Source organism: Pleurodeles waltl, chromosome 10 (assembly GCF_031143425.1).
Source record: "Pleurodeles waltl isolate 20211129_DDA chromosome 10, aPleWal1.hap1.20221129, whole genome shotgun sequence".
NCBI classification, from domain to species: domain Eukaryota; kingdom Metazoa; phylum Chordata; class Amphibia; order Caudata; family Salamandridae; genus Pleurodeles; species Pleurodeles waltl.
The window spans coordinates 88,072,407-88,144,495 of record NC_090449.1 but is presented as its reverse complement, the minus strand read 5'-3'; positions in this window follow the sequence as shown (position 1 = coordinate 88,144,495).

Genomic DNA, 72,089 nt, shown 5'->3' with positions numbered 1-72,089 from the left:
GTTGGCTATCTGACAGGGGATGGGCATTCATGGGGGGTTGGATGCAGAGCAATTGGAAGTTATTAGTGATGTAATCAGGTATGACAGTTCAGATGTCATCACTGATGTTTTCAGTAATATTATAGAACATGTCAGGAGTGATGTAATAATATGTGAGCTCATAAAATGTGCATGGAGAGGGTGCAGTTTATACTAGTTCTAACTGATGACTTTAAGTGGCTTTTATAGTTTCAAAATGTTACGCTTAAACTGACATTTTCACCTAACTATGGCACCACTTTAACCTTTGCTTTTTTCAGTTACTTTCTGAGGGTTGTTTATGTAAAATAAGCTATTATTATCATACCTAACTATACTGTCACTTTAATCTTTGTTATGTATAGTTTATTTCTAACGTTTTTTAACACAAAGAAAGATTGTATCACCATCCGTATCTATGCCAACCCCCACTGTGCATGGCCTTCGGCCGGCCCTTGTGTCAAACCACCCCACAGGCAGCCACCACTGCGTATGGTCTGCAGCTGTGTGCGGCATCAGGTAGACTGCTGTGCCTGGCCTGCGGGCAGGCCATGTGTCCAACCCCCTGATTGCAGGCAGCACCACATCATGCATGCCACAACAAACCCCACTTATTTTATTAATTGTTTTTTGTTCCTACTGGACTCTCACAAGAGTTGTGCTGGCCCCGTATTTGGTAGGTGGTTCTTAAGGAGGCCCCACGAAGGTCTAGGATTTCAGGTTACTCCTGCCTCACCCCCTTATACATTATTTGTTTTTCATTTTCAGGGCACAAGGTAGGCCAACAATAAAAAGCCTCCCTCAGCTAATCAGATCACTCTATTATTTAAAGTTGTGTGCCCGCAGGACTTCAGCAGGGGTTCTGGGTACCCAACTTTCAAGATATCATTAAACAAATGTTGAGCCTTAATTTCCCAAACAACTGAAGTGGTTAACACCAAGTCACAAAAAGCACATTTTCTGGCTAAAAGTCTAACTTTCTGTCAAATTTGGTGTAATTCCATTCAGAGATTTTTGCTGTAGCAAGCACTATTCAAAAATCCCTATGGAAACTGCACGGGGAATTTATTTTTCTTGACTCCCCATTTTTCCAGGCCAACCCTTGACAAATCAACCCAAACCCTTGCAGGAGGGAACTGTAGTGGATCAACCTTTTATTTGGAATCTTTTGTGAAGATGTGTCAAACAGAGCAAAAGTTATAAGCAAACCAAAAACCAATTTAAAATGGTAACTTAGGGCCTGATTTAGATATTGGCGAAGGGGTTACTCCATCACAACGTGACGGGTATCCCATCGGCTAAAATCTAAATCCCATTGGAATTAATGGGATCTAAGTTTTGACGATTGGGATATCCGTAACAGTGTGATGGAGTAACCCGTCCTCCAAGATCTAAATGAGGCCCTTGGTCCTAATTATACCTACACAGTTCAACTCCTACTGTGTAACAGATAGATAGATAGATAGATAGATAGATAGATAGATAGATAGATAGATAGATAGATAGATACTGCTTTAGTGAAGTTTTACTCAAAAGCTCATTAACAAAGCAAATGAAGCTCATACCCTTCATTTCTTCTCTAGCCTTTCTTGCTTAGTTTGCCATTTTGTGTATTTTCTTCAGAAGACACCTACCAAGTCACATGGTTTCAATAGACATTTCTCTGATGAAGAAATGTGTGCATGCTAGCATGTTTTTGGAGCACATATTTAGGAAAATAAATGATTGATGCCTACCAGTCCACTCATTTTAAAATTTGCATCTATGATGTTTTACATGTAATTACAATGAGACCATGTTCACGTGTATTCATTATGCATTTGTAGGCTAAATCAGATATACAGTACATGTTGTTATTGAGCCTAACTAATTATTAACCATGAGAAACATTTTGGACTACACATGCCTGGCCTTTTTGCACAAGATGCAAACTTTAGTAAAGATACTGTAACAACGTTGCACACATTTCAGAAGTTTAAGAGAGGATATGTACGCACTGTTTTAAGGGTAGTGACCACTGCCAGTAGTAAATAATTCTGCTATCGAAGTAGCTGCTGAATTGTGTACGAAAACACTGACATTTGTGTAGTGATAGGTTTGAATAATTGAACGCAGTCTCAGTTGGATAATAGCATGAAATCTTTATGTTAGGACAGGCATGTTTATTTTTGCTTCTCACTCCTTTTTTCTTGGTGACAGTCAAATGCTGAAAACTCTTACATTCTTGTGTCTTTGTTGTGGGTACTACATTTGGACAGACAGTGTATTTTGTTTTTAATTATTTTCATCATAACCAATAAAGTACTTTTTATTACTGGGCGTCATCAAATAAATTCTTTTTTTGACAAAAAATATAGCATAATTCACCTGAAATCTTAAGTTTACCAAGTAGGAGGTTGATTTTTGAAAAACAAATATTGACATTTAAAAAAATAAAATAAAAAATAAACCATTATTAAAATACTAAGAGTTGCAAAAGCTGCTCAGAATGAGAACATACTTTATAAAGTCAGAGCATTCATACATTCTTAAAGTACTCAGTTAAAAGAAGGAAAATATGGCATAATAACACACATAGAACGAAGGAAAATATGGAACAGAATATGAAAGAGTCAAGGGTGTTCTTCCTCTGTTGACTCCTCATGCGCCATGAAGGCCCATATTTATACTTTTTGACGCAAAACTGCGCTAACGCAGTTTTGCGCCAAAAAAATTAGCGCCGGCTAATGCCATTCTGAAGCGCCATGCGGGCGCCGTATTTATTGAATGGCGTTAGCCGGCGTTAGCCGACCGGCGCTGCCAGGTGTGCGTGAAAAAAAACGACGTACACCAGGCAGCGCCGGCGTAGGGAAAAATGGCGTTTGGGCGTCCCAAAATGGGGCAAGTCACGCTGAGGCAAAAAAATCGTCTTAACCCGATTTGCGCCATTTTTTTGGGGCGCCCAGACGCCTTTAACATGACTCCTGTCTTAGCAAAGACAGGAGTCATGCCCCCTTGCCCAATGGCCATGCCCAGGTGACTTCTGTCCCCTGGACATGGTCATTGGGCATAGTGGCATGTAGGGGGGCACAAATCAGGCCCCCCTATGCCACAAAAAATAAAATAAAAAAATACTTACCACAACTTACCTTTTCTTCCCTGGGATGGGTCCCTCCATCCTTGGGTGTCCTCCTGGGGTGGGCAAGGGTGGCAGGGGGTGTCCCTGGGGGCAGGGGAGGGCATCTCTGGGCTCATTCTGAGCCCACAGGTCCCTTAACGCTTGCCCTGACCCAGGCGTTAAAAAGAGGCGCAAATGCGGGGTTTTTTGCCCCGCCCACTCCCGGGCGTGATTTTTGCCCGGGAGTATAAATACCACGCACATGCCTGGGAGTCATTTTTTAAGACGGGAACGCCTACCTTGCATCTCATTAACGCAAGGAAGGTGTTCACGCAAAAAAATGACGCTAACTCCATGAACGCCAAAGTATAAATATGGAGTTAGTTTTGCGTCGAAAAAAATGACGCAAATTCGGCGCAAACGGAGTATAAATATGCCCCGAAGTCTTTTGAACTAGGCACACAGGTGTATGTATCTATATCAGGGGAAATCCATGGTTGGTGATGATGTAGGCCACCAAGACATCAGTGAGCGACTGAAAGCTGCAGTTATGTCTTTAGCAAGAGCTTAGTGCAACACTATGACTGTGACATTTAGTTCATCCTGAGACTCAAGTAAATTAGATGCATTGAATGGACTTACACAGTAAACTAACACACACACAAACACATATACACAATATATAGCATAATATTTTTTTAACGAAATCTTTCAATTAAATTTTTATTCTACACCTTTGTTCAAACTTCTTATAATTAAGTCCTCCGTTGGGCCGTGTCGATGTTTCTCGTATTCTGGTATTATATTTAGGGTGCTGGCATTAAGCTACTATATATTGTGTATGTGTGAGCACACACTTAGCATTGTCCCTTGACAAGGTCTTGCACCTACCTTTTGACTTTGAAGAATGGTACACCAAGCGTGCTTTTTTGTCAGACATAGTACTAATGCCCCAGCTGTGAGTTTTACACATAGAACAATAATGGGCAAATCATGGGTTTGGAATATTTAATGGATTTAACATAACCTTTTATCATTGACACAGGAGGGGTTTTGATGAATGGCCCTAAAAGGGTTTTGGATGCGATCGCTAGAGGTGCCAAAGTTTAGCGTGGGTCACGTGATCACAATTACATAAATTATACATGTGTAACTCCTTCAGAATGCACATGGACCTGCTCCATCCAGTGAGTAATACAGGAAAGCATTTGCCATAGCTAGCCACTTCCTTTTTACAACAAATATCCCCGATGGCTCATATTGTTCAGGTGTTTGTAGCAGGTCGAAAGTTTCTCTCTTGCTTCTTTGGAACAAGAGATTTTGCAACAAGAGATTTTGGGCCAGATGTTTCATCACGGCCCTTTGCGAGTCGGAAATAGCGATTTTTAAGAAATCGCTATTTCCGACTCGCAAAGTGCCATGTATCACATTTGCGATTCGGTAATATCGATTTCTTAAAAATCGCAAATGCTATTACCGAATCGCAAATTGCGATACCGGCCCCATTCGCAGCTATGGGCCTGTTGGCCCATAGCGGCGAATATTTTGCATTTCAAAAATTGCGATTTCTAAACCAGAAATCGCAATTTTGGAAATGCAAAAGCCCAGGGTGATGGGGGGCTAAAGCCCCCTCTGCTGCACCCCAAAAATGTTTTGGGGGACATGTAAGGTGCACACATGCCAAAAGGGCATGTGTGCTTTACATGTTCAATTTAAAAATGCATTTTAAATGCATTTTTAAATTTTGCACCAGGTTACCACCTGGTTTCTTTTCATGGTATTTTGCATGTGCAAAATGCCATTCTGCGAAAAATCGCAATTTGCGATTTTTTGCAGCATCTCCTTGCGATGTGGATTTTGCGAATCGCGAATTGCGACTTGCAAAACCAGGTCGCAACGCAAGAAATTGCATTTTTTGCGATTTCTTTATTATGGTCTGCGAATGCTTTTTATGCATCGCAGACCACTTTTTTGCACTCGCAAACGGCCGAATTTTGCGATACGCACCATTTGCGAGTGCAAAATATTTTCATACATCTGGCCCTTTACTTTTTGCCTTCCTCTGTGTTGCTACTTTTTGGTGTCTGGCAATCAGACAGAGATGAACATTTTGTACCTTGCGTCATCTTTTAAATTTTGTTAACGACAAAAGGTGTTCGGATATTAATTTTTTTAGTTCAGTTATTTTTGAAGAATTGTAAATTAGATTGTAAATATAGCATCTATCAAATTTAAGCCTTAGAACCCAAAAGCAGGACTACTGTAAATGTATATTTACCTAATAATCAGGTGGTTCCTAATCACTGTAAATAGTAAGTGTTAGTGCAAACTGAGCTTAATTGTTCTCACTTTATTGACTTTGGGCCGATGGAAGGGTGAGTGAATTTGCAAGAATCCATATTTGTGATTTTCAGGTTCATATAGTTCATATAGATATCTAAAGGAGGACCATTGCCTTACTTACTAAGTAATACCAACTGCGTACACAAATAAACAGTGTGCTTAGTAGCAGGTTGAATAATCGCATGCTCTGGCAAATTGTCTCTTCATTTGGAAGCTTTGTCACCAGATCATAGATATTCCTTGAAGTCTCGATGAGCCACTAACCTTCTCACCTACTATCAGCTAGAGCGCAGTCTCCATAGAGCGGTGTCTAGGTAAATACTCCCTCTGAACACTTCTTGTGAAGGCCCTGTCCAGAATATGTTTTTTAGCATATACAAATATCAGAATACTGTTTAGAGGAGAGACAACATATTAGAAAAATAAGGATACAGCATTTTGCAGTAGTCCATCCTCTTGGTAAGGTAGTTGATTAACACCAACACGTGAATAATACATAAAAATTGTAGGTATGGCCTCCTGCCGGCAGTTACATGTCATGGCCTTAACGTTTGCTAAGATTATCACGTGTTTAACTTATTTTGGGATTTTTTCTCAAACCGTAGATCAGCATTGGAGGTTGTATTTCATTACGGCATCGTAAGGAATTTCATTAACTGTTTTTAAAAAGTTTATTTCACATTAATGTTAATAAATATTTCAATTTTATTTGTCAGAGAGCCTAAGAACTTTTCTTGAGGTTCTGATAAAGTCAATGGGTACATCACAATATCCTCTGGAGATATTGTCGTTTACCAATGGTGTCCCATCACCACAGAATGAGTGCACTCTAATTTCAAAACCTATTTACTCCCTTTAGGCACTTCACTCTCTCAAAAATGTGAGCGTGACTTCTTCCTTTAGTGGAGCTTCCTCACCAAGAGGTATGAGCTGGTGTTGCATTGCTCGATGAAAGAGTGAAACAACAGCATTTTGAGAGGCCTGGCAGGAAACATCATCAAACAAGAGATTTCTGGGGGAGTGGTGTTCCCTCTCTCTGTGACACTGAGAGAACCAAACTAGCTTATTTGACACTACAGTGGGGACACTGCAAAAGATACCTGTTGTGGTGACCCGAAGAGTCAGCTTGTTGAGAACCCTGAGGTATGAACTCCATCTTTGGTCTTTGAATAAGAAGAAATAAATCAGTAATTAAGGTCTACGTGGGTTGATGTTCTAGCCCATGGATCTTTCGACCACAAGAGTACCACAGTTGGGCATGACTGTCCTCACTCCCTTGAAGCGTATGATTGTAGAGGGTAAAATGGAACCATGTGTTAAAGAGATGCTTTTCAGTGCAACCTATGTTAAACCTAATTCTCAGGAGAAATCAAAGGCAGCTGAGACACTAGGGACAATTTCTTTGTTGCTGGACACCAAGTAAGATAACTCGACAGTGAAGTGACTTATAGAAAGCCTTTTCAAGGGCATGTGTAGGCAGACCTGTGAAGCGCACATCAAGAGATGAAGAAAGAGGTTAGTGACGCTGTTGCCATGTCTTCCTTCAGAAGGAACTCCTTCTCCTCAAAGAACAGAATACAAATCTACCAGACATGTGTGAAGATTTAGAAAATCATTTCAGGGGAAATAATGTATGAATTCTGGAAGTTCCATAAGGTGCAGGGGTGAAGGACATCACAAGGTTGTGCACCGACAGTTTAAGTTACTGTAAAATATTGAAGAAGCTAAGGCAATTGTGTTTGACAAAATAACTAAGGCAGGGGATTTGGCATTCAGAGACACTTAAATATTGGCATCTTGACCTGTGTAGAACCCTTTTAAGTGAATGTATAAATTGTGATTTGGTATAAACGGGACACAAATTTACATTTCAGGGTCATGTGATCTAGTGTTTCAAGACCTGCAGTTATGTACTGGGGGTGGGCAGATCTCCCAGAGTTTCACTCCTCAGAATTCTACAGAGTTGAATAAAAAGTCTGTGAGAATTTGTGGAGTTCTTTGAATAGGCGAATTAGGCACCTTATGCTACTCGTGCTGAATTACAGCTCTGGGAACTCATTCCATTCAGAAAAATCAGTGCAAACGGTACCACCTGGCATGCTAGAGGGTGCTGCTTCTCACATTGATTTTGCTGCCGTTCGAGTCAATTTTCTACTCAAGTGACAACTTTCTCATTGTGAACGGATGTGACCGCAGGTGATATCTGACCAGGTTCTCCTCTAGCAACCAAAAATTGCACTAGGGGACACCAAATCTTGCTCACACTCCCCAATCTACTGTTGGCAAGCTGACCACAAGAAAAAACTCCACCACAGAGCAGTTAGTAGAATTTGGCTTGAACTCTGCATTTCATGCATAACATGGAGTTGCCAAAACACTACCAACTCAGTCGGTGGAGCAGAATTCATCACCCACCCCTATTATGCACCATAAGAGAAAATCCTTTTGCCATGTGTCTAAATGTCTGGAATTTTGCAAAACAGTACACTTGTGGGGTCATCCTTTTCAACTGATATTTCAAAGATAGATCAACTTCATCAGATACAATCCCTCAAAGAAGCCAATAAACTTTGTAGTTGCAAGATGACTGACTGATGGAAGGCAAGGAAACCTCTGCAAGAAAAAAGCCTAGAACTTAGACCTCAGCCTCAAAGGGAGCGTGAAGGAAAACAACAAAAGAGAAATAGAAGAAAGCCCTCTAAGGTCACTGTCATCAAGGAAAGGAAGGGGGTGGTAGATTAGCTGCAGATGTCTGGCCAGTGATCTCCTGTGATTGAGATGCATAAAATTAACTCCTCAGACGTGGACAGTGATTAAATCAAACAGATGGCCTGCAGCAGCAGGACCAACAAGTTTGGAAGGGAGCACCACTTTTGAGGATAGTGGGTTCTTGGAGTAGCAGGCAGTACAATTTAGCATCATTTGGGGATGTGCAAAATGAACTATACAAAGGACTTTTCTTCTTGCCATTTGATGGTTAGAGTCTTTATCTGCATTTCCTTTAATGTAGGTGTTCTTAATGCTCCTGATGACAAATTGTTAGTCTTACACTCTCCATTCTGACTCAGGGGTGATAAGTGTTTTCTGCAGGACAAAAGATATTTGGCAAAAAAGGTCACACGCCATCCATATTCAAAATGTTGCTATGTCTAAAATGATCAAACAGAGTAAGAATTAAAAGATGAGGGGCACTGGCTAATGCATAATGAGGTTTTGCGATGGAAGAAGATGTCACTAGCAACTGTGTATGTCCCAAACATTGGTCAAGAGAATTATTTAAGGGCAACAACACAAAAGTGTTTAGTCTTTTCACGAGTTCCCATATTATTAGGCAAAATTGGAATCCCTTCCTTGATGGCCCAAGGGATATATCCAGTCATAGATGGAGGAATACAGTGGTTTTATCGGAGAAAGAGAGGACATAGCAGTCTGCTGTTTTCCAAGTGATCAATAAATGAGGGCATGGTAGAATACTCTCATTTGTTAAATACATATGAATCTTCTGCCTGGATGGCAAGATTCATTTACATCAAGCATTTATAGTCAGTGCAACATGGATGTGATGTCCCTTTCCTATTATTCTCCAGTGTATGCTGTGTTGAGATAGTCCAGTTTTAGGTAAATGATGTATAGTGGAGGGGCAACAGTTATATGTATATGAGACACTGGCCCTACACTTCTCAACCATTGTGGGAGTGTTTAGTCCTCTGACGCCCTTTGAGAAACTATTGCAAAATGTAATGGATGATGCACCTCTTTTATTTAGAATCTACAAACTGTTATTAGAGGGAGATGAACTCGGCAAATGGAGATTTCAAATAGCCTGGGAGGACAATCTAGGAGAGTCTTTCACACATGGAGAATGGGAGGAAATATGAAAGACTGCCTATTGCACATGAAAGGTGGAGAAATGCTGCCGTTAAATGATTGGTCCGTGGGCATCTCATACTCTCTTAGGAAATTCTACTGACCGTTTCTGAATGGATACTTCTTGGTAAAGTTATGGACAAGGGGGATGACTAAGGCACGTTAAGTTAGATGTGGGGTGTGAGAAGGCAGGAGATTATTGGAAGGAAGTGCTACAGGCAATTGTGCAGGCTACAAAAAGTAAAGGTTTCTCACTTGAAAGGAACTGGTTGCACTCTCGCAGCACTGCGTGGCAACATTTCGACTGTTTCTCAAAAGTCCGACACCTTCAGAAGCTTAATATTTTTTGGAACCTTGAACCGTCAGACACTTGCAGATGACTTCCATTTATTTACCTTACATTTTATATAAAAAAAATGCTCACTCGGACTCTATTGTGGTCCTGGATGAGCAAGGTTTACCATTTCTTTTTGAGGGGGATAAAGGGATCACTGGTATTTTTTTTTCTTTTCTAAAATGCAATGAAAATACATTCAGCTGTAAAACTACTATAAACAAAATGTGTTCCCTACTGTTATTGTTATTAGCTTATGCGTAAAACACTATTGTTTTCAATACTAGAGGTAAAATTATTCAGTGAGGTGTGCTCTATTTTAAAATCTGTTCCCCTTGTTGGTATCTCAACACTGAGATAAATGTAAAATCACCAGCATCAAGCAAAGTGCTACTTCTGATCTGCTGGACTATGTTTTATGTTTTTGCTAATTCAGTCCTACCAGCCTGACCCTTTGACTGAGTGTGCAGGTACTCCACTCCTCTGTTGTGTATTCACTGCATGCGGACCTGAACACAGTGTGGAGGTGTCACTCACCACATTGGATCAATTGGCAGAAGATGAATACACAGTATTCTAAGATGGGTATGGGGGCTGGGTTGATAGGTGACAGTTGAAAGCTAAGGTTGTCCATTGTAGAAATGTACAACCTGTCAATAAATCTTGAAAGCAAATATTCCCTGGCATAACTACTGTGTTTTCCAACTAGCCCTTGTCATGTGTTTCACATTAATCTAATACAGGGGTTCTAATCAACATAGTTTTCACATTTTTCAGGAAATGCTGGTGTTTAGGAAACCAAACCAGAGATGAATCACTTATCATTAACAAGCATACAGAGTCTGGAGAGAGTGTTGGGCTAGCTGGCATTTTTAACCAAATTTGTGGTGGATTTAAAATTCGAAACATGAAAGGTTTAGTCATCCTAGTGCAGTTCATGTACATCCCACAAAGATATCTTGCAGGGGAAACGGTATTCCAAAACGGATGACAGAAGCAGCCGTAAGTGGCCTCAGGTCACGTGTGCCACCTGCACCGAGCGAGGCTTTCCATCCAAAGTTCCCACAATATGGGCCCTGTTGATAGCATGCACAGAACCAAGGAAAGCGGGTTGTTCCAGATTAGATGTTCGATCTAAAACAAAATTAAACATAGTCATCCCTGTTTTACCATTTTTAAGCCATAGATAACTACAGGTATGATCCCTGAACATACAAACTGCGAGGAAAAAGACGTCACCTTATGCAACTCAGTAGACGTGCAGTGCTTTTAGTAAGTCAACAGCCTATGCAGCTATTCAGAGACACTGAAAAGCGAACAACACCTAAAAGACGTAAACAAACAATTACCAAAAACATTTCTCTCAACCCCAAGAGCAAACTCTGTTTTGTTTCATTTTCCATCCATCTGTCCACGTGCCTTGCTGCCACAAGGCACACCCCATGTACAACTATTTATCGTCGTGAGCTACAGCCATGCCTATAGCTAAGACCCTGAACGCTGCTTAGACTCCAAAAACCATCTTCCACCCAGCAAGGTGAGTTCTCAGACCCTATTGATCTTGTTATTTGTATACGCATTTAACGGCTCCAGCTGTCACCTTTAATTATCTCAATTGGCTGATACATATGACCCAAACTGCTCAGAGATAACTGCCAGTGACTGGTAGCGCTTTCCAAAAATCCCTAAATAAATACAAACAAAAAATACATGTTTACCTCCATCAGAACGTTACTGCATTATAAGCATGGTCTTAAAATCCCAGCATTACATGCTGTTGGTTAAAAATGCAGAACTGACTGGAGGTGTCATAAAGGGCAGTTTTGCAGAGGTGCCTGCATGTCTCTATCAATGGGAATTACTGTGGAAACACCAGATGAAATATCTAAAAACAAAACGTAATTCAACGTGTTTAAAGATATGCAAAGTAAAATAAACATGCAGACAAAGCCCTGAAAATATAACCATCCAAAAACAGGAATATTCAAATTTCACTCTCAAAACTACAATCCGAAAGGGCACTTGCAGTATATATGGAGATGGAACCAGCTCTGATATTAATATGACAAGCAAGCCTTATTCAATTTCAGCTTATCAAAATAGACGGCTGGGTCAGAGTTTTCAAAAGGTTACAAGTCCTGCGGGGCCCATGCCAAAGTATATGCCAGTTGGGTGATCCATAAAACATGACTGACTGGGATAAAAAAGGAAATTAAATGATTGTATCAGCTCTAACAACTCTGTTCCCTTGAACGTTGTCTCCTAATTCAGAGAACATTCATGCCACTATGATATTCAGGCAAATATAAACCTGCAATGCAGTGAACATGACAATAACAGAGTTTAATAAATTCAAGCCTACAGTCCAGAATAAAAATTGCCACTAATAATTATTTGTTTTGTGTTGCTACGACACAAATACTCTTCCGCCATAAGAAAATTACATCATTACACTACTATAAAAGTTTGTTACAGATGAGTTGTGGCATCACTTCATGTCCTACAACATGCAACAGATAGTGTGAAAACAGCTTTGTGTGCAGAATCCTTCACTGCATTTTAAACAATTACCCAGAAAGAAACACATGGCCTTATTTACAAGCCTTTTGCGCCCCCGCTGCGTCATTGGTTTTGGATTCAGCAGTGGCGCTAGCAGTGCAGTGCACTTCCTCAGATTTACAAACTGACGTAGTGGGCCCAATGCGTTAGTTTGTAAAGCCCTGTGTCAGATTATATCTGTGTCAGTATAATGTATGCAGGGTAGGCGTTCCCAGGGTAAAAGCCACGCAGAACTGACACAGTGAAATTTACATCATTTCACTGCGTCATTCTGCAACTTCACTGTGTCAAATATTTACTGCCTGCTCACAGCAGGCATAAAATTGATGCAAGGCATTTTTCCAATGGGAGCCTCCATGCATTGCTGGAGTAGCGTTATTTTTATGATGCTACTCCAGCAATGCGTGAATTTAGCACCAACAGATGCGTCAACATTTTTGACACATCAGTGAAAAGGTGTGCCATGGAGCTCTGTATTGTAAATACAGCGCATCCACGGCATTGTTAGGGGGTCTTAGGAAAGCGCAAGAAATCTGACACATTGATGTCAATGCGTCAGATTCCTGTAAAGAAGGTCCACATTTTTAGAAGTCAAAATGTAACATCAGTTTGGAACATTAGCAGCATACGTGACAGTATCGAACAACGGTGGGATAAGCCCTCTTGATCCACTCAAATTGTGAAGCTAACACCCATTGAGGGGTTGGGTGTGTTGCAGTAGAAATGTGCCAAGTCTGCGAAGGGGGCATGTATAGTCATATTTCTATTAAAAATAGTAGTGAGCTATGGGTCTGGCTGTTTATATAGGAGTTGTGTAGTATAGTATAGATCAACAAAACATACATTTATTTCTATGCACAATAAATTCTGTCCCATAAAATTGTTCTTTACATACCTTGACCTCAGCTCCCTAAATCAACCACTAGTCCAACTGATGAAAAAAATTCAAACTAAATCACAGGTTCATCTATTTCAGTTTTTGATGAAGATGAAAATGTTAATTTTTGTATTCCTTCATGTTTTAAAGGAACCACATTAACGTTTCTGTCTGAAGGAAGTGGCCAAAGAAGGTTCGTTTTCATCTCGTAGCAATATATTGTGAGAATAAACAAGTTCAAGGAGGTTCCCAAGTTACAGAAGGCAGTATGACAGATTATCTTTGTACAAGTGAGCTCAGTGCACCATGACTCTATTGTGTGAGCTCTTGTATTTTATCTGGAACGTGCCAATTTCTAGTGTGTGTGTGGGGGGTGCGGCGCTCTGCTTACTTTTCAGTGTATTCCTATATATAATGGTTATTCTGTAGATTCAAAATGTATTGGATATTACTGACTGTGATATTATTCTTAAATGATAGGAAGCTTCACACCTCGATTATAACATACCTCTATGACCATAGACGCTTATCAGTGTTGTCATTTTTCAGTTTTTATTCAGTTGTTTCAATTGCACTTACTACTAAGTGTTATGAAAGTGATCAGGAACTGATGGAAGGTTTGAGCAAGTATTTAATTGCTTAATGAATTACCATGCCCGCTTTCATCATCTCTCCCCTCCATTTCTCATTTTTCATTACAGAATTTGTAACAAGGGCATCAAATTCCAGTTTTTGGAGGAGCAGAATACACTCTGGCCCTCATTACGAGGCTGGGGGTCATCAGACCGCCAGCCTCGCTGTGGCAGTCTTACAGCTGCGGAGCTGACAGTAAAGACCACCGCATTACAAGTTGTGGGGTTTGGAAGAAGCCAAACCTCCACAACACCATCTGGCCTGCCGGTGCGGTTGCACCGACACAGCCAGCAGTGAGCACCTCCAACTTGGTGGCAGGCCGGATTACAAGACTGCAGACCGCCAGGCTTTCCATGGCGGTCACCCAGCCACGAAAACCCTGTCCGAAATGCACTCAGTGACAGAAATCCCTATTACTGTCACTGGCACACGCACCTCCACATGTCCACACACGTGCACCCACACACATCCACACTCTTACAAACATGCACCCCACTCATCCACACACTTGCTACATACACCCCCATTCATGTGTAGACACACACTCAAACATGCACACTGAAACACACATTCATGCACTGAGGCACAATCATGCAAACGTGCACACGAACACCTCATTCACGTGCACACACGCACACATTCACATTCAATCACATACATGCATGCATTCACAACTGCCTCCCCCACCGCATACTCACACTCATACTACACTCCTCTCCCCCTCTGCATACTCACACTCACCCACTCACACACTCAGATACGCACAGACACCCCCTGCACCGCATACATGCACCCACAAACACCCCCAACTGTACACATCCATTCACACACCTGCACTCACACATACGCACTCCCCTTCATCCATACACTTGCACACAGACACCCCACTCACTCGCTCACAAACACGCACTCATACACCCCCATTTGCACCTCTACACACAGTCATACACCACCAAGCCCACACAAACACACACACACCACACACATGCATCCAACACTCTCCCCCCTTTCGGACGATCGCCTTACCTTTTCCGGTGAGCTGGTCATCCAGGAAGGGATGTGTCCTGGTGGTTTTACACCGCCAGCACCACAACGCCAGCAAGACTCCGCCAATCTGTATTACGGATTGTAATACAGCAGGAGGAATCTTGCCGTCGTGGCAGTGCTGGCAATACACCCGTCTCACCAACTCTGTCGGCCAGACCAACGGAGTCAGACTTCCGGACATAAATGATGGGTGGAAGTCCTCCGGCCATGGCGGTCAGTGGACTATGAGCACTGGCGGTCTGCTGGCTGCGGCCCTGCGGAGGTCTTTTGTAAAGACCGCTGAAGTCGTAATGAGGGCCTCTGTGTCTAGGAAAACACACATTTCATCAAAATCAGATGATTCATCAGAAAAATATGTGAGAGACATTGGATAGAAACTTGACTCTGGTACAAATGTTAAAAATGAATACCCCTGTTATAATTCCTAGAATGCCATCAAAAAGAGTTAGAGAGAATAAAAGAAATGACACACACACACCAACCATTACAGCATTAAAGTTTGACAAAATTCAGTTACGTCATTTAATAAGTGAAATAATGTGGCAGGGAGCTCAAATCTCTCAAGAGAGCCTTGCATGATTTTATGCTCACAATTCAATTATAGGTTCCAGTCAAATTCAAGAAATGTCCACCACAAACTTTCTGTTGTGCAAGAGGTCTTTGAAGTGTGGGTGGCAAATAGTGCGTGAAATGGATGGTCTATGTACCATAATGATGTTCTCCCTCCAGGACATGGCTATAATTAAACTCCAAATCATTCCTACCTTGCTAAAATGGTAACTCATACTCCTCTTGTATTTGTATTTGCTTTAATCTATTTATAATGCTCTACCGTTAAACCTGACAGCCTTAGAGTGGTTCTTCCTCCAACATTTTGCCTGTCTTCCTCCATTTTTCTGATCTCATTTTTGCTGTTTTTAGGACTCTATACACTTTACCACTACTAACCAGTGATAATGTGCTTGTGCTCTCTCCCCTAAACATGGCTCATACCTAATTGGCATATTTAATTTACCCCTAGTAAAGTGCAGTCGATGTGCCCAGGGCCTGAAAATGAAACTCTACCTGTGGGCCACTTGGACTTGGCATTTAGAACTTGCTGAAGCCTTAAATTCTTCTTTTCTTACCCATGTCACCCCTAAGGTGGGCCCTATGTAACCCATAGGGCAGGGTGCTATGTAGGTGAAAGGTAGAACATTTACTTATAATTTTCACATGTCCTTATAGTGAAAAAACCCAAAGTCCTTTTTTTCACTACTATTAAGCCTGCTCCTCTCATAGGCCAGCATTAGAAAATCCCTTACATGATTTTAAGTGGTAATTTCTGATCTGAGTGGAATAGACTTGTCATGTTCGATATGGTTAGAATGAAAGTGAGACATCATGCTTACTGGTAAAGTTGGATTCTACACTAGTAGTTCAGAAATGCCACTTTTAGAAAGTAGGCATTTCTCTGCACTTACTGCTTTCTGTGCCTTGCAGCCTGCCTGTAATCCACATCTGGTCTGTGCTGGTTGACAGCTTCCCTTGTGCATTCCACCAGACAGCCATAAACAAAGGACAGTCAGCTGCATTTGTATTCATCTTCATACTGATGGGCCTTCCTGAGCAGGAAGGGTGGAGGGGCGATCACTTATACTACAAAGGCCAGTGGCCTTCCCTCACAAAAAGGACTCATAGCCCCCCACAGGGCTCCTGGCAGACACTGCTAGGTTGAAAGGGGACTTGTGCACTTCAAAACCACTCTTCGAAGTTTCCTCCACTTCAAAGGCACTTTCGGGTATATATACCGGGTCCGTGACCCCATCAAATCAGACACTTCTGGGCCTACAACTAGACCCTGTCAGAGGGACTGCCTGGCTGCCCAAGGGACTCATCTGGACTGCTTTGCTGAAAGGACTGCTGGTCTGCTTCTTGCCCTGCTGCCTGCTGACCCCTGACTCTGCTGGAAGGACTCTGCCTTCCTCCACAAGTGTGCTCCTTGGGCTTGGATTGAGTGTGCCTCTTCTGAGATCTCAGGGCTATCAAAGAGAAGAAAATCCAGCACACTGGAAAATAGTTGCAACACTTGCAAAATTAGACGCAGTGCCTGCCAGATCACTGTAGCACCTGCCTCACGGGTGACAAATCACAGCATTGCCTGCTGGAGCGATGCAGCACCTGTTGCTTCTTCTCAACGTGTTTTGGATTTCCCACACATCATCCCTGGGGTTCAAAATACCCCCACATCGCAGCGAGGAACCAAGGCTGCACTCCTGGAAACCAAGGCATCACCTAGCAGCGTGGAAAGAAACTAAGCATCGCCTTTGCACTCCTGGGGAAAAATAGATGCATTGCTTTACTTTTTGACGCATCTCCTCCTCTGTGGCCCCTCTGAGCCAACATTTTTGACGGATCCCAGGGACTGTGTGTTAAAAGGGTACAACTACTGGTTCTCAAGGATTAAGACTCATCTAAACCTTTGAAAATTGATATCTCGATATGGGTACACTGGAGTTTTGTCATTTTTGTCTTATTTTATTCAGATAAATATTATCCATTTTCTTAAGCTGGTGTGGAGTGCTTTTTTGTGGTGTTTTCACTGTGTTATTGTATGAGTTATTGCATAAATACTTTACACATTCCCTTCTAAGTTAAGCCTGCTTGCTCTGTGCCAAGCTACTGGAAGGTGAGCACAGGATAATTTAGGTTGTGTTGTGACTTACTGTGACTAGGATTGTGGTCCCTACTTGGACAGGGTGCAAACCTCTGCCAACTAGAGACCCAGCTTCTAGCAACTACTAATACCAGAAGTCAATCTAGTTTTATATCACCAATTGGAAGAAATAATGTGAAAAAGGACAACGAGTCAGAAAGGAGGAAAGGAGACGGAAAGAAAAAAAAATAGGTAGCAGGGTGTAGAGGAGGAAAAGTTGTCACTTAAGGGAGTTGGAAGTAAAATACTGTAGGAAAATGAAAATGCATTATAGAACATGCTTGAGGCACAGAAGAAAATAACTATTCAGCAATAAAGGTGACAGAGGAGAAGTAATAAAATCTGGAGAGGATTGGGTAGGTGGACAGATTTTGTTTCCAGAACATTCCTGAATGTCTTTAGAGTGATGAAGCTTCTACTTGGTTGGGGGAGTTGGTTCAATAGGTTCAAAACTGCTGTTGTGAGTCATGAATGGTGGCCAGTCCTTTGCATGCCCATTGGATGGAGGACATTTTCGAGCCTCTGGAGAAGCAGGCGTTCCTTGGAGGATTTGTTTGTCATCATCTGTTGTTTTAAGTTTAAATTCACATTTGTGATTCTTGTTCAAAACCTTCCACATTTCATGTTGATAGTTGACGACACCAGGGCTGAGCTTCTCATTTGCTGCCTATTTTGATTAAGGAAATGAAGTAGCTCTATGGGATTTTGACTCATGGCACAAAAGGCCATAGCAGAAATGTGGCTGTAGAAATGCGCACTCAAAGTAGGCTAACTAAGCATGTAACCTGTCTGAGGCTGCCAAGTACTGTACTGTGAATTCACAGTGAATTGTGAATGTCAGAATGTCAGGCTACCAGAATGTTAGAGGAACTACACTATTTGTAAAGGGAATACAATGTTAGAAGAGCATATTGTGGCTGAGGCTTTGTCAGCAAGTCTCAGACCAGAACAGTGGTAGAAAAAAATATGACTGTCCAAAAGAAAAATAAATATGTGGAATTCCTTGGACACATAGAATTGATAACATTCTGGAATGGAATTATAAGGCAGTTAAAGCAATCTTTATTCCAGCAAAATATGGAAGAGAATGCCCTTTTGTGTCAAGCATTATCAGATATTAATCAAAGTTTCGCCCAAATTCACGAAAAGTTATGGTATACATATTACGATATGCTATGTTAAAAATATGTATAGTGTACTTGCATGCCATGAATTTGTTGGCTCTATTTATCATATGAACAGCGAGGTTGAGAGTGAAAAGGGTTAAAGCACTGGAGTATAGGTGACATACAATTGCAGTTGGGGCTGTTGAAAACACTGAAACTGATCTTGGAGAGAAGATCTAAAAGAACAAAGATTTTCAAGGACGTCTGAAATGTTGACATGTTTTTATGCAATGAATGTTCTATAGAGAATGTGAGCAATTAAATAAATAAATCAGGTAGTATCTTTTATCTGTGGGTTCTAGTAATGCCATATGCCAGACAGTAACATTTAATTGATGGTAGTCAGAATGAAAGAGCAACTATCAAAGGACTGAAGAATAACAAATTATTGGCAGTTCCCAATAGCACCAAATTGCAAATAGAGCATGTGCATTGAAATCATAAAAATGTGCTAACATTGCAGTATATCAGTGGACATGTTTTTAATTATAAATTTTAAGTTTCTGTTTATCAAATTAAAGTTAATCCTTGTGGCCTTACAAGTGCTGTGCACAAGTAGGATTATTTATTTTCATATTAAATGCATATTGGTGATAAATAAGTGAATACAACGGTGTGATGACTGAGGGCCTTATTAAGAGCCGGCGCCCACCAAACTCTTTGGGTTGGAAAACCGCCACTCCAGTTTTACACCCGCTGACCCTATTATGAGTGTCCGCTGGCCCAGCTTGAAACTCACCACAACGTTGACAGCGGCTTGTAATGGAGCCAGCAGCAATGTTGTGATGTATCGGGTGCAACAGCACCTGTTGGGGTTTTCTCTGCCTGTAATTCAGGCAGAGAAAAGCGTGATGGGGCTGTCCATGGGGGCCCTGCACTGCTGAAGCCAAGTGCATGGGGCCCCCGGATCCCCGTCACCACCAGCCTTTGCATGGCGGTGGGACCGCCATGCAAAAGCCGTTGGTGAGTGGAGCCGTAATCCCCAAGGCAGCACTGTCCTGGTGGATTAAGACCACCACAGTCGTAATAAGGGCCTGAGTGCACATTTCCATTGTTAAATAATCCCTCTAGGAAGCATTTCCTAGAAGGAGGAGTGACACATCACACAGAAAATTGCATGAGAGAAATTCTTCTCTATGCAGCCCCTAAGCACACTCTATGTATGTTATAAAGAATTGGTACCAGTAGGTCTTGAAGACAGCTATGCTGTCTAGTCAGACCTAAAACAAACATTTACACCCCCCGAAAGGCACTGGGTAAGATAATGGAGGCTTAGAGAAGATTATGAGGCTTCAGACCTGATGCAATGTTTTGACTCTCAAACAGGTGACTTTTTTAATGACCGGGCAGAACTGTGTATGTCTAGAAGGATAAACAAACCTACAACACAATATCAGCTGATAAAAATCCAACAAACACCAATGTGTTTCCTGAAGATGGGAACAGTCTGTTTTTTAATGCATTTATAGATCAAGCAGAGGAGTGTCTGCCACTTAGATACTAGTAGCCAATGTATCAATTTAATGGCCCTACACTTCTTGACACCTTGGATCAGCTGAGTCGCAGCATTTTGCACATCTTTAAGTCAAACAATTTGCTGCTGGGAACTTCCTACATTTTCTTAATTGAGTTTTAAATGTACACATTTACAGTTGTCCCAACATCCTACTGTGAATCCTGTTAATATAATGAATTGATTACTTAGTTTCAGACAGAACTGCGCCCTCTAGACACAAAATTTATGTGGGCACTGACACTCATTTTGACATTAGATATGAACCCTAGGTTTACTGTTAGTCTGGCAAAAGTTGCTGAAGGCCAAAAGGTTCTGTGGGCTGTGGGATAGCCCCAGTCATTCTTGTGTTTATGGTATTGCACACCAGGAATACATCAGTTTTAACCCCATTGAAGGTCAAACCTCTGTGGCTAATCTTTTTGGCCACTTCTTTTAATCTGGACACCCCTTTCATGTAAAACAATTCATTGGGCTCCAATAAATGACAAACATATACTTTCTAATATTAATCAATAACACTGGGCACTCTAAACATATTTACCAATTCAAATGTTGGAGTTATGTTCAGTTATCATTTATAAAAAGTAAGATTGCTAACATATTATGTGTGTTCTGATGTCTCTGAAGTTTAAAAGTATCCAACGTGTGACCCTTCATGAGAAGTGGTTGTAGGGCTATGATGGTTATTTAGAACCCCTGTCCCTTTAACTCCTCATCCCAGCCAGGACTTGAGTACAAACATATCATGTGGATGGCTCTTTTGGCCAGTGCCTCAAGTTCTCCTGAGATGTATCAGGGCCCACTGTCAAGACCTCTGATTTAGTCTTTAATGCTTCCAAATCATCATTGGGTATATTAACGCAAACATTCATTAGGAGACGTGGTGAGAGGATTATGGGAGGTAAGGCAAATTCCTTGCCTAAATGATGTTAAACATTAGAGCCATAAAGATTTTTAAAATTATTGCAAAGACAGGGATTTCAGAATCCACCCAACCTCCGTCAACTCACAGGGCCCCAATTTGATTTATTACATTCTCCTTGATAGATATGACCTAAACAACCTTAGGGCTGGCGTGAACATCAGTGCTCCTATGGAAAGAGGGAGAGGAGTAGTTTATGCTCAACAAAAATGAACAAGGCAGACAATTAGAGGAGGATAACAGTGGACAGTTTCCACTCTTCTGTGGCTACCAAGGTGTCATCTATAATTGCTCACAACTCTTTTTTATTTCCATTTTGCACACAAAACCTTGAGTAGTATGAGTATTGTGATTACAGTTTGTCAAGATGGGACTGAGGTTAAAACACTATTATGCTTCCAAAGTTTTAGAAAACCACTATAGTCCATCAATTGGGCCTTATGTTTTCAAATCTTTGGGGTCGGGTAATAAATTTTTCTAGCAGTGCAGCCAGGACAGAATTGTTTATGTTGTCAGGGCTAACTTAGGGGTCACTGATTGAGTCACAACGACGATAACACTGATTGCGATGAAGAGGGTGATCTGTTTGGCTGCCAGTGCTGGCAATACACCATATACAAGGCATTTTGGTTTGAGTTTCCCAACACTGTGGTGATTTCAGTCTCTTCCACTACTTCAAAATAGAACTGAGGCTGAAAGAGTAAGTCAGGACTCCCATTCCTGCTTCAATCTTATTGTTTTTGTGGATTCAGTGACAGGATGCTGGATATGTCTGATTTCTTCATTGAAGAAGTTATTAAAATTCTCAGCTGTAGCCGGTGAAGAAGTGAGTGAGGTAATAAGCCAGTTGCTTGATGAAAACCTGGACAGTATTATAGAATCCGCTGGATTGATCTCCTGCTTCAACAATTTTATTATTGAGTTTCCTCTTCCTTTATTGAAAGATTTGCATCTTTAAACATTTTTATCAAAATGTTAAGTTCAATATAATCAACTTGTGATTTCAGAATGCTCCTAGGAGAATGTTCTTTAAAAGCTAGACTTGTTCACTACTTTAAAAGAAAACTAGAGCTTACATATTGATTATGAAGTCACATCCAGGCAAGTCATCACAGAGTGACTTGAAATTCTAAAGCTTCTCTTATGCACAAAGGACCCGATTTATAGTTTGCTGGACACATAATGAGTACTCTGTCTTTCAAATCCTCAGTCTGCCCGCCTCATTTAGAGATGAGGGGACCATTAGTAGTCTGTTGCTGGAGCACCTGTTGACTCGGTTGCCAGAAAACTTCTTCAGAAGGCACAATGAAGTAGGGGCAGAAGGAGAACATTACACTACCCACTCAATTTTGGGTGGGCAGTGTAATGTTGTGTTTTTCCTATCTGTGACTGCCAGAAAAAAACATGGACATGAAGGACAGGGTAAAAAGAAATGACGACTCACACCCTCAGTTAAAACTCTTAGGATGTGTGGGTCACTACAGTTTTGTTTTTCAGAAACATATGCCTACTTCGGTAATTTTTTCTGGGAAAAAAAAGTCAAAGGTTTGGTGGATGGCCATCAAAATCGATGGTGGCTCTCTCTTCAGTACTTTGAGCGACCCTTGACCCTCGGGTAGGTCGCTTCCCCGCCGCTGCAGCTCCACCTGCCCAGGCCCCTGCCACGCCTTGCTAGGGTGTTCAGGTATTTCAGGTATTTCAGGTTCTTCTCTTGACCTTCGACTGTTTCTTGCCTTTTCTCTTTTGCTCTTAGCTTTCCACTGTTTCCTGCCATCTCTCTTTTGCTCTTTGCTTTCCACTGTTTCTTTTTCTCTTGCTGTGCGCTTTCCTGCTTTTTCCTGCTTTTTCCCGCTCTTTTCCGCTTTTCCCGCTTTCCCCCCGCTCCCATTCGCTGTCCTCCCTCCTGCCTCCCAGCTGACCCCTCCTCCCCCCCTTCCCTCTTATGGGGGCCGCTGCGCGGCAGAGACAGCGACCCTCGACCCTTGGGTAGGTCGCTTTCTCGCCGCTGCAGCTCCGCCTGCCCTGGCCCTAGCCACGCCTTGCTAGGGTGTTCAGGTATTTCAGGTTCTTCTCTTGACCTTCGAATGTTTCTTGCCTTTTCTCTTTTGCTCTTTGCTTTCCACTGTTTCTTGCCATTTCTCTTTTGTTCTTCGCTTTCCACTGTTTCCTGCCATTTCTCTTTTGCTCTTTGCTTTACACTGTTTCTTTTTCTCTTGCTGTGCGCTTTCCCGCTTTTTCCAGCTTTTCCCCCTTTTCCCGCCGCTGCCACCCATGAGGCCCCGCCCCCACTCCCATTCGCTGTCCTCCCTCCCGCCTCATGCCTCCTGCCTCCCAGCTGACCCCTCCTCCCCCTTCCCTCTTATGGCAGCCGCTGCGCGAGCGCGCCGCTGGCGCGCCAAAGGCAAGCCCGTCTGCGCCCGTCTGCGCCCGTCCGTGCCTGGACCGCTCCCAGCACCAGAACCCCTGGCCCCCACCGCGCTCAAAACACCCGACTAAGATACGACACCGCCTCCCTCAACGCCCTCAACCCCGGACGAACAGCCACCTGCTACCAAGCCAGCCCTAAACGTACTCATGGACCCTTCACCTGTCAAACCTGCAAGTACACATTCCACCGAGCCTGCAGACCTCCCACCGGCCCTCGCACCAACAACCACCTCAAGTGCATCCTCCTCAACACACGCTCCGTCCACAAGCACGCCATTGAACTATGGGACCTCCTGGACACAACAGCACCAGAGGTCACCTTCATCACAGAAACCTGGATGAATGCCTCCTCGGCTCCTGACATCGCCATGTATTGTATTTGCATATGTGTGTGTATTCATGTGTGTGTGTATAAATATATATATATATATATATATGTGTATGTATGTGTATATGTTGTTTCTGTGCTTGGCATGTTTGTGGATCATTGCATGGCTCCTGATTTTTGGGTTGTTATACTAGATATCTATGAATTTCTGCTCTCATTTTTCATCACTCTTATGTCATGTCTCTATCAAACTATCCTCCATTCTCACTCTGACTCATCCCAAATCCCTTCGACCACTTTCATCTCCTAAATATCTCTGTCTAAACTCTTCCCTCCACCTCCACATCTAACTCACCAAACCTCACTCTACCTCTGTGACCTCCCACACAACCCTACTAAATTCTCCTGCATTCATCTCACCCTGCTACTATTCTCTCCCTAACCCTTCCACATACTCTTCCCCCCTCGACCCCCCTTTATTCATCCCAAGCCTTTGGATTGAGTAAATGAAGGATATACTCCCAATTAACACTTCTGGATTTCTTTCCTCCTCCACCCCTCCATTACTCCAGTCAATCTAACTAACAAACTCTCATATCCGCGGCTCAAATTAACTCATAATAATACTAAAACTGTACTCATCATTAAATGATACTAATCCATCACTAATTCTGGTTGGGTTCCGGAGTAGCGTGCTACTCATCAAAAAGCGCTTCGACGCCTCGTCAGGGGTAGTAAGCGCTATATAAATACGATTACAATACAATACAATACAATACAATAGCCATCCTCGACAGCTACAAGATCGCCCAGTAGGACCGCATCAACCAAACCCGTGGAGGAATCGCCATCATCTACAGGAACTCCATCAACATCACGACCACCACCGAAGACACCCCCCTCGCTGCTGAACACGTACACTTCCAGATCCACACCGACCCCAGAACCACCCTCAGAGGAACTCTCGTCTACAGGCCCCCGGGCCCACGCGCCCAATTCAGCGAAACCATCACAGATTTCATCAGCCCGCACGCCCTAGCCTCACCAGACTACATCCTCCTTGGGGACCTGAACTTCCACCTGGAGAAAAACAACAACAACAACACCGCCACCCTGCTCGACAACCTCGCCAACCTCTGACTCAAGCAACTGGTGAACACCCCCACCCACACCTCTGGCCACACGCTCGACCCCATCTTCTCCGCTAGCAACCACATATCTTTCAGCCACTCCTCTGAACTACACTGGACCGACCACAGATGCGTCCACTTCACCTTCAAAGAGGAGACCCACCACCATCGCACACAACAAATCCCCCGCAGACACTGGAGCAAAATCTCCACAGAGCAGCTCCTCTCAACACTGAACCAAAATCCACCAGCCATCACCACTGACGCCAACAACGCAGCCCTCAGCCTCACACAGTGGATCATCAACTGTGCCAAAAACCTCGCTCCACTTAAAAGCCACCCAAGCGGGACCAGCATCAGGAAACCCCCGTGGTTCACGGACGCTCTCAAAGAATCCAAGAAATCCTGCCGTACCCTCTAAAAAACCTGGCGCAGAGAACGCACCACAGAAAACATGTCAGCCCTCAAGATCGCCACCCGTGAACACCACAGGCTGATCCGCTCCACCAAAAGGACATCATTCAAAGAGCGACTAGACAACTACACCCACAACAGCAAAGAACTCTTCAACATCGTCAAAGAGCTCTCCAACCCCAGCGCCAACTCCAGCGTCATCACACCCTCACAAGAACTCTGCAACTCCTTCGCTACGTTCTTCCACCAAAAGATCGCAGACCTACACGACAGCTTCGGACCCCAGACCCCGCCGCCCACCACCGAACCAACAGCCCCCACCACTACACTCAACGCCTGGACCCCCATCAGCTCTGAGGAGACCAGAATCACCATGAACACCATCCACTCCGGCTCCCCCTCGGACCCGTGCCCCCATCACATCTTCAACAAAGCCGATTCCATCATCGCCCCCTATCTCCGGAGCATCATCAACAGCTCGTTCTCATCTGCCACCTTCCCCGAGAGCTGGAAACACGCGGAAGTCAACGCCCTCCTGAAAAAACCCACGGCTGACCCCAATGACCTGAAGAACTTCCACCCCATCTCTCTTCTCCCCTTCCCGGTCAAGGTCATCGAGAAGACCGTCAACAAGCAGCTGACCAATTTTCTTGAAGCTAACAACTCGCTCGACCCTTCCCAATCAGGATTTTGGGCCAACCACAGCACAGAAACCACCCTCATCGCAGTCACTGACGACATCAGAACTCTGATGGACAATGGAGAAACAACCACCCTCATCCTCCTGGACCTCTCGGCTGCCTTCAACACCGTGTGCCATCGCACCCTAATAACCCGCCTCCGCTCCACTGGAATCCTAGGACAGGCCCTTGACTGGATCATCTCGTTCCTCTCCGACAGAACCCAAAGAGTCTGCCTCCCGCCCTTCCGCTCAGAACCCACCGAGATCATCTGCGGTGTACCCCAAGGTTCTGCACTCAGCCCAACCCTCTTCAATATCTACATGAGCCCCCTCGCCGACATCGCACTCAAACACAACATCAACATCCTCTCCTACGCCGACGACACCCAGCTGATACTCTCCCTCACCAAAGACCCAAACACCACCAAAATCAACCTGCAGGAAGGAATGAAAGACGTCGCGGAATGTATGAAGCTCAGCCGCCTAAAGCTGAACTCAGACAAGACGGAGGTCCTCATCCTCGGACAATCCCCTTCCTCCTGGGACGACTCCTGGTGGCCCACGGATCTGGGCACCGCACCAACCCCCTCAGACCACGCACGCAACCTCAGATTCATCCTGGACCCCCTCCTCAATATGACCAAGCAAGTCAACGCCGTCTCGTCATCATGCTTCAACACCCTATGCATGCTCCGAAAAATCTTCAGATGGATCCCCGCCGAAACCAGAAAGACAGTTACCCATGCCCTCTTCACAAGCCTTCTGGACCACGGAAACACCCTATACGCAGGGACCACCGCAAAGCTACAGAAACGTCTTCAACGCAAACAGAACACCTCCGCACGCCTCATCCTCGACATCCCCCGCCACAGCCACATATCCACCCAACTGAAACACCTGCACTGGCTCCCCGTCAACAAGAGGATCACCTTCAGGCTCCTCACCCACGCACACAAAGCTCTCCACAACATGGGCCCGAATACCTCAACAGCCACCTCTCGTTCTACACGCCCACCCGTCAGCTTCGCTCAGCCAGCCTCGCCCTTGCCACCGTCCCACGTATCCGCAGAACGACCGCAGGAGGAAAATCCTTCACCTACCTGGCAGCCAAAGCATGAAACTCCCTCCCCGCACACCTAAGAATTACCCAGGACCATCTCGCCTTCAGGAAGCACCTCAAGACATGGCTTTTCGAGCAGCAGTAACCCACACCCCCCCCCCCCCAGCACCTTGAGACCCTCTCAGGTGAGTAGCGCGCTCTATAAATGCATTGATTGATTGAAAGGAATCACCTTAATGGCGGTTCCCTTCAATGTACAGAGATGACCACTGGCCAGTGGTTATCTTTAAATTTAGTGGATGGCAAAGGTAATGTCCTCTGCTGTCCCAATGGACACAACTCCATCTGCCACACCCTAAGTCAAGCCCAAGTGCCTACATGTAAGGTTGTAAATCAGGGCCCTGCAGCCTGTGCTGTGAAGGGGATGCCACTTTTCAGAGTTTCCCATTCAGCTCCAGGCCCATACATCTTTGTGCGACATGTGAGGCTCAGGGTCCAATCACCTTATTCTGCAAATGGACCTCATCATTTTGTATTACCCTACGGCCCACAGGAAGCTTGTTGGGTCTGTGATGGCATGAGGTGCGTCTGGGTGGCCTGAGACACTATTTGCACGGCTTGGTTCTTACTGCAGCAGGTCTGCAAGGGAGAATTTGAGAACAACAGAGGATGCTTTTTCTCCTCGTACTGGTCAGGCGTCTGCCAGGGTCTGTTACAAGTAAGTAAACATTAATTGAGGAACAATTACAAATGCATGGACAATCTGTGCCTTTCAAAGACTTATGAGCTTGATTCTCCGCACGTTCTTCACAATTTTGATTCCCATCAGAGGGCTTTTAAAATATACTCAAATCTAACATAAAGATGCTTGTAATTATGTATGTCCTAATTTTTAAAGGTCTGTTAATCCCGGTAAATCATTAAAATGTACTTTGGTTTATACTTGCAGTATTGCTAATGAGTCTTATTTGCATGACCTTATTGGCATCATTTGTAGCAATGAAATTAGATTCCGATTGGAATCCACATTGCATTTAGTCACCTAGCGCTTAGATCAATATGGAAATAATACAATTAATTGCCAATAGAGAACACCAAAGGGTTGGGGGTTGGCAATTTTGCAAAAATGTACTTGCACATTATGGAAAACCCTTGCTTGTACCACATGCCAGTAAAACGTGGGTGGTTTCTCGGGTAGATAGCCCTTACAAAATTTTTGAATTGGTCCTCTAGTTCCTAAGAATTGGGCCACTAGTAATCCCCCAAGAGGCATATATTTGTGAAAGTTTAAAAGAACAACAGATGTCCTACTTCTTACACTGAATGTAAATGTGAAAGTACTTGTGAATGGATGGGTGTGATCAAGACTGCACACTTTTTGTGTAAGGGTGGGTGTGAATATGTGTGAATTTGTGCACGTGTTTGTGCATGTAAATCAGTGCTCATTTGTGATTGAGGATCAATGAAAGTAAGTATGTGTGTTTGCACACAAATATTTTAATTTACCAGCTGCCGCAGGATGCAGCCTAGGTGGGAATGGCTAGACACTACTGAGCTAGGACGCAATGCACAACAGGCAGTACTGCTTAGATCTTGTACTGCAGAGAGTTACAGGCCTTAATGTGGTAAACGTAGGTTGATCTGACCATAAATTTTGAAATGTGCTCATGGTAGAAAAATTCCAGCAAGAAGCTCCTGTTGAGAACCAATGGGTAGTGACGAAAAAAGAGTTTTGACCTCAGAGTAAAATGAAAATTAAACTGACCAGTCCATTTTACAGCTATAAAGGAAGCAAGACTCCAATACTCTTTAGCCTCTAACCGCAATGAGAGATATATATTAAAATATTTCTCCCATCAATTTACAACCATAAGGACAAATGTTAAACCATGGACCAGCCCTATATTTTGTGAAGAAAAAGCCATTCCACACGCTAGAGACAAAATATCACTTCAAATTAATTAAGGAGTCTCAGGAGCTAAATGAAGCTTGATTTGGGCATGTTATTCCAGAAGGATGCAATCTCCAGATAGTTGGGGTTAATCACATTATAAACAATGGCTTGTATGTTGTTGATGGTTTGGATGTTTTTATCTCCAATAAAATAGATTTGTACAATCCACTTTTAAATTCACTTAGCAATAAGATGAAGTTATGTCAATGGTAATATAATATACTACTACAAATATGCCTCCGATGCTAGGAGTAAGACTTTTGATGAAGTGCAATAATTAACTATCTCTAATCAGTGCGATCAGATATTTGCTAGCCCACATGAGAATGGGTTCATTAGAAAAAATACATATATTTCTCAAGGTGTAATAAATATCAAGAGTATTCCAAACTAAATATATAGACAAACAAAGATTTTTTAAAACATCACCATTGGAAATACAAATTCAAATTGTCTCAAAATAAAATACAATCAAAGGACTATGAGCTGATGTACTTTGCCATTTTCTGATCTTAAACCCTGCAGTTCGCCAAATAACAGGGTATGTGAAGGCAAATGGATTTTTGGTATGTTTGAAACTTATTTTTTGAATTTAGAAGAGCAGTTTCAACTCGAAAAAAGTTGTCACCTTGGGACGCTTTTCCTTTTGTGAATACATTTCAGAAGACTCAGGGGTATTAGACAGTGGTCCAAGGGATCAATGCCTACTCACCACAATGTTTTTCAAAACAAGAAACCTTTTCTTTTTCAAACGCAGCAACAGATTCTTTATGGAAAATGGGTTCCTTTAACAAAAAGGTTTCCTGTTTGGGACAACAAATGTAGAAATTATGGTCTGTTGTTCCTTCCAGACCAGGATTCCTGTGTTTGCAGCAATCACAGGGGATTAGAAATAGTGATCTGACTAATATTCACTAGGCAGGGCGGTCTGCAGTCTTTTGTGACTGCACATTTCTTTATGCAACCTATTACTATCTAGGTCACATTGCAAAATTAAAGACAGGTTGCAAAATGTCAGATTACAATTGCAGCCACTTTTTGCGACTGGCAGTGCGTTGTTCATTTAGAAGGGGACAGAAGCTGAACAACTACTATATCATTTAAAGGACAAGATAACACATGTTTCCTTCTTGACAGTGGAATCAGTGCCCTTGTTGCCATTAAGAAACCCTTGCAGTGTTCCTTATGCCAGGGAGAATGGTATCAGTGGGGGCCCCTTCCACCCCACTCCACCGACAGCCATTTACCCTAGCTGCCGTAGTGAACCCAGACAGAAAAAGTCCAGAAATGTTCCTACACACTTGGAGAAAACTCCTGTTGCATGTGATGCATTCGTTTTAATGAACAAAGATCACCACTCATCACCCCTTCCACTTTTTGGTTTTCTCTTCCATAGCATAAGGGCCACTGAGTCACCATGGCATAGAGAACCTGCTGTCACTGTTTGATTCCTCAAAGAGGCTGCAATAAGCTTTAAATGAAACCATTAATATTAGGATAGATCTCTAGACAACACTGACATTGTTATACAGGGAGGCAAATATTCAGCAATCACCATTAAAATACTCTAATCAGGGTTCTGCAAAGTCAGTCCTGGAGAGTCGGGTCCATGCCAGATTTTTAGCAAATCCACATTTAGAAAAAGGATGTTTCAGAAATCTGCATTTTTCTAAATGTGGATATGTTAAAAATCTGGCATGGACCCGGCTCTCCAGGACCGACTTTGCAGAACCATGCACTAGATCATCAATAAAGACAAAACTAGGGATGCACACTGAATGGAAAAGACCATTCACCCCTGATGAGCTTCAGTGGGAAGGTACAATGGAATATTTCAATAGGCAGAGTTGAGATATGATAGAAGATAATGGGTTGATTTAAAACAACCAGGTACATAGAAATGAATAACTGATTGGTTCTGGTAGCTAGAAAAAATTATACAGAATGCTACTTTCCTGTCCCGGAGCGAACTCCTGGAACTATCAATTTATCTCAGAAACTGTGTAGACCCGTTGGAAAGTTAAGTAGCGAAATGTTTACTCTGCACAAGAGCAAACGCAGAATAAATATGAAATTAATGGAAGCACTGTATTAAAGAGTTCTTGTTTTAAATTGCTAGTGCTCAAATTAAGGAATGAGAGAGGCCGTTAGCTGGAGACACTTCTTTTTTCACAGTTTTAATCTCAAAAAGTTTGTTCTAAAAAAATATTTTTTTCTAATTTATTCTGAAAAATATGCAATTTGAATCACAGCATCCATCATAGATGTAAAATTGACTGAATGTCTTCTGTGTTCGAAGGTTAGGACACAAGTTGCTGTCTATTATAACTACTATACATTATGTCATGTCTTTTATAAGAAGTCTGAACATTATCAATAGTGAAGTACCAAGTACCCCTAATGCAGACCTTAACGTAGAAATGTATCAAACCTATCCCTGGCATAGGCACAAACATCGAATTTAAGCCAAAATAATTAAGCTCAAATTCTCTACTTACTCAGTAGGTAGAAATATAAAGTTATAATAAAACAAAAATGCCAATCTGAGCATCCAGCCTTAAACTAAGGTTCTTAAAAGTCGTACTGCTTATGTTAAGCATATAGAAAAAGGCTACCTCTCCAGGCATAGAAAGAGAATAAGCAAAAGTTGACATATATAATTGCCCAATACCTACAATTTATTTAACTTTGCAGGGGGTGAGAAAATCAAAATTAGTTTGTTGAATTAATAGAATATTTATCAGTTTTTACATATCCGTCCTAAGATTAAGGCATAACATTTTAAAAATTCCACTGACACTTGCATTTTATGTAACCCATTAGGATGAATGCAGGAAAGTCACCAACAATTACAAACGTTCAAATGCTAAGCTCCATTTCTGCACATTATTTTTATCATCTAAGATAAAGATACCAAAATAACGATCTACAAAAAACTGCAAATCAGGTAAAATGCTAAAACAAAATAGGCATGACAATATTGCATTTGAATAATTTAGCCAAACTCCTGACAGGGTGGCTGCCGCCTATGCGGCGACCTCTCCACCAGAGCTGTTATGGGTTTCCTGCTAGGTCGATAGGCGGCAATCTTTGGTTCTGCCCGTTGGCCTTGCAGGAAACAGTCTACCGCATTAGCCCACGGCACCAGCACCATCTCAATGTTCACTGTCTGCCAAGCAGACGGTTAACATTGAGATGATGCTGGCCACGGGGGCCCCTGCACTGCACATGCCAAGTGCGTGGGCAGTGCAGGGTGGCCCTCTAGCCCCCTGCACCTGTTCTCCAGCAACCTTTTCATGGTGCAGCTACCACCATTAAATCGCTGGTGGAGAACGTGGCCGTAGTCCCCAGGGCAGCTCTGCCCTGGCGGATTAGGATCACAGCTGGTGGTTTCCTGGCAGCCAACTGCCAGGATTGTAATGTGGCAATTGGACCGCTGCATTGGCAGCTGTCTAGCCCGCCCACCGCCACACTCGAAATGAGGCTCATAGCTATTTGGTACATGGCTAGAAAAGGAATTTGGGTAGCCATAGATAAAAAGCAATGGAGCTGGTTAGATTGTCCAATTTCATAAAACTCTAGTTTTTAATAGTCAATATGAATCTGTTCACTCTGAAAGATATAATTGGTATTGTGTTGTATTTAATAAAGACCAAGGCAAGTGGCCCTGCTTACATTCTGAAATGCTATTGTTGTTGGGTAGGAGCAACAGTTCTTATATCACACGCTTTTCTTACCATATCTAACAAATGTGTATCCCAGATTTGTGGCAAGTTGGATGTTTAGTCCTAATTCACTAAAATGTTTACTCAGTTCTCAAATCTTATTAACAATCGCAAGCCCTCTGGTTCGATAAATTAGAGGATTTGAAACTACTGAAAAGCATTTTTGGCTTTACGAAACACTTTTACTGTTTTGGAAAAGACACTTCAAATCAGTAAATAGGCTTAGAAATGGATTGTTAATAATACTTTGGAAGTTGGGTGTTGTCCATTCTAAATTAGGATTTGTACGCTGATGTATCAATGGATTGTGACCATAATTTAACTTGCAAATCATTGAAAAGTTATCAACTCTCAAGTAGAGGTGGTAACTGATTCGCAAGTGGCAAGGGGTTCCCTGTGTGCTTCTCCTCTTTTGGAATTGGGGTACAAATTTGAAATTGGAGTAGGCAGTGGGCCTGGGGTAGCACTACCAACTCTCATTGAAAATGGTAAAAAGTATATATATTTTTAAAGCTAACCTATTTGTTTTAAGGAAATTCTGTTGCTTTAAAAAATATAATTTTTTCAAACACAATCACAGGGATGTTGATCTGCTGACCTTTGCAGGCAAATAAAGCTGTGATTATAGCCAATAGTAGTAAGTCGAAAATTATGATCTGCTTAATTAATATTCCTTAAACAGGTCAGTCTGCGACTCGCTATCATTCCATATTTTGTGAACCAACCTATTCGAACATAGGTCGTTTCTCAAAATCAGGTTCCAGTCGCCAAAGGTCAGTGTACAAATTGTGTTCACTCAATGAGCATGGACTCCTTGTACAACTGGCTCTTTGTTAGGTAGGTAGCACCCCAGTTGAACTACTTCCATTAATTACCCTGCCATTACTTTGATAAAGCCATACCCTAGACTAACCATTGTATGGAATGCAGAACTGTTAAAGTGGTTTTGACTGGAGAGATAGTAGGTAATTAACCAAGTTGGAATATGACCTAGCCTGATGATTGGGAGGTCCCAAGATGGAAGTAGGGCTAATAAAAGGAAAGCTGTGGAAATTCTGAAACTTACTACATTTGAGTGTATATGTTCTCTTATGAGAAGAGGGACCTTGTCACGGGCAGTGAGAGAACCAGTTCCCCATTTTGGCCCCTGCCACCGCTGTTTTTCAGCTGTCCTTGCTAGTCACCCCTTAGTGCTGGCTAGAGCTATGCACCTCCCTGCATGGTGCTGTGTGTTAAAAAACCAAAGCCCTCATTACTGATCACGCATCTCAGCACAGAAAGCAGATGGTGAAGTTATGTCCTTCTACATCACATGAAACCATGGTAGCCACCAGTGTCCCTCAAGGTTCCTCTTTAAGTCCTGCTTTCTTTAACATCTATATGCCACCGTTAATTTCCCTTATAACATCTTTCGGAATTGATACCATCTCTTATGCCGATGATACCCAATTGATTCCATGCTTAGATCAATCTTCTTTGAGGTTAGAAATCAACTTTAAAAACTGTCTAAGGCGGTCATTCTGACCGCGGCAGTCGGCGGTCGCCGCCCGCCAAGCGGTTCCCGCCGAAAGACCGCTCCGTGGTCAAAAGACCGCGGCGGCCATTCTGGCTTTCCCGCGGGGCCGGCGGGCGACCGCCGTCCGGCCCAGCGGGAAAGCCCCTTCAACAATGAAGCCGGCTCGGAATGGAGCCGGCGGAGTTGCAGGGGTGCGACGGGTGCAGTGGCACCCGTCGCGATTTTCACTGTCTGCAAAGCAGACAGTGAAAATCTTTGTGGGGCCCTGTTAGGGGGCCCCTGCACTGCCCATGCCAGTGGCATGGGCGGTGCAGGGGCCCCCAGGGGCCCCACGGTATCCGTTCACGCCATCCTGGTTCTGGCGGTGGACACCGCCAGAAACAGGCTGGCGGGAAGGCGGTCGGAATCCCCATGGCGGTGCTGCAAGCAGCGCCGCCATGGCGGATACCCTGGGCCAGCGGGAAACCGCCGGGAAACCGCCGGCTCCCCTTTTCTGACCGCGGCTTTACCGCCGCGGTCAGAATCGCCCAGGAAGCACCGCCAGCCTGTTGCCGGTGCTTCCGCCGCCCTCCGCCATGGCGGTCATGGACCGCCAGGGTCAGAATGACCCCCTAAGTGTTGGTATTAAATGGATACAGGTAAATCATCTGAAATGCAATACGGAAAAGACGGAGATCATGTTATTCAGGAAGGCTAATGATTTTGTCTCTTCACTTTGATGGCCAGAAGACACTCCTCCTCCTCTGACCATGGTAGAGATAGTTAGGATTCTGGGAGTCAAGTTTGACTCCCGGCTGTCCTTCAAGTCGCATTCCCTGGCTATGGCTGGATCCTGCTTCAATCTTATAAAATCTTTGAATCATTTTTTTGACCTTCTACCTCCTATAGCTAGGAAAACGGTAGAATGCACTCTAATTACCTCAAGGCTTGACTACTGCAACAGCCTTTACATGGGAGCTTCAAAACAAGTATTTTAAAAGCTTCAAGTTGTCTAACATGCAGCAGCTAGGGCAGAGCTTAAACCACCTAGGAGAACGTCTGCTTCTGCCACTCTTAAGACCTTGCATTGACTGCCTATACATAAGAGAGTATTATTTAAAATGCTCTTGTTTACTTCCAGAGAATATAAAAAGATGGGTCCAAAATTAATTGCAGAAAGATTTACACCCTACCACACAAGCAGAAATCTTAGATCCTCACAAGCCAGTCTACTACGACCAGTCCATTCTAGGCTCAAAACAAAAGGAGGAAAATCCTTCACCGTATTAGGGATTAAGGCCTGGAATAATCTCCCTAGCCACTTGAGATTCATTGAGTTCGAAACTATGTTCAGAAAACACCTTAAGACCTGAATCTGCTCAATTTCTGGCTCCCTCTGCTATTCCTACATTCTGTAAGGGATCTATTCTTGATTCTTTAACCGTACAAGCTCATCCTATATTACTTCTCATCACTCCTGTTCTGTTACAGCACCAAGATACTCCTTGGGGGTGACAGAGCACTCTATAAGAGACAAATGAAATCAAATCACAAATGTCTTGCAATTCGGCCGGGGAGGGCCTGCCACTTTGAGTCTTCCTGGCTCTTTTTATGGTTACTGGTCACAAATCATGTTGATAGCACAATACCATTTTCTGATAGTGCTGTGGTTCTGTCACGTTGACATGCTGGAAACTCAGAATGACCTGGCCCTCTTCCTAATGTCATGCCAGGCAATGCAGCCTGTGACAACACCAACTGAATTAGGCGTTGTCACACAAACCAACAATGCTGGGACCCTAGACACCAAAAACAATGAGAACTTATTTGTAAAATCATAGCCAAGTCGTCACAGGCCATTATTTTGTGGCTTCAATGAGCAAATTCTTTCGCCCAGGGAGACTTTAGCTACCTTTCCACACACCAGGCCAGGGAGTCCAGGGATTTGAGCCATGCCTTGTACCTATCATGGGAGGTAGGAGAGAGACACCATTCACTGATGCTTCTCTTGCACAGTTTATGCAGAGAAGATTTACATTTCTGGTTGTTCCCAAGAAAATGGAGAACCCAGAAGCTCACCACAATAGGTGCTTGGATGAGCTGCCTTGACGATTTAGTCCATGGCTTAAGGCTAGCCTTCACGACTTGTGTGTTACTCAGCAGTCATTTGATAGGATGGAGGGCAGGCACTGGACCTCCATTGGCTCCCAGAGTGATAATGTGGGTGACAGAATTGTTAATTGTGACAGTTATGGAAGGGAGGACTCTTGCATTGAGATGCATAGCAATTTGATGTTTTCCCTCATTAATTACCTTTATTTACCTTTCAGTCACACTGAGAAGTGGGTCTCCTTCGGGGCTGCTGTTCATCAGTGCTGTAGTGCTCTCGACTTGCTGGCACTCTAGTGAGTAGGAAGTGTAGGAGGGGCTGGCTCATACATGGCTTGCAGTGAGACTTTCCCCCTTGCCACCTAGAAATGCTGCTGACATGACTGACTGTCTATCCTAGCCAGCCTCAGATACTGATCTGAGTATATAGAGGCTGTAATATCTTCCATGCTTTTTATTCCTCCAAACTGGGGAAATCCTCTGGGCTGGTCAAGGACGACCCACTCTAGGAGGATTCCTATGGCGGTGTAAGACATCCTCCCAGGGGAGGAGACTGGGTGAAAGGACCTTTCACACATCCATCAAAGCCAGATGCTGACATCCAGCAAATATTTAGGTCCATATTTATACTTTTTTAGCGCCACATTTTCGTCATTGTTTGATGCAAAAGTGGCGCAAACTTATAAAATACAATTCTATTTTGTAAGGTTGCGCCGCCTTTACGTTAAAATGCGGCACAAATGTGGCACTAAAAAAGTATAAATATTGGCTTTAGAGTTTCCAGGCAGGCTGGTGGGTCTGATGGGCAAGACCTTGGTACCCTTTCAGCATTTAATTTCATTTCCTGGTGTGGACCCAGTTCTGTAGACATGATCACCCAAGCGGCTTAGGTAGTGTGCATAAGACCTATTTGCCACCATTGCAATGTTTACCATATCAAGCTGTAACATGAACTCGCTTGTCTGTCCTCCCAGTGAAATTCAGACACAAGCTTGATCCAATCATGGTGGGATGCAGCTTTACATCACCTTTGCACTCTACCCTTCACCCTGCTTGCACTGTTGATGACTCTTGTGTCACAGACTGTCAAGTACTTAAGCCACGCACTGTCATAGCAACACAAAGCCCTCCACGACAAGGGACCGGAATACCTCAACAGACGCCTCAACTTCTACGTCCCCACCCGCCCCCTCCGCTCCTCTGGCCTCGCACTCGCCGCCGTCCCTCGCATCCGACGCTCCACGGCGGTTGGGAGATCTTTCTCCTTCCTGGCGGCCAAGACCTGGAACTCCATCCCCACCAGCCTCAGGACCACCCAGGACCACTCCTCTTTCCGGAGACTCCTAAAGACCTGGCTGTTCGAGCAGCGATAACCACCCCCTTTGTCCCTAGCGCCTTGAGACCCGCACGGGTGAGTAGGGCGCTTTATAAATGCTAATGATTTGATTTGATTTGATCCCATATTTTAGGGTATTTTTTGCGAATACCCACTGAATGGGTTGGAATTTGGGCTCAAATTCTTTGAACTGCTCTATAGTTTAACAATGCCCAGTTTACTGGAATATAGATAATAACTGTGTAAATAGAAAGGCACAATTTAGCTTTTGAACATATCATTTAATCTGCTTCTCTTATCATAGTTGGACGAATACATGTTTGTTGTTGTTTCTGCAATGTAGGGAGGGGTATTTTTTGCACTTAAGCGGTGTTCCCTTGCTGTGTGAAAGCTACTTATGGTGAGCGGTTTGAATACTACTTTTTGCACGTTCCTGCAGCCACCTGTTGTCCGCGTGACCTGCCCTCTCACTTCCAGAATGTTCTGCATCTATTTACTTGTGTGGAACACTAGTTCTCCACATTCCCCTGGCGAAGGGACTGTCGTAATTTGCAATTAACACAACATAACCAAAAACCTACTGATTACGCCAACCACCACGTAAACGAAAGAAAGGGGTACGACATGCGACGGAATTTTTTAAGGAATAAATTGCATCAATATTTTAAAGAAAATATGAGAATGCATTCCTAGTCACTGACAAATACTTTAAAACCGTCCTCATAATGAAATAAAGAGTTAGTAATCAAGATGAAGACCTGCGTAATTTGCCCCCTCCCTGCAGGAGTGCAGAATAATAAAGCAGAGAGTCCTTGATTTTATGGAAATAATGGTAAATTAAAACATACCACTCTGTTTTTCAAACCGCATTTACATGGATATTCATTATGTTTTTTTAAACTCCCTCGCCCCCATGAAACTTATTCAGTCAGACTGCTTTCCAAATAATGTTTTCTCTTTATTCATCTACATCCACAAGACAACATAATTATCTACAGATTAGTTTATTAGATAAAACATCTAATAACTTTGTGAAATTATTGTTTACACGATTAGAAGAATATTTTCCCGAACAGTAGCTTCTATCCTTTTACCAGGTTCCTTTTCACAAGGGAACTCTACAATGGATCTTTGGTCTGCTTTCTGATGCAAGGTTACAACATATTAGAAAACATTATTTGTACTTTCCGCACCTTGAGCTTAATGGAATTTGGGATTAAAGTATCAGGACCAAGGTTTCCATCTAATCGTGCTTACTTGCCCTGGTGCTTTTCAATTTCTTTGTTGCTGAAATTTAAGAGAAATAGAAGGTCAGAAATTAATTTCTTCTAAGTGAAATGCAATGTGCTTTCAATAATATAAAGTTCAATAAGAGCTTGAAATGATTACAAAACCCCCTGGTTGCCTTAGATAACTATGTTTTGAGACACAAGTTGAAAACGAATTGTGATATAAATATCAGACAATGATCTTCGATCAATATAAAGAAAAGTGAAGGTCAAAGGAAGTACATAACACTTAAAATTTTTAAAAAATCTGCGGAGGGGAACATAGGTGGGGACATCTGAGATGAAAAAAATCCTAAATAAAATGAAGGTGATTCATAGATTTACAACAAGTGTACTCCTACATTTGGAGTAGCCAGACAGTCAAAATGTCTTTATTCTGCCCATCATAGCCATAAAAGACACATTAATATATAGACAGCAAAGAGATAAAAATACTAAGAAATAGTAAATCTAAAAACACAAAAGATTCAATTTATCAAATAACAGTAACCACCACTCCATGCCAATATGCCAATAAAACAAATGAATGGGCAGCCAATGCCACCTCTTGGAAAGGATATTACATCGTTTTAGCCGTACAAAGATGTCCTTGACCTTAAAGCAGCTTTTAAAAAGGCACAGACCTCTTGACACACTTCAAATGTATTTAGCAGAAGGAGGTGAAACAGTGCATCTTTACTCTTCCTAAAACCAGTTTTAAAATCGGTTTAAAAAAAGGTTTAAAATATTATTTGAAAAAGTGAAGAAAAACATAAAAGGCATCGCAGGATGTTCTGAATGATCGTTGCAGGGACAATCTGTTCCTGACACCGCCACCTGCGTGCCTAACCCCGGAAAGCTCACAAGCTGCACCACGGTGCCAGTCCTAACAGGGAAAAGAAGGGACCTTTCCCACTGTGACAAAGCTATGGTCAGGATCAAGACATCATTTTCAAATTTGTGGAAAATGCAATATAATTTAACTGTCCTTTTGTGTGATTCGTTTACAAGTCAGTGGGAGTGACAGTGGTCCAAAAACGGAAGTTTGGTCTTTTTCTTATTTGATTTCTTAATTCTGTCTGGGGAACCAAGCAAAATTGATAGATTCAAGATGCCACACCATTTTCTTAAATAGGCTACCCACGGGGTGGCAAAGCCATTGTCTAAGTCCAAGCAATCTATATTAATTTCTCTGTTTACCTTTGCCGTGTGGTTAGACCATGTAGTGTCGCCCCAGTGATGTAACTGGACGCCGGGCACTCCGGATCTGTGCGGTGCTCGGGGGCTGTGGCGTTTCCCCGGCACCATGTTTATTTCCCCCTGTAAAAGTGGGGTGAGTTGGTTTGACCACTGTAATAAAGTTGAAGGGCAGAGGCGTGGCAGCAGGGATGCAGCGCCAGATACGAGAAGCGATCGTATCGGCACGTTCGTTGCTGCTGATGCGCGCCGGCCCGAGCGTTTAGAATAACACTTCAAAAGATCGTGTGTGTGTTTATTTTCGAACAGAAGTGCCGGAGGTCGCCGACACTACAATTTGGTGACGAGGGTGGTCAACCCTCATATCGTAAATTGCCCTGTGGTGGCCGCAGTCCCTGTGGTGCTCGTGCCACGTGGGCCCAAGTACCTGCATCGGTGTTTACCCTGGGAACTGGTGAGCATCCAGGCCAGCAGCTGATAGCTAGCTGCCACTCCCAGGTGCTAAAGAGCAGCCAGGACTACTCTAACCGTGGATCACATTGTGTGGCTGCAGGCCTAGTCCATTGGCCACGCCCACATCATCAGACCACACCCCAAAGGCTCCTGGTGCTGCTCAACCGAGCAGTTTGCGGCCACAAGTAAAACCATTGTGTCAGAGCTGTACTGTGCCAGCCACAAAGGACCAAAGAAGAGAGGCGATACTCCAATTGGTAGGAGTCCCATCTCCAGGGGCGTCCTTCGAGGACGTTCAGCTGCCATAGAGACGGCACTCAGGTACTGCCACAGACCCCCTGTTAGTAAGACTGTCAGCCCCACCATCGCCCATCATGTCTGTTATTCCGCCCATAGAACCGTTTGTGGAAGAAGGAGCTCCTTCAGCACACGCTCCAAAGTGGAGAGACTGGGTGGCAAGAGTACTGTTATTCTTTGAGGCCACTAAAGTGGAGGACGATCATAAAAGGGCGATGATCATCCATTTAGAGGGAAAAGACATTTATAACCTACCGAAGAACCTCCCGGAAGACACCCCCAAAACACATCACACCATGATAGCGGCTCTGAACAAACATTTTGAACCAATGGCTAACATGGATTATGAATGATTTGTCTTCAGACAAGCAAGACAACAACCGGAGGAGTCTATCAATTCGTTCCACTTGCGGCTGCACGGTCTGGCCAGCACCTGTCGATTCGCCGATGAAGCAGAAGAAGTACGATCGCATGTAATACAGGGGTGCGTGTCAATAAAGTTACGTGAACGAATTCTGGAGGAATCATGGAGGTCTCTAGCTGACATCCTCATGATGGGACACACTAAGGAACTGTCAAAGGCGCGAGCGTCTCACATGGAGGCAGCGTTGCAGAGACCCTTCAAGGAGGAATCTCTAAATTTGGTAGCGGCACCCACGACCAGAACAAAGCTGCGCCCACAAAGACAGCAGCAAAAACAATGTGGGTACTGAGGTGGCCCACCACATCAATCGACTTAGTGCCCGGCAAAAGGAAGAAAATGTGCAAACTGTGGGAAGTTAAATCATTTTGCAAGAGTATGTAAATCAGGCAAGTCACGTATTGGCACCGCAGCAGTCAACTTCACGGCAAGTAAATCGGAACATGGGAGTGACATGGACGATGATGAGGCAGAAGAGCATGTCATTCATTCGCTGTTCATCATTGGAAACGCAGCCCAGTCATCGAAAAGACTTCCCAGGTGCCCAATAAAGGTGGACACTCATGATATCCTTGCTGTTGTCAACACAGGAGCGTCTATAAACATCCTCGCTGCTAGCGAGTATCAGAGGATGAGCCCGCTACCTGTGCTCACCAAGACAAAAATCAGAGTGTACGCATATGGACAAAAAACCCCGCTCGCAAGGTGTGTTCCAGACCACTGTTGCGCATGGGTCCAACACTATTGGTGCTAAAATTTATGTAGCTGAAGAAGGACACAGAATGCTCTTAGACTGCCAGACGGCGGAAGACCTGGGAGTAGTCACATTTGCGTTTGGCAAACACCAGGAGACAGTAGCAGAACTCATTGCCCAGTATCATGAGGTGTTTGAGGGAATTGGATGTTTAAAGAACAAAGAGGTGAGGTTACATATCGACGAGACTGTTCAACCGGTGGCTTGTAAATTGGCATGTCTTGAACATTGGCATGAAGTGTTTGAAATTGGCAAATTTGAAGCCCTGACCAGGATTGGCTACCATCAGGCCTGTAACACGAGAATTTGAATCAGGAAATTATAACCTAGAATTGGCTGTTATGTTGAATTTTATACAATCCAAACTACAACGCATAATTGTAGCATCAAAGCAGTAACTTTATTGTGCTGTTTAAATATCCTCTCATGTATGAGGCGGTTGTAATTTTGTATGTATACTATTTTGTGATTTTGTTGGTTCTGTGTTATTTGTTTATTTTTGCGTATTTACTGTTATGTTATTTATGTTTTCATATATGTATGTTTCATTTAGAGTAGGGGGTTGTATTATATATTTTTTTGGTTGATTCTATGTTGATTATATTATGTGCGAACTGAATGTTTAATTAGCTATAATAAATATCTAAATTGAAATATATTGTATGTTGTATATTTGAATTTAAGATTTCCATTCCTATGTTTGCTATGTTAATGGAGAGTAAACTACGTTATACTCATAATACTGAAGGATAGCATTCCATCTCTGGCCCCAAATGGCGAAAGAACTCGAACAGCTTGAAAAGGCTGGCATAATTGAGAAAGTGACAGGACCAATGCCGTGAGTATCGCCCATAGTGGTGGCATGCAAACCAAAGCAACCAGGAGAAGTCTGCATATGTGTGGACATGCGCCTCCCCAACACCGCCATCAAGCGTGAGAGACATCTGACACCCACAATAGATGACCTAATAGCGGAGCTAAGTGGGTCATGTTGGTTCTCCAAACTGGACTTACGCTCAGGATACCACCAGTTAGTTCTGTCCGAGGAGTCGCGGTACATAACAACATTCTCCACCCATGTTGTCTTGAGGCGTTATAAACGTCTGAGGTTCAGGGTATCGAGTGCTGCGGAGGTGTTTCAAAACACAATACAAGAACTGTTGAGAGATCTGCCAGGCACGATAAATGTCAGTGACGACATTTTCATTCATGCTCCCACGATCACGGAGCATCACTCTCGGCTCTGCAATGTATTACGCTGAATTCAGGAATCGGGTCTCACGCTCCATCGCAGAAAATGTGAATTCCTAACTGACCACATACAATTTTTTGGCTATGTTTTCTCTGCTGCTGGTGTAGCTCCTGACCCCGCCAAGGTACGAGACGTCCAGGAGGCCCCTCCCCCTACCTGTGTAACTGAGGTTCAAACTTTTTTAGGGATGGTCAATGTTTGTGGCCGGTTTATCCAAGACTTGGCGTCATTAACACAACCTCTCAGAAACCTGACTAAATCGTCGGAACCATGGACATGGGGCGAGATTCAGCAAGAAGCTTTTGAAGCAATTGAGAATGCTCTTTCTCGTGACACTACGTTGAGGTATTTTGACCCGAAGAAGGAAACCAAAGTAGTGGTGGATGCGGGCCCTAAGGGGTTAGGTGCGGTGCTATTTCAAAAACAGAGCAGTGAAGACTGGTCCCCAGTGGCATTTGCAAGCAGGTCGCTGACGGAGACAGAGCAGAGGTAGTCCCAAATAGAGAAGGAGGCCACTGCGGTGCACTGGGGCTGCAAGCATTTTCATATATATGCATATGGTCGCCCGTTCTTGGTCACTACCGACCATAAGCCTCTTATACCTCTGTTCAATGATACTGCCTCAAAGCCTTCCCAAGGATTGAAAAATGGATGCTTCAGTTGCAGGACTACAGGTGCCAGCTTGAATATCGTCCTGGATCAGACAATCCTGAGGAGTACCTGTCCAGGCACCCCCAGGCTACCTCAGACAACGAGATCAATGACGCAGAGGAAACAGAGGAATACGTCTGTTTGATCTCCAACCGGTCCCGGCCCAGACCTCTATCAGTAAAGGAAGTTGTTCAAGCCACGGCGAGCGATGAATACCTTCAAAAGGTTTTAAGAGCCATCCGAGACAATCAGTGGTTCGTGTTAAAGAAACTGATTCCCACTTTGACTCTTTTGTCCCAAAGGGTCCTGGGGAGTTTGTATAATGTTCGAGACGAGCTGACCGTCGATGCTGAAGGATGCCTCCTCAGAGGGTGCCGATTGGTGATCCCGCCAACTCTCACATCCAGAGTGGTACAATTGGCTCACAATGGCCACCAAGGGATGGTGAAAACAAAAAGTCGACTACGATCCGAGATATGGTTCCCACTCATGGACGAACAGGTCGAAGACGTAGTGAAAACCTGTGAATGGTGTCAAGCATCGGGAGAGTCGAGCTGCCCTATTTCGGTTGAAACTGAGCCTGGCCCAACATCCCCTAGGAGGTCTGCTAGCCTGGATTTCGGGAGCCTTCCCGATGGCCAACATACTCTGGTTCTAGTGGATGATTTTTCAAAGTATCCGGAAGTTGAAGTAGTCTCCTCCCTCACTGCGGAATTGGTAATCCTGTGTCTTGAGAAAATAATGGCGACTCATGGTCTCATAGCGGAGATCAAGACTGACAATGGCCCCCCATTCCAGAGCAGGGAGCTGTCAGAGTACTTTGAAAGAGCGGGTGTTCGCCACAGAAAGATCACCCCAAGGTGGCTTCAGGCATATGGTGAAGTTGAACGCTTCATGCGAACCTTAAACAAGGTATTACGCATTGCTCACGCTAGTGATCAGCCCAGCGAAAATGCGATATGCTCTTTTCTAAGAAACTACTGTCAAACTCATCATTCCACGACTGGTAGGGCCCCAGGGCATGCTGTGTTTGAACGACCCGTGATGGACTCAATACCTCATCATCAGTCATGGGTTCCTAGTTCCATTGATCCTGTTCAAGTCCAGGAACGTCGGTCTGCCACCAACAAGCTAGCCAGCTGCCGCCGAAGGGCCCAGACATCTGATCTGAAGGTGGGGGATCAGGTATTACTCAGGACCACAACTCCAGGAAGCAAGTTCTGCATGCCCTTCGATCCCTCTCCATGGGTGATTGTGAGGCGGAGAGGATCGTTGGTGGTAGCTCGACGAGGTGCAGATGAGGTGGCCCGAAATGTATCGTTGTTCAAGAGGTTCCTCCGTTCAGAAGGGCACCAGGTGGATGTGAAAGTTCATGCCTCCGGTGACGACCTATCGTCAGTTGACAACGGCGAGGACAATGAAGAGTGTTGTCCAGATGTGAGGGTTGGTATCCCGCCAGTGTCCCTATCCGTTGATGTGTCTCCCAATGACATGAGCCCCTCTGCAGATGCAGGGCGAGCCGAGAGCACGAGGTACAATTTGCGCAGTAATCCTGCCCCATCTGTGAGACTGCGTGACCATGTTATGGATGTGTAAACTGTTTGATCTGCATTTACGTAATTTGTCCTTGTTTCAATTTTTAGGAGAAATGTAGTGTCGCACCAGTGATGTAACTGGACGCCGGGCACTCCGGATCTGTGAGGTGCTCGGGGTGTGGCGTTTCCCCGGCACCATGTTTATTTCCCCCTGTAAAAGTGGGGTGAGTTGGTTTGACCGCGGTAATAAAGTTGAAGGGCAGGGGCGTGGCAGCAAGGACGCGGAGCCAGATACGAGAATCAATCGTATCGGCACGTTCGTCGCTGCTGATGCGCGCCGGCCCGAGCGTTTAGAATAACACTTCAAAAGATTGTGTGTGTGTTTATTTTCAAACCTAAGTGCCGGCAGTCGCCGACACTACAGACCAGAAGCTAATCGATAATAAAAGAAGCACCAACTTGACCATTTCACTGATGTACAAAAGTTTATGTTCTGAATGTAGGATACAATTCTAGCTCGAGGGCTTCAAGTAGATTATCCGTTTAAAAATGTGATTTTCTTCGACCTGTAGGGCGTCGGTATTGCCATGGCCCCAGATTACGGCCCTGTAACAAGCAGCAGAAGCGCAGTGAGCTTTTTAGGTGTTAAGAATTGGGGAGACGGTGCCCCTTCCTTTCCCCAAAGGTAGGTTAAGAATTGCTCCAGCTGCTCTGCTAAGCTTTATGCATGCATTTTCTGTTCAATGTCCCTGCATTACTGCAAGTAACCTCTTACTAGTTAAAATAATTTATATCACCCAAAGGATTGCCTTGACCATTATTTTAGCCAGAGATTTCTTTCCTGGGAGACAAGCCAAGAGGTGTGATTTACTGTAATTTGTAACTAGATTAAATTCGCTCATAAAAGAAACAAAGGCTTCTACAAATACACAAGAGGACCCCTGGGTTCATGCCATTAAAGTAGCATAATCTGTGTAAAGCAGTGCTGGCACAAAAGCATTCTTGATTTTAGGGATGTCTCTAGTGACTGCAACCAAGGTGGAGCACAACTTGTTAATATAGATTACAAAGAGCAATGGGGCCGGGACACAACCATGGCGCAACCCCAGTGCCAGTGATAGTGTGTCAGACAACTCACCAGCCTTGCCAAACCAAACTCTGGCAGCTAAATCTCATGAAGGGAATATAAAAAGTTAACTAGCTCCACCTCCACCTCCAGATCTAGCAACATCAATCAGAGTATGGTTCTGTTGACACAGTCAAAGGCGGTTGACTTGTCTATAAAAGCCAGGTCCAGTAGACAGCGCTTGGCAATGGTGTTTTTGCCAATTATCAAATGCAAATTTAGGCACCGTTCAAACTCAGGCCTTTTTGGAAATCAAATTGATCGGGCATAAAACGTTATTGTCATTTGCCCAGGACTTGAGCCGACTGAAGATCACCTTATCAATGATTTTCACTGAGCTGTCAATTAAGGAGATGGGGTATGATCCCCTTTTGTAAAAATTGGCACTATGGTAGAAAGAAACCAGGATTCAGGAATCTGCCTAACCAGAGCTTCATTAAAGGTGTTTGTTAATGGGGCCCTAGAACAACTCAACATTACACTTAATCAGGTCAAAAGGGACTCCATCCAGGCCCGTGGCTTTACCACTGGGGCTTTGTCTGATTGCCAAGGTTACTTTCTCCATGGTAATATGCAAAGTCAGTGGGTCAGCTAGTCTAGCTCTTAAATGTCCCTTTAGGCTCTCACAGATTAAGATGATAAACATTCTTAAAATGAGAGACCCATTCAGGACCATAGGCATTGCAGCAGAGGAAGGGATTTGATAGTGCATCTCTGGTTTTATTCTGATTCACCAGTTCAGAAGAATTTTTGGCGTTTTTGGTCTGGGAACCTAACTCTTCCCCCATTCCTTCTGAATCAGCTCCTTTTTCCTGTTCCTAATGGTGCATATATATGCCCTATGAGACTCATACATGTCAGTGAGATCATTAGATTTATCAGATAGAGCCTTATTGAGCCTGCAGTCTGCTACAAAACAGCAGTAATCAAATCACTGGGGCGTTTCTGGCCTACTCTTAACGTATGCAACAAAGACGGCTTGATGCTCTGATTTAAAGAATTAAAATAACTAGACATCACATTCCCTTGCACATTAGACACACATAACAAAAAGGTTACCAAGTGAAATTTCAAAAGCGTTCTTAGTGAGCCCCCCAGATCTTTCAGGTGCCCCATCAATCTTAAATAGTTTCTTGTGTGATGATTAATGGGGATTCAAACCTCAGAGGATACCACCATGTGCGCAGGGAAATGGCCCTCCAGGTGCAAAGCATTATGGTAGCTCCATTCCTTAGCAAGAATACCTCCTTGACCAAACCGTGGTATGAGATCATCGGTTGAGAAAATGTATTCAATAATAGAAGGGTGCCTATGTCCCCTTAACAAGGGCAAAGTCTTCTCCTCACAAAACCCCGTCATGACTTTTACAAGATCATGGGCAGCAGGCTACTGTTGTAATGTTATTGTAGAGCGCGCGCGCTCGGGAGGGGCGCGTGAGCTCTGGAGGAGCGCGAGCTCTTGACGGTTCCGATGCCGGGTTGCCACGGAGACGAGTCCGTGTTGCAGCGGCAGTTACGGGGAGCCGGCAAGAGGGAAGCGCTGATCCTTGTCATTGAAATAAACTCTACATCTATCAACTTCGGTTTAACTTGGTTATATTACTACATTTTGGCGACGAGTTGCTGGCTCTGGAAATCAGTGGCAAGGCATCAGCAGATGTGAACTACGCGTGTTGTTGCTCTTTGACGGCGTTGCTCTCATTTTAAAGGTAACGAAGGCTGTGTTCATTACCTGTGCAGGTTGCTGAAGATATCTTGACTGCCTCGAACGAGAACTAATTTTAGAGGGAAGTACCCAGTGAAGTATTTATCTAGTGAAAGGATTAAAGGATTATAAAAGGAAAATCCAGAGAGATATTAGAAGAAAGTAATAAGGAGGAGATTTGAAAGTCTTGAATGTGATTAAAGGTGCAAACTGTACATTGATCTAAGAAATATGGATATGCCCACAATCACAGCACCTCGTCCATTCTTGTCAATACCAGGGCGGCCAGCAATAGAGTGGGAGGAATGGCTGGACATTTTTGATAATTACTTAGAAGCCTTGGATGGACAAAGATTCCGCCCTAGTAGGAAAAAAGCTATTTTATTAAATGCTTTAGGAAAAGAAGGTCAACACATTTATAAATACCTGCCAGATTTACAACTTCAGGGTGACGAAGTAGAAGTGGATGTGTACGCAGATGCCAGGAAAAAATTAGATTTAAGATTTGCTAAGGCTCAAAATGTTGTGATGAGGCGACACAAATTTTATACTCAACCTCAAAGAGATGGAGAATCGATAGATGATTTTATATCTAGGTTGAGAGAGTTAGCGGTCAAGTGTCAATTTGGTCAGATGGAGGATGAAATGATTCGTGATCAATTGATCGTCCAATGTAGAAGCAGGAAGATACAAGAGAGGTTATGGGCAGCAAGGAATCCTACTTTGAAGGATGCAGTTGACTTGGCCAAAGTTGTGGAAGAATCGGAATATTGTATGAGAGCAATGGAGAAACGGGAGACAAAGGATGAGGTAGCAGCTATAAGCAAGCGACAGGACAGTTTTTCAAGCAAAGTCAGAATTGGCAACAGTAAACCTATAAGAGAAGCAGAGAGTAAAAGATGTAACAAATGTGGAAGTTTCAATCACACGTCGGAAGCAAAGTTTTGTTTTGCTATTGGGAAGGAGTGTAGGAAGTGTGGGCTCAGGGGTCACTTTGCAAGAATGTGTCAGGGTTTGAGGAGAAATAAGAACGTGGCAACACTCTTGCAAGAAGAGGTGGATGATAGCCTGTGTGAGACAAATATAAGTTCAGACAGAATATTGGCTGTTGGGGATGAAGGATGGAAAAAACAAAGACCCAAGGCACAATTTGTGATTCGAGGAAAACCAGTTGAGTTGATGGTGGATTCCGGATCCTTATATACCATTATTCCAAGACGTTTGTTCACTTCTGAATGGCCACAAGTAAGATTATTGCCTAGAGATATAAGTCCTGGGGGATATCAAGGCGAGAAGATAGATCTTATTGGTTATATGATGGCTGATATCAAATTTGGAGGAAGAAGCACTAAAGGAAAAGTGTATGTAGCTGAATCGGGTCCACCAATCCTGGGATGGATTCATCAATATGATCTTCATATCATCATCAATCCTCGAGCTAAAACACAAATATTGGTTGTAGAGGAAGTAACATTACAAGATATTCTCAGAGAGGCGAATGATGTTTTTCGAGAGGAAATGGGGCAACTAAAGGGGTATTGTCACAAAATTAACCTCAAAGACGGTGCAATTCCTGTACAACATAAAGTCAGGAGAATACCAATATTAGCTAGAGGACAGGTCAAAGACTTGATAAGAGAAATGCTGTTTTATGGAGTCATTGAGCCTGATGAGGCATCAAATTGGGTATCTCCAGTTGTGATAACGAGGAAGTCTGATGGAAAGCTTCGTTTTTGTGTTGATTTGAGAAGCTTGAATCAGAATGTGGTGATGGACAGTTTTCCTCTACCTAACATCAATGAACTTGTTTTGATGCTGAAAGGGGGAAAGTTTTTTTCAAAATTGGACTTGAAGCATGCTTATCATCAAGTAAAATTACATCCTGAGTCAAAAATCTTGACAACATTTATCACAATTGATGGCACGTTTCAGTTTACCAGAATGCCTTTTGGTTTGTGCTCAGCCGCAAGTGTCTTTCAGAGAGTGATGAATGACTTACTCAAAGAAATTCCGAATGTCATATACTTTCAGGATGACATACAAATTTTTGGAGATACAGTGGAAAATCATAATTTGACTCTGAGACTGGTTCTAGATAAAATTTTAAAATCAGGCTTAACACTGAGAAAAGAGAAGTGCATATTTTTAGCCGAGGAAGTGGAATATCTGGGTCACACATTGTCGCAAGATGGAGTGAAGCCAAAGAGAGATTTATTGAGAGCCATCAAATTGGCACCATGTCCTGTGAATAAAGACCAGTTGAAATCGTTTTTGGGATTAGTAGAGTACTACTCCAAGTTCGTGGAGAATTTTGCTTCGAAGACGGAGGATCTTAAAAAATTACTGAGAAAAGGTGTGGTTTTTGATAGGGGCACAGCACAAGAACGGTGTTTTGAATCAATCAAGAAGGAAATTTGTGAAGCTGACATTCTGGTGCCTTTTGATGGGGAAAAATAATCGATTATTACAGTAGATGCTAGCGCCACAGGTATTGGTGCAATTTTATCACAAAAACAGGGTTCAAAGGAAAGTACAATTGCGTTTGCATCACGTTCTTTGACACCGACAGAGCGCAACTACTCGGTAATAGAGAAGGAGACATTAGCTGCGACTTGGAGCATGGAACATTTCAGAATGTACATTTGGGGAAAACGATTCAAGTTGCGAACCGATCACAAACCTCTGGTGAAGGTGTTGACCCCAGGTGGAGCTGAAAAAGTTTCTTCTAGACTGATAAGACTGGCTGCGAGGTCTCAGGAGTACAATTATACTGTAGAGTATATACCGGGATGGAGAAATGTACAAGCTGACTGTCTTTCACGCCTATCACAAGACTGGGAAATGTTGGATGAAGAGTATGGTAGTATTCAAGCGTGTGAGGATCTAGTTGCAAGTGTCGGAGATGTAGGGCACTGGTCATCGGGAGCATTAAGTAAAGAGGAATGGTGTCAGGCTATGGCATGTGATGAGGAGATGAGGGAAGTGATCAATATGATTGTGAGTGGTAGACGTAGAGAGAGTACACTGCCAAAAAACTTATGGACGTATGGTAAGATATTAGATGAACTCTCATGTGTGGGTCAACATATTGTTGTTCGTGGTGAAAAGTTTGTTCCTCCTATAAGTGTGAGGAGGAAAATTTTTGATATTGCACATGAGGGACATTTAGGGCAAACGTTGATGAAGAGGAGACTCAGAGAAAATTTTTGGTGGCCAGGGATGGATGATGACATTGTACACTGGGTGGAGAGATGTGATGTGTGTGTATGCAGTGAAAAGAGTCTGAAAGTAGGCAAACAATCCTTGATGGGTCACATTGAGGATCCTGGTCAAGCATGGCATACGGTATGTGGAGACTTCATTGGTCCTTTAGGTGAAGTAAAACACACGTCTAGGTTTGCATTTGTTTTGATTGATGTTCATTCGAAATGGATTATAGTGAAATTTATGTCAGAGATAACCACAGCATCCACAGTAAGAGTTTTGTCTGAAATATTTAAGGAAGAAGGATGCCCGGTATGTTTGGTGACGGATAATGGTACGCAACTTACTTCTCATGAAATGAGAGAGTTTTTATTATTGATGGGTGTTAAACATTCAAGAACTGCATTATATAATCCACAAGGAAATGGAATGGTGGAAAGAGCCAACAGGATGGTTAAGGGGGCTATACAACAAGCACAGGCTAGTGGCATGGATGTAGAAGGTATGGTTGCGGATGTAGTGTGGGCAGATCGCACCACTGTTAAAGGTGTTACTGGATGTTCACCGTTTTTTATGATGCGGGGTAGAAGGCCGAATTCTAAATTGACTCCGTTTTGGTTGAGAGAACTTGCTAGCAATAATATAGGAATATTTTAGAGTGAGAATAAATGTGAGAATTCTGCAGATGGTGGAAAAAATAAGAGCAAAATTTGGCCGGGTGATTGGGTGAAGGTCAAGTCTGGGAGAATTGTTAGAGGGTTGAATAAATTCCAAGGGCTGTTTCAGGTCAAGGAAGTTCATCCTTTGTATGTGATTTTGAGCAATGGTGAGAGATGGAATCTCAGGAGAGTGGCAAAGTGTAATTATACAAAAAATATGAGTGCAGAAGATAAGATTGGTGAGGGATGCAGTGGATGTATGTTCGATGATTTTGTAATGAAACCTGTTGCACAGTATTCAAGTGGTACAAGTGATGTGCTGCCTGGTTGTATGGAGGATGGTGGGATGAGACAACAAGAGTTTAGTGAATTCAGGAATGAAGTTGTGAGGGAGAGACCACATAGAGTTAAGAAAGCACCAGCGTATTTGGCTGATTATATAAAGTAAAAAAAAAAAAATGTATTCTATTTTATTTTCAAGTATGGTTAAGGTAGTATCTGTGTTTCAGTGAGTTACTGTTTATGTTGTTAATTCATCAAGTTTTAATATTCAATATTGTAATAATTCAGCTTAAACAATGAAAGGAAGAAGATATGTTGTAATGTTATTGTAGAGCGCGTGCGCTCGGGAGGGGCGCGTGAGCTCTGGAGGAGCGCGAGCTCTTGACGGTTCCGATGCCGGGTTGCCACGGAGACGAGTCCGTGTTGCAGCGGCAGTTACGGGGAGCCGGCAAGAGGGAAGCGCTGATCCTTGTCATTGAAATAAACTCTACATCTATCAACTTCGGCTTAACTTGGTTATATTACTACAGCTACCCCTCTAACTTCTTCCCTCGGTGATCTGATCTCTACGGCTGTAGGTCCAGTGTGTACAGCCCCAGAGCCATGTTATAGGACCTGATTTTTGTATTGAAGTCCCCACAGAGGAGATACTGGGTTGTTTCACTTTTATGGGACCCCTGGGTTTTAGATCAGCTAAAAAAGCAAACAAGTGTTTGAAAAAGACTAAAGGTAAGATCTAGAAAATCGTTATTATAAAAATTCACCAACTAAAAATAGAAACTACTTGACACATCCTTGACCAGTACAGTCATGAAAGCTGGGTTTCCAGACTCTACAACTGGCAAACACAGAAAAAGGCCCTCTTTGGATCTATCAGGGCAAGATGTTTTCTGTAGTACCATGTAATCAGAATAGCCTACTACATTTAGCGAGACTGGATCTTTAATCTTGTCTTTAAGGCCAGCAATGTTCCAGCTCAATAAATTGAAAGAAGGAGAAACCCCTGGACTGGATCTCATAGAGCTTTTTGACAACAAATTACCACATAAGGAGTTAGAGTCAATGGGATAAGTGGGCACCAGGGAATCTATTCTTTCACACTGGAGATTAAAGTCAATAGGATAAGCTGGCATCAGAGAATAAGTCCCACTAGCAGAGTCCTTCAAAAGTCAGTCCATGCTTGGAAGAGCATCAAACCTGTTAGATAAAGGTCTGGGGGCCAAAGCCCTTACATCCAGCTGTTTAACCAAAAACTGAGCTGGTGCCCCTGCTGCAGTATCTGCACAGTGAGGCTCTCCTTGTATGCTCAGGTTACAACTGAGACATTCATTTGCAACCTGGAACTGTCAAGGATTCAGTAGCCCTGTAGGGGGCCTATAGAAAAAAACAAGTGGGACATCACAAATGCTGCCACTCCCTTCCTCCAAAACAGGTGGATCAAAGAGGAAGATCCTCGCTAGAGAAGGAGAATTGAAATTATGATAATGCACTCACCTTCTAAAGTAACAGGACCAGATTCGATCCACCCCAAACTCTGGGCCAGCAAGATTTCCTTTGCATGCAAGAGTGGAAATCCTCTGTTTCGGGCCAACCAGTCTAGAACTTAATTAGCAAGCTCTGCACTGGGCTCCTCCTGCCCTCAGTGCAACGGGGGAACTCCAACAAGGACAGCCACGAAAGGGCAAGCTGCTGCAAGGTTTATTAATTATGGACAGGGGTGGATGAGACCCATGGGTGGGCGGCCTCTCCAGGCTGAAAGAGGAGGCCGAGCTGCCTTCAGTGATGGGTGGGGCAGCATTCCTCACATGTTGGAGGGGCAACACGGAAATCAAATTTCCCCCTGGTGCCACAGCTGGTACAGATAACTCGGGCTGACTTACAGGACGGCACTCAAGAGGATTTTTTGGCCAAACCAGTGTTGCTTGGATTAATGGCTTAACCCGTCTGAACAGGGATGATGGGTCCCCCTAAAATGGAATGACTAGAAACAGGGGCAGGGCAATTGGGCAAGAGTTCCCATATTCTCTGCTTTCTCAGAGGCAGGAAAAGGATTCCATCAACTGCTCTAGTTTCAAACCTGAGCAGTACCTTATTTTTTCCACAACAAATGTCCCAAACTTTCTCCCGCTCACATGCAACAATAGGAAAGCCTCAAAAGAGTCCTCCACACAAACAGAAGCAGAGGGAGTCACATTTATGGGGGTAGCTGACTCTGCAGGCAGACTTTGCGTAATCTGGATGGTCTGAGCTGACTGAGCTGACTGGGCTGACTGGGAAACTTTCGAAGTAGAGGCTTTTCCTCTCTAGGGACCCTGCTTTGATTTAGCACTGACCAACGAAGATTCAGTTTTGGACAGACCCAAGTCAGCAAGTAGTACATTCACAGTCTCTATAGAACTAGTGGGCAGCAGGTGGTGGGCTCAGTGTCTGTGCGGCCTTGATTCAAAGTCCACTAACTCCAGATTTTTGAGAAGGGGTCACCATCCCCCATCCGACAAGAAATTTCCCTACTTTAGGGAAATTTCAGTGCTAATAACCCCCATAATCCCCACTAACACACAATCAACTGGAGTGCCCTTGGGGCGGGGTAGGAGGGGAGAACCCATGGCCGGCTTCTTATTCCCCGTAGTAGCCTTAAATAGGAAGTCCTCAGCCAACACCCAGCAAATTATGACATTTGGAATGTTATTACCTGGTATGGCGGGGTCCACTCACAAGACACCCCCAGTGCAAAAGCAAGAGAGGTGGCTCAGCCCAGCCTCCTCTGGTCTCTTGTGAGTGCAGACCGGCCTGCTCTTGTGCGTCCCATGTGGCGGGGGTTGGTGCAGTGCATGAAATCTGATGACCAATGTGGCTTCGCCTCTCTCCCATGGGCAGCCTCAGGGTAGGTATGGGACTCCTAGTCCCTGCAGCGTTTCTCTCGTCCTACGCAGCAGGAGTCCGCACAGTCCTTAGATGCACAAAGCCCAATGACCAATGCAGCTTCGTCTCTCTCTCCCGGGTGGCCTCAAGGCAGGTATGGACTTTTAGTACATGCACCATTTCTCTAGTCCCGCCCAGCGTAAGTGCCTGCAGTGCTTAAGTGCGCAAAGTCCAATGACCAATGCAGCCCCACCTCTCTCCCCTGGGCGGCCTCAGAGGAGGTATGGACTCGTAGTCTCTGCAGCATTCCTCTCCTCCCCACTTGGAGTGTATTTGTTATTTTTGAATTTACAAAAATTCCAGGCGTACTCCTGGGAAGCTGCAACAGTTGCATCTTTACAGGAGTATTCACATGTGTAGCCATTCACAGATGCATTAGTGTAGGGGATGTGAAACAGCTGCATGTATACATTTCCATGAAAAAGGTTGTTAACCTTTTTCTCTACTGGGACAATAGTTGCTCGTCGCGAAACAATTCCCCTTAGGTCCCTACCAGCTTTGGTGGTGTTTCCTTCCTATTAGCATCTTTATAGGTAGTTGCTCCTGTACATGACCGTAGTAAATCTCTGATCATATCCATTAGGGGAATGTGACTTGCAAATATTTGAAATACCTCAAACCTGCAGGCTTGGGGGTGTTCATATACGTGCAGTGGTATCCCCATCTTGGAAAACCCACTTCGTGCTGCTGAGAGTTGATCAAACATAAAATGACACCATGGAAGGCAAGTTTTATGTGTGAGTAAATCAATTTCAGATTGTAATTTCAAGTTTTCTGAATATACAATGGAAAAAACTGACCAGTGCAATTTAGCTCAAGGGCACGTGTATTTGAGTGGCGGGCCATGATGGGATGCATGAGATATAATGCATTAAATGGCAGCAATTTTGTTCTGCCCATGTTTCCTCTTAATAATAGGGAAATTTGATCTGCAGTGATTAAATGAGGCACAGGCGTGAGTTATGACAATGAAACATTTTTCCACAAGACAAAGTGTAAGTAAAAGTCTGGAAACCATTGTTGCTCTATGGAACTGATGTTCTGGTAATGGGAATGAGCACTGTGTTATGTTGTCATTTTGTTTTTCAGATTCTACATTTCTATTGGCAAACAAAAAACACAGTAACAAAACCAAGTTGGCCACCATATTTACAATGAAGCATGCTATTATGAATCAAAATAACAAGAGAAAAAATAAAGTAAGTACTGACATCAGCTTAAAAAAACATATTCTAATGAGAAAAGTGAAATGAAAAGGCTAAATGAATACAGTTTTCTTAATGCATGGCGGCTGCTGCCAGGAAGGTTCTGGCAGGGCAGCGTGCAGAGCGGGGTAGGGAGCGTAGGGGGGCCATAATAAAAAAATACACTTATCTGTAGCCTTGCATTGCCGCAGATACTTCTGCTGCCTCAGTGCTTGCCTTGCTCCCCTCCTCTCCAAATCCAGATGCTTCTCTCATGCTGTTACACAGTATGAGAGAAGTGACGGGATAGACCTGAGCGGGCTGAAATGTAACTCAGGGAGGGTGTGGGAGCCTACACTTGGTCTCTACCCAGCTGTGAAATACAGCTCTGGTGGAGAGCTCTAAGTATACATGTCAGTTTGGCCAGCCTTAGACAGCCGGCCAAAGTGACATGCGCACTGAGTGCTCCACTACCCCTCCTCCCTGATGATGCGGAGGATACTGGCCCCACCCAGCCCTAGACTGAGCAGAAAAATAAAATAATAATAATATATTTATCATTTTATTTTTCTGCTACTGTTTTAGCAGTGGGGCGACGCTCCTCTGCCATAGTGGAGGGGCTGCCCCTGTCTTACTGTCAGCATAAAAATCGTAGGTTTTACTTATGGCCCATGTAATAAGCAAAAGACATGCTATCTGGTTTGTTTAGGTTTTTAAATGTAACAAAGAAGTAGTAATTATTTCATACTCTCAATAGACAACACTTCCTTAGGCAACTAAGAACACGTTAAGCATATTTATGTTTCAGATAATTATTGCACCCAAACTAAACCAAGACAAAGGTGTTCGGAATTTATCAGGTGTGATCGTTATTATCTATCATTAGTTTTTCCTACAAAAATGAGATAAAACCTGCTCATTTCTGTTGGTTAATGAACAAAAATCCTCATGTCTTGGAACTCACCAGGTATTTTTCCAACAGTAAATATTGGTAAATTTGATTTGTTTACAGTTATTTTGGGAAAATTGCAGAGATGTGGTATTTGCCATACATTTTAAATTTACTGGGCATTTTCCCCCAGTAAATATTGTATGGTTCGACCTGCTTGCCTTTACGTGGGAAAAATTACAGAGTTGTGGCATTTGTAGAAAACTCAAAATTTAGATGTGTGCAGTTACAAGTATGAGTGGCCATCTCGTAATGATACCTTTAGACTTTACTGTCTTTAGGCTAAGATAAGCCATTGTTTCAGTGAAAGATAGAATGACGTGATTCCCATGGAATATAAAGTGGTCTGACTAAATCACAATGCCCTATGAGAGGACGTTCATTACTAAGGGGTCAGTCAGATTTCTGAGGAAGATTCGGACAAAGATTACATTAAAATGTAACATATATATATATATATATATATATATATATATATATATATATATATATAGTGCACAGTGACAGTCACTACTATGCAGCTATGTCAGAGTTTCTATAGGAAGAATGTTTTTTGTTTTGCTAATAACAACTCCTGAACCCAGTCTTCTCTAACCTCTGCAACATCACGGTGAACAAACTAACCCCCAGCACCTAGACTGCCCATGCCATAATCAACGTCAACACCACCATCTCTATCCACAGAAAGCCTCAGCATGGCTCACTGGTGCTGGTTACACATCACAGAAAATGTAGTGCTTCTGCCCTCTCCGCACTCTCCTCATGGCAAACAAGCAACCTAACAGGAGACATCATAACCCTCAACAAATGGATCATCACGTAATCTGACTCCATGCCATACCTTACCACAGCAAAAGAACAAGATCACAAACCCAGGCCACCTGGTACAGAAAAGAAGTCAGGATGATGAAGCAGCACTGCAAAAAACTGGAACACAAGTGGATATGAAACCAAAACTCCACAGACAAGAGCATCTCCAAAAAAGCTCTGAGAAGATAATACCAGCACATTCAGAACTGCCTGAGACAGCCCTCATAGGCCACACTAAAGCCAGTAACAAATTAAAAAAAATCTACTTCCATCATCAAAGAATTCACCACATCCATGGCCACCACTATCAACATTACCTCCATGCAAGATCTCTGCAATGACCACTCGGGCTACTTTTACAATAAGATTACAGATGCATAAGTCAACTTCCACCCCCAGCCAGATCCCATCAACCTTGCAGCCAGTCTCAACAGAAGAATGGACCCTGACCAAGTGGAACCACCTCACCACAGTCAAGACCATCACAATCCTGAAGACCGTCCATCGCTAGAGCTCCATCAGACTCCTGCCATCACCATGCCTTCAACAAAGGACTCTCTCCCATCAGCAAAGTCCTCATTCACTTCCTAAACAAGTTCATCAATGCTGCTACCTTCCCAGAAGCATGGGAACATGCTGTGGACACCGATCGGCTAAAGAAACCATCTGTGGATGCCAACAAGGTCACCAACTACTGATCTAACTCCTACCAAACACAGCAAAACTCCTAAAGAAAGAAATCAATAAATGCCTACTCGGCCGCCTCATCAACCATAATCATCATCATCATCAACAAGCTGGACATGTCCGACCAGGGAAACTCAGTCATGGCTGCATGCTTCCACACCGTGAAAATACTGAGAAAGAGCCTAAAATGGCTTCTGGGCAACATAGTAACACCTATGCACTCATCACCATCAGATTGGACTACAGGCATTCTCTCATCAAACACCCCACCAGCAGACTACAAACCATCAGAAATTGCCCTTTTCTGGGAATATAGCTAATACATTCATATAGTTGAATATATCGGGGTACATGTAGGGTATGAAACCAGTTCAGAAAGGAAAGATCTGAGAATAATGACTCATCTTGAGACATTTTTACAAATGTTGGCATGTCTTTTTTCTCTTATCTGCAAACAAAGGTCAATTAATCAGATTCACATATATTAAATTTACTACAGACCACTTCCCCTTAAGACACATCCCCAATATTATTAATAGTTTGGGCAAGACCTCTGACCCAGTTGTCCAGCCCCCACTGAGTCACAGTAATGGTGCTAAATGCTTTTTAGTCACAAACCCTCACATTTTGTCATTGCTTGGTGAAGAGTAAGAGTGAGTAACGAGTAGGCTGCATCAACATCATGGTCTACTCGTGCTTCAGCTGTAATGAAAGTACATCCACAGACTGGAGATGAATTCCTATTGCTGATTCTAAGATGCCCGAAGGAGCAGCAACATCTGGGTGAGCTCCTGAGGGCAGGGATCGCCACTGGTAGAAATCAACATCGGTGGAAATCCCTGGTAATCCTCAGCATGCAACCACCATTGGTCCCATGCCAGATCACTGAGGTCACGTACCCAAGAAAGCAAACAATCTAAAGCTGTTGAAGGAGTCCAGACAAACATTTGTCGAGGGGAACAGCGGTCACTTTCCTGACTCCTGATGCCTAAGATCTGCCCTCGATCCTTGAAGTTTTGCTGACCGGGAGCTGGATATCTTGCTGCCCTAACTGGTCTGCTTGGCCACTGTACCGCTGCTGGTCCCGAATGTCCAGGGGGGCAGAGAGATGCTCACAGATTATGCCTCCTAGTCTTCAGCTATGGGAGGACAGCTGTGGCACCAGATGGACTGCTGCAATGAGGTGAAAGTACAATTACGGAGCAGTGAGGACTTTCTGCTCAAACTGAGGACTGCACGATAAGCAGGGGGATGTATTCAGGTATGTGAGTCTGATCCCATGATGCTGACCCCTACCTGGCCCGACTGTGGTGGGGCTGTTTCCCACAAAAGAGAAACACAACATTTTTATACCGAGAAATGCAGCGGCTGTGGTCCCAGCTGATCAGAGCAAGGCTGGGAGCAGAGCGGCCTGCAGTTATGGGATTCCTCTCCCCTGAACTGAGCAAGAGGGCAAGGCCACCTCACTTTCAACCACAACCACTTGTGACTTGGGGGTTTATGGACTCACCCACAGGGTCGAACAGGAATCCATTTTGGGGTTCCCTCCATGAGGAGAGACCATAATGGGAGCTGTATATTAACACTAATTTAACAATAGAAACAAAAAGAGGTCTGATCATCACACACAGAGGTGACCACCTTGGATTTCTTAGCCACTCATTATTATTGCACCGTTGCACATCCCTGCTGTACCTCTCAATTTTTACAACATTGCATCTTGGAAAATACCATTTTACCTTCCCCTCTCCAAAAAGCAGCCTCTTATAGGCGTGACAGAACAACTTGAACTAGGGGAAAATACTAGAAGTCTCCTGTAGGTCCCCCAACGGCAGCCATCTTGGACTGGTCTGACGTTCACGTCCTCTCAATCTAAGGCCAGAAAATTTGACACTGACTGGCTAGGGCTTATTTTTGAAGGTCCAGGTTTTTTTTATTTTTTTATTTATTTTTAAGATATTTATTATTTATTTTTAAATCTGTTTATTCAACTTATTTCAAAACAAGGTACAAAAGTAGCAGTACATAGCATATACTTAGTGAGAGAATATCCAGCTTCCCTCCGCTTATTTTTCTTAATGTATGTGCATTACACTGTACATCACAACTGTATTTTAGTGTACTGACATTCGATAAACTTTATATAACTATTAACATTAGACATGATAGTTATTATTTTTGCTTATGAATGTTGGCGTCAGATATAATAGTGGAAGCATTCAACTATACAGGTACTAAGGTCTTCGTATCTATGTGTGCATTTTAGTGTGGATTAATAACAGTAGCAAGGAGTGGCTGGTGGTTAGATAACTTATAGACTCGGCGTGCCAGTGCGATTGAATGGCTCTGCTTTTGACTAATTCTGTTGCTATGGGTAACTTTTAGTTACAGCGTGAACCGAGAATGTTAATGGGCTGTCTCATGGTGGGTACTTATCGTCTCTGGATTCAATTTTGACTACAAAAAGGTCCCAACTTTCAATCCCTCCTTGTATCTGACCCTTATGTTGTAAGTGTCTTAAAGTTTGAGACTCTGCCAGTGCATAGTCGTGCAGGTCTCGCAACCAGAGTGAGTGGGACGGAGCACTTGGGGCCTTCCAGTGTGTGGCTATCAGGCGTTTGTATGACACGAAAGCTAGGTCCACAAACTTGTGAGTGTGTTTGTCGCCTTTTGTGCGGTGGCGTATATTTAGCAAGCAGGATTCTGGAGTAGGGGTCAGCAATTGGTCTATCACTTCTGCAGTTGTGTCAACGACACGGATCCAGCCAGTGTTAATCGCATGGAACTCCCAGGCCATATGGTAGAAAGTTGCTGTCGGGGTAGCGCATCTTGGGCATGTTGGGTTAGCGCCTGAGTATATTTTATGAATACGGGCAGGGGAGAGATAAGCTTGATGCACATAATTAAATTGCGTGTACCTTAGTCTGGAGTTGCGAGACACGGTCTTGACTGAGTTAAGGGCTATTTCCTAGGATTTTAGTGTCGTTGGTGTGGGGGAGGACAGTGTCCCAGCGGAGTTTGACCGGGGTTAAGGCCTTGCAGCTACTTGCTAAAAGTATTTTGTATATTTTGGCAACCACGCCTTGTGCCTCGCCCATAGAAAGTATTGCAGTGAGTAGAAGGGATTCGTTCGGTTCGTTGTGACCACAGTCCCATAGATTGCGTAGGAGATTAGTAATGGCATTGAATGTCAGGAAAGCTCCCGGGCGCATCACCCCCTCGGACACCAGATCCACGAACTTGATCGCGCTAGAGCCAGTGTAGAAGTCTCCTGTGTTTAGAGTGTTAACCGCCCGTAGATCATGATGGGAAGATAGAGCATATATCCCCGGTAACTGTGGCACTGGGAGTAGGGGGGAGTAGGGAAGGGAGTGCGATTTACCCTGCACGTATCTCTTCCAGCAGTGTCTAGCCGTGTCCAGTAAGGGTGAATTGTTTGGTGAATAAGGGGGACCCGCTAGTATACTTGTCAAAATCATTGTTGGGGTTGTGTAAGCTGATATTGCTGTAGATTCTGCATTGTGTGGCTCGTCTAGCCATTTAGCGACCCATTGAAGTTGGGCTGCTGCGTAATATAGTTCGAGATTTGGCATGCCCAGGCCTCCCTCTACTTGTGGATATTGTGTAGTAGTTAGGGCTACTCTGCGTCTATCTCTGCCCCAGAGCAGGTCAGTCAATAGGGAATGCACTTTGTGGAAGAATGAGCGAGGCAGAAAAATAGTGTAAGAATCTTGGTAATATTAGCATCTTGACTATGGCTGTCTGGCCCATTGGGGATAAAGGCAAGGAACTCCAAAAAGTCAAGGAGCCACGGGTAGAGCGGAGCAGTCTGTCTAAGTTACCTTCCCTTAAGTCTGACATAGAGTGATACACCTGAACACCCAAATATTTGAAGGTCTGGTGTGTCCATGGTAGTTGATGTATGGGGAGAGACGCTCTCTGTTCATTGGACAGACAGGTAAGAGGGAAGATACAAGACTTAGACCAATTCACATGCAAGCCGGAGACGAGAGCAAACGTGTTCAGTATACGCATTACCTCGGTCAGGGAGGCAGTGTGGTTGCGCAAATATATCAGGGCATCATCTGCATATAGGGATATTATGTGATATGTGTCGAATTCACGTATGCCCCATCTATGTGTTCAGTCTCTAAGCTTAACTGCGAGTGGCTCCATAGCTATTGCAAACAATAATTGGGAGAGCGGGCAGCCTTGCCTGGTACCTCTGCCTATAGGGGAGGCCTCCGATATTACCTGACCGGTCTTAACGCGGGCTGTAGGTTCGGAGTATAACATAGCAATACAGTTGATGAAGCCATTCTGGAATCCGAATGCCTTGAGGGTGCGGAATAAATAATCCCAACCAAGCGTATCAAACGCCTTCTCTATATCCAGTGGCACGGCCACGCTACATGGGTCTGTGGTGTGTTGCATGATGCGTATTAGACGCTAATGTTTAAAAAGGTGTTTCTACCTGGGATAAATCCTGACTGATCAGGGTGTATTAAGTGCGGCATATGAGGGAGCAATCTATTTGCCAGAATTTTCCCTAGGAGTTTGCAATCAGTGTTCAAGAGAGAAAGTGGTCTATATGACTTGACATCTAGTGGATCACGTCCAGGTTTTGGCAGGACCACTATTAATGCTTCCCTCATAGAGTCTGGTAACTGTTTCCTATTATGCGCTTCATTAAACACCTCTAGTAAAGGTTGCAGGAGGTGAGTGCTTTGTGAGTTATAATATTCAGCTGGTAGACCATCTGTACCAGGGGTCTTGCCGCGTGCCATCTGCGACAGGGCCATTCGGAGCTCTTCAGTAGTGATGGGGCCGTCTAGGATGTCAGCTTTGTTGATGATGTTGGAGTTTTTTGGGAATCTGGGTCAGGAATTCAGCCAGTTGTTGTTCTGTCGGGGGTAATGGATTGGTATAATGAGTGATGATACGTGGAAAAGGCCTTGTTTATGTCGACTTGAGTGTTAACTACTACTCCTGTTTGTAGTTTGATAGCCCCTATCGGCGATGATTGCGGTGATTGCCGAAGCAGCCACGCCAGTAATTTGCCCGATCTGTCTCCCTCGGCATGTTTTCTCATTTTATAGTGTCTGTAGTCGTGCCTACTAATACTGTCATCTGTTTCCCTGTATTTTGCTTTTAGTGAAGTTAGTGTTTCTAATGAGCCATTATTTGTTGTAACATCAATCTCTGCCTTATGTATGTTAGTTTCTATTTTTAATAACTCTGAGGAGAGCATTTTCTTAATACCCACAGATGCAGCCAGGCAGTGTCCCCTAATTACAACTTTATGGGCATCCCATTCAGTGGCCCGGGTCGATGTTGTGTTTTTGTTGAGGGAAAAATAATTAGACAGGCATGTGGCCAACTCAGTGCTAAAAGGGGGATCGGACAGGGCGACTGGTTGCAGGCACCATGTTGGGATACGTGCATGTATAAAGCCCCAGATTAATGTAGCAAAGTGAGGGTTGTGATCTGATATGGTACGGGCTAGATAGCCAGATTTGGCTACCTTTGGGATTATGCTAGGTGTAGCGAAGAACATGTCTAGCCTGGTGTGAAGTTTGTGTACTGGTGAGTAGAACGAGTATTCACGTAGTGTAGGATGGGAGGTTCTCCAAATTTCTTTTAGCCCATTATTAGATGCCCAGTCTGTCAAATCAAGCTACGCTCGTTTAGCTGGGGCATGCGTTAATGGAGTTGTGGAGCGGTCTTTCAAGATATCTAGGATGCAGTTAAAATCCCCTCCCCAAATGGCATCTATTGCGGGATCACTGAGGATGCTGCTGTTTAGTGTACTGAGGAAGTCGCGTTGGTTTATATTGGGAGTATATAGTGTTATCAGGGCTAAGGGGCCACCATCTAGAGTACCCTCCAGTAACACGTAATGACCGTTTGGATCACTTTGTGTGCGGGACATAGTATATGGGACCCCTGGGGCTATCCAGATTATCGTACCTCTGGCATATGTTGAGGAGGTAGTCCCGTATAATTGGCCCCTCCAATTTGTTTTGGTGTGTGTCAACAAGGACTCGTCTAGGTGTGTTTCTTGTAGCATGGCTATGTGTATCTGGTGTCCCCTGAGGTATGCGTAGATCCGTTGCCTTTTACTTACGGATGCCATGCCCTTTACGTTTCATGTGAGAATTTTATATTGTGTGGTATGACGCTGATTTTGAGAAGCCATGGAGTTTAAGTAGGTCAATGTGGGAGGGCACCGCCTATGGTTGCACGAGTCCGATTTTATTTGTGGTTTGATGTATATTCATATCACCTAGCCTGTTAGCTACTAGATTGTGTGGTCTGCCTTTTAGGTTTACATTGTGGTATGACGCTCTACCATTAATGCATGTCAATACATATAACAAACAAACGTCCCATGCAACTGTAACTATAACATCTGCTATACCTAGCAGCAGTCGCAGTTGTGGCAAGAACTTGCTGGTTCCAGGACTTGTCATCCTGGCATAACGGTCCATATGGAGCGGGGGTGATCCGAGACCCGGCCTATTCTACGTGTTTTGGTGTCTTTGCCGGGCGGGAGCGGCAGCGAGCCGAGCAGACCAGTTAAGAAAAGTAATCATCGTGTGGCAGCGGACCTCAAAAATATCCAGGTATGGGCGGCGGGCAGGTCGCCCTCCTTTTTACAGGGACGAAGAGTTAACAAATGTCGTCTGCTGATCGTGGAGTGAGGTTGGGACCGCGGGCAGATTCTGCTGAGTCTGAGTTTGTCTCTGGGTCAGGGCCTGCTTCTGATTGCCCAGACAGGGATGTCGGTGATTGTAGGAAAGTACCATCTTGCCTGGCATGTTACCCCCATTTTTCACTGTATATATGTTGTTTTAGTTGTATGTGTCACTGGGACCCTGCCAGCCAGGGCCCCAGTGCTCATAAGTGTGCCTGAATGTGTTACCTGTGTTATGACTAACTGTCTCACTGAGGCTCTGCTAACCAGAACCTCAGTGGTTATGCTCTCTCATTTCTTTCAAATTGTCACTAACAGGCTAGTGACCAATTTTACCAATTTACATTGGCTTACTGGAACACCCTTATAATTCCCTAGTATATGGTACTGAGGTACCCAGGGTATTGGGGTTCCAGGAGATCCCTATGGGCTGCAGCATTTATTTTGCCACCCATAGGGAGCTCTGACAATTCTTACACAGGCCTGCCACTGCAGCCTGAGTGAAATAACGTCCACGTTATTTCACAGCCATTTTACACTGCACTTAAGTAACTTATAAGTCACCTATATGTCTAACCTTTACCTGGTAAAGGTTGGGTGCTAAGTTACTTAGTGTGTGGGCACCCTGGCACTAGCCAAGGTGACCCCACATTGTTCAGGGCCAATTCCCCAGACTTTGTGAGTGCGGGACACCATTACACGCGTGCATTACATATAGGTCACTACCTATATGTGGCTTCACAATGGTAACTCCGAATATGGCCATGTAACATGTCTGTTGAGTGTGTGAGTTACCAGTGGAAGTCCTCGTGTGCCAGTCTTGGGAAAGCTCACTCGTCATGATTTTATCATTGAAGAATTTGGCAAAGTTGTCACAGCATTCTTTGGCTGGTGGTTTGGAGGTTTGTTGTTTGATGATGTTGAAAAACTCTTTGGAGGGGTTTCTTACTTTATCTAGCGCCCTGCGAAAGAAGGTGGCTTTTTCTTTTAGGATGTAATTTTTGTTTTACCTGCATTCCATTCTCTGCTGGTAGAGTGGAGGACCAGGATCTTGAGTCTTTTTAACTTTGAGGGGGTGCTATTTGGTCCAGGACGGCCATCATCGTTGAATTGTAGTGAGTTATAAGCCCATCCATTATGAGGTTGTCTGTGGCGGGGAAGTAGAGGCATCACTCATTTTCCAGATCGATTAGAGGCATCTGACTGTTGTTTCTAGACCATTGGAGAACATACCTTGGTCAGTTAAGCAGTGCTTCTGCTTGGTTAATGTGAAACAGAAGGGAAGCATCCTGAACAACTAGGTCTAAACCACTACTTGCCTGAACCACTACTGCTAAACAACTAAAAAGTCTCTACAACTAAGTACTGAACAACCACTGTCTAAACAACAATTGTGCCTGAATAACAATTGCCTGAACAACTAATTTTAAGGTAAGGTTTTCCTTTAGGTTTTTATGGTTTATTAATTGTTTAGAATATATATATATATATTAGTTGTTCAGGCAATTGTTATTCAGACACAATAGTTGTTCAGATAGTAGTTGTTCAGTACTTAGTTGTAGAGACTTTTTAGTTGTTTAGCAGTAGTGGTTTAGGCTATAGTTGTTTAGGACCTAGTTGTTCTGTCACATATTCGAAGGCATCTAAAATTGAGCCTCTGTTGTGGGTTTGCTCCTTGTTGTGCTGGGTAAGATCTTGCTGAGTAGGAGTTTGTTTAGGGATTGGATTAGTGTGTCCTTCTCGTCATTCCAATGGAGATTAAAGTCACCCATGATAATGTTAGAGCAGTGCATTATCAGATCCAACAGGTGTTCGCCGAAGGAGAGCATGTTTCCTGGTTGGTGGTAGAGGAGGTGTCATTTCATAACTTTATTGCTTTCCAACATTGTGGTAGTGCTTAGATAATCAAATGTTGGGTAGGAGAAGGTGTCTGTTTCTGCCATAGCACTGCTGTTCTTGTGGATAACAGCTATACCGCCACCATGGTGGTCCTCCCTGACCTTCTTAATGATGGGGAACCGGGAAAGATCAGATGGTCAAGGATCGTATAAGAGGATTTATTTAGCCAAGTTTCTGTGATTAACGTAATGTCGACGTTGTGGTTCAGGATGTCTTTGGCCAGCTCTGTTGCATGTTTTGTTGCTGACCTACAGTTTGTGACCATGCTGTTTATATTGCTGCAGCTAATGTGCTTCCGGGACGGGGGTGCCATAGGTATTTTGATGTACTGTTTCAGTGGCCTGGCAGTCTGAGGAGGGTTTAGTTCTACCATTTCCAATGATTACCTGGATCTTGGAGGTGGGGATGTCGAGGGTTGTCTTAAGGTTGTATGTTTTCACTAGATCTGTCGTCTTACTCAGGGACATCTTTGGTCTCTTTTATTTGGCCTGTGAGTTTGGTGTTGAGAGGAATTGTGTACCAGCTATTCGACTGGGTCTGAGGCAAACAAAGGGGTTGTCTGGTCATGTTGGTAGAGGGGAAGTGCGATTGTTCAGCTTATTTAGGATGGGCTTTAAATTTCATAAGGTTGGGTTTGATGCCCCACGTTACTATATCATGTTGTCTTTCCATGCGAGTTAGATGTTCAGTTATGTCGATTGTGACCATAAGATTTAGTGGAGAAAGGGTGGAGGTGTTGAGGAGTGAGTTGCCCAAGCATGGCGCTCAAGACTCAGTGGTTGTAGGTCATTTGTAGAGAGAGTAGAGTTGCAATGTGTTTCTTAATCATGGGGGTGGGTATAGGGTATGAGTGATGTGGACAACCTTGTGCTTTTACAGTCTTTTCTTTGGTGATGGCTGGTGCCAAGTTGGACTTTATGGGTGCAGGTGTCACTTAGCCATCAACCTGCATGGTGTCAGAGAATGTGTTTGGGGAGTTTAGGAGGGTTTGGAAAGAGGGTGGTTCTTAGGAGGGTTGTTGGGCTGAGGTCTAGATGTGACGCTGGTGTTGGGTGCAAGTCTAGCTGCTGTGTCGGGGCTGGCTGAGTGGTCCACAACAGGAGAGCGTGGGGTTGGGATGGTGTCATGAGAAGTGAGGAAAGAGGGGCAGAAGCACAGGTTGTGAGGGCAGAGTGTATGTTGGAGGTTGAGATGGAGTAGGAGCTTCTGGTGTATCTCATGTGTTAGGCCCTGAGGGGAGGGTTGGGTTGTGGAGGAATTGTTTTTGCGGGACTGGGAGAAGGAGTTACATAGCATTTGGAATATAGATTAAAATGAGCACACGTTGATATAATTCCCTTGGATAATGACATTTTCTGCTTCGTGGGAATTGTGCTATGTTAGTCCTCCATTTCGCCCGATGGGTAGTGTGGAAGGCGACATTGATTTTCTCTCGTCCTTTGGATATGTAATAGTAAAAGCAATACTTAGATGAGCAACCATTGCCTACCACCTTTATAAAGACAGCACCCAACTTTACCTGGAAATATCCTCTCTGTATGACATAATCAGCTTAACGCCACTCTCATAAAAAGTCCAAAACTGGCTGTCACACAACCACCTCAAACTCAATCAAAAAAAGACAGAAATTCTTCCCCTGTCCAACCACAGACAGTCCTCCCTGGTCCAATATTGGCTAAATAACCTAAATGCTTTAAACCACAAGCTGACTCTGGAGAACTCTGCCAAATCTCTGGGGATCACCTGGACTTAAGTTCAAACATAAGCACACACATAAATACTACAGCAAATGACCTCAGAACTTCCAAGCAAGCTCTGGTTCTGTCCCGACTAGACTACGGGAATGCCAAGATCACAGGAACCCTAAATCCTTAGCTCCCTTGAGAGCCACCCTAAATGTGGCGGCAAGGATGATCATCAGAGCACAAAATACAATCACATCTCCCCCTCCCTGAGAAATCTAAAGTGGCTATCAATCGAAACACACTGATGCTTCAAAACTGCTTCTCTCACCCACAAAGTTTTACATGCTGGTAAACCAGTCTACCTTGGTTCCACACTCCCAAATGCAGGCCAAACAAAAGTTGTAGGAAGCCCCAACACACTTCAACACACTCCTCCAAAAACATTACCAAAAAGCCCACTCTCACTCTTTCTCAGGTAATGGCCCCAAATCTGGAGTTCTCTCCCAGAGCATATCAGAACTAACCCTCCTTCGTGAGCTTCAAGAGACAATGAAAATAATTTGTCTTAATCAGCACCTTATCCCTCTTGGAAATAATACCTAGCTTACTCTGGAAACACTACCTCATTCTGTGTATGTTTCTCTCAATGACTATACAATGGTTTGACACTCAACAGTATAATTATATTGTAATGTTCTTGACTGATATGCCTTGACAATTTTGTAAAGCGCTCTGATACCCCTAGTTCTTGCCTGTCCTATATAAAACTTGTGAAATAAAAAAATAAAAAAATGAATCAATAAATTGCAGAAATCCCAGTATAGCAGTAGATGTGGTTGCAGACTTAAGTCCATATTTATACTTTTTTTTGCTCTACATTTGCATTACTTCCTGATGCAAAAGTGGCACAAACTTACAAAATACAATTATATTGCAAATACGGCGCAAAAAAGTATAAATATGAGCCTTAATCTGCTAAAACGTCTGATGAATCCGCAGCTGGTAGTGTGCCCCCTAAAATTTTGGTCATCTCCATAGATCTAAGACCATCTTCAGTGGCAGAAATCCTCGAGAAAGGCTGTTTTACATGCAGATCGAGAGGGATATGTGAATTGAATTCAGCACACCACTGTTGCAGTTCAATTCTCAGAGAATGTCTTTAATGTTTACATACATTGTACTACCCATGGGCTAAGGAATCAGAGATGTTGAACAGAGTATCTGAAAGGTGATGTGGGGCGGGAGACTTTATAGGAATTTTGCAACTTAGCATGAGACAGTAGGGACTAAACATTGACCGCAAAGATATAGCTTTAGCATTCACATAAAATCTACCGTACAATAAACATCTCTCTAACAAAAAACTCGATGTACTTCTCAAAGCCATTATCAATCAATCACTGGCCCTTAGACAGATAAGCACTTAAGTTATAATAGAAAATTAATTTTAGCCTACCGTAGCTGAGAAGCGATTTTGGCGGGATGTGGGATCTCCAAACAAGCTGTCTTTTTATTGAGACATTATTTGTGGTACAAGATATTTTGCAAGTAGATGTTTTGAGTCCACATTTGTGCAATCTGTTTTTCAGTCTGTGTTTTCAGATTGTTTTTTGAGAAAACCTGGGCGCCTTCCTTTAAATATAATAAAATGGATTAACCACACACAAAAAAAAGCATAGCTTTTGGTCCCCCGCTGTATTTGGAGGCCTGCAAGTGTTATCTTGCCATTGGAAATGTAAAAATATGTGCTCTGGACGCAAATACCTGTTCCTCCGAGGACAAACAGACACTCTTGATTACTAATTTACATGAAGACTGCAGAACTGTTCTACCATAAAATGACTTTGCAGGATTAGTCAGTTTTCCGCATGAAGAAACACATCTGTTAAAAAAAATTAGTGTGAGCTCTGCACTGGTGACTGCTAATTAGAAGATTATCACATTTCTGTTTATCCACATACGGTGAAGTATGTGCATCTTTTTCTGAATACCCCTAAAAATTCCTGTACAAAGCCTGAGATTAGGGCAAGTCTCCTGAAACACCCAGGAAAAATTAGAACTGTGAATCTGCAATATATGAAGGATTTGTCAACACCCCTGCTGGGACTGGAACTGGCATATCTAACATGAAGGGCTGGCTGTCGCCAAGGACAGGACAATTCAGGAAGAGGGAGTCTGGTATTAACCATGAATTATCATCATCTAGAGGAGGAAGAAGTAGGCCGTTGTTGAAGAATGAAGCTGGCTGGAGAGGAACTGAATAACACAGGAAGGGGCATATTTCTGCTGCCCTTAGCACCACCTTGAGCCATATTTGCGTTATTTTTTTTTACGCAAATGTGGCGTTAAGGTGGCGGTTTCCATGCGCCACATTTACAAAGTGGCGCTATGCAGGCATGGCGCCACTTTGTAAACCCTTGCACCACATTATGCCAGCACCAGGCATAATGTATGCAAGGGTGGAGTTCCCACGTAGGGAGTCCCAGAAAAATGGCACAGTGAAATTTACCAGATTTCACTTTGCCATTTTTTGTGTCATTATTAACACTTGCCTAAGGCAGGCGTTAAGATGATGCTCCCATTACAAACAATGGGCCTTCCTGTGCTTTGATGCATTAGCGCCATAAGTTATGGCGCTAACTAACAAAGCGCCACATTAGCTCCATGTGGACACGATCGCCATGATTTGCCATATTATAAATATGGCACACACATGGTG